The sequence below is a fragment of the Malus sylvestris genome, chromosome 13 (assembly GCF_916048215.2).
Source record: "Malus sylvestris chromosome 13, drMalSylv7.2, whole genome shotgun sequence".
Taxonomy (NCBI): Eukaryota; Viridiplantae; Streptophyta; class Magnoliopsida; order Rosales; family Rosaceae; genus Malus; species Malus sylvestris.
This window is the reverse complement of record NC_062272.1, coordinates 25,346,455-25,418,543: the sequence shown is the minus strand read 5'-3', so window position 1 is coordinate 25,418,543 and position 72,089 is coordinate 25,346,455. Positions and strand designations below refer to the sequence as shown.

Below are 72,089 nucleotides of genomic sequence, written 5' to 3'. Positions count from 1 at the left end.
CTTGGTAGTTTCTAGGGTCAACATTTTGGCACGCCCAGTGGGACCCAATGCTAAACTACGAAGTTCATGCCAATTGAAACCCGATCGGTAAAAAAGAAAACAGCTATGGGAAAATCAACAGCCGATTTACCAACTCAGAACATAGGACACAGTGTGCCACAAGCGCAGAATCCCATCAGGGTCGTAACACCTGAGTCCACGAGCGCAACTTACCGAGAAAGGGAAGTTAATCTCGACGGTCAGTTTCGCAGTCTCGAAATCCCCGACAGGAACACCTGCGTCCTCAATGAAGGGATACTAGAGGATTGTGACAAAGATGGTGGCGAAGGCTTTGATCCACCAACAAGGTCGTTTCTTCGAAAATGGCTCGACGAGCAATCTCGGACGGTCGAGCAGACGTTTAGTCGAGAAATCGATAAACTTCATGACGTGATACGCAATACCAGTGAGGCACAAACCAGATTACTCGAGATACTGGTTAGTAAGGTCAGCGACAGTAGGACTTTCGATCTTGCTCAACATTTGCCATCGAGAAATAATCTCTTACCAAGTGCACCGACCGAGTCAATCCCTGCTCGCCTCAAACCAATTAACTTGGAGAGAGGAGGAGGATCGAACAGTAGGTTAGATGGATCCGACCAGAGAGTGGAAGCAACACCCGTCGATATGACTGAGGTCCAATGGATGATCGATTCGGCCATAAAGAAAAGGTCGAAGTTCCCTAAATTTATACATCTGTATCCGGCTTATGTGGAACAATTCGAATACCCTAGAGGTTTCAAAATCCTGGATTTTAACCTTTTTACCGGAGAATCATCCTTATCCTTATTGGAACATGTGGCTCGTTTCACCGCGCAATGCAGAGATGTCAATAGCGAATTTCACAAGCTGCGACTGTTCAATTTTTCGCTGATGGGTTCAGCATTTGCTTGGTATATTAACCTTCCACCGAATTCTGTCCAGAACTGGGAGGAGTTGGTCGAGAAATTTCATGAGCAATTTTATCGACTAGGAATGGAAGTGTCAGTATCCTCGTTAGCAATGATGGCTCAAGCATCCGACGAATCACCAATGGATTATCTTACCAGATTTAAATTAGCCAGGAATTGGTGCCGAGTACCTCTCCCTGAAGTCGAGTTTGTAAGACTTGCTCTAAATGGTCTTGACGTGGAATATAAAAAGAAATTCTTGGGGGCAAATTTTCAGGATATGTATGAACTAGCCCAGCATGTTGAGCAGTATGATTATTTGCTCCGTGAAGAGACGATCTCGAAAGCTCCGCCCAGAGGGACGATTTACAAAAATCATACTATCAGTTATGCATCGGCCGAAAGTGAATGTGTTAGCGTGGATGCAGCCGAGATAATCATAGATAAGCCATACGTTTGCAAGACACTGACTCAAATTGACTCTAAGGAGGCCAAAACCCGCTCGGCCCACGAAGAAACAATGAAAACGTCAAAGATCAATACTTTTGATATTACAAAGGCCGATGCGATTTTTGATCAATTGTTATCAGCAAAGATCATTAAACTTCAGCCTGGACATAACATTCCCAAGGCCGAAAAGCTTAAAGGAAAGATATATTGCAAATACCATAATTCAAGCAAACATACGACAAATAATTGCGTCATGTTTCGAGACAACGTCCAAAGATGGATTGATAATGGCAAACTGAGATTTCCAGAAAAGAAGATGAGCGTTGATACTGACCCATTCCCCACGGCAACAGTAAATATGGTCAATGCGTTCCTACCTAATGACAAAGGGAAAAGGAAGGCCGAAGCTGTTGCGACGCAACGCTTTCGGAATCAGAACTCTCGGCCATGTTTCATGGTCGATTTTCGTTCAAACGAACCACCTACAGCTTTAACGGGACCCGCTATTGTCAAGCCTATGATGGATTACAGCACTGATGAAGACAGTGGGATGGTGGTTTTATGCAGTAAATGTAAAGCAAAGGTCAACATTGAGCCAGAAGAAAAGTCCTATCCGCCTATAATGGAACAACCTACAGCCGCAACCCAGCAAAAGGCGACCAACGTAGGCCAACATCAAGGGGTTTTTGATAGGCTTAGTCCTAAAGTGAGGATGGAAAAGACACATTCAGTCAGACGGCGCCTCGATTTTGATGTTCCGTTCTATGACGAGGACTATTATATACGTAACTCTAGCAGCTCGAAATCATTGCGAAGCCAAAAAACTTCCAAACCTCCCGAACCTAGAGACCAACATTGGTATACATATCACTCTTCGAAAGGCGTCTACACTACACTGTCCAAATCCCAAAAACGCCAGCACCAAAGAATAGATTGCATGGCCCGCCGACAGGCAGCCCAAGAAACTTCGGTCCCTAAATGGCGGCCGAAGGACACAATTGCCACCGACGACGAACGACCACCTCCAGCGATTATGACAGAGTTGGTTCAAGGGAAACGGCTGGTCAACCAAGATATCGAAACCACGTTCGAAGAGGCTGATAAACGGATCAAACTTCTTCTTCGGCCTGGGGAGATGAAGGCACGCCTCGAGCATTTCAGGCAAGAAGCTGAAAGCAAATTAGCCCCGCCGGCCACACGAGAACCTTTGATCAAAATTCGATGGAATTTGCATCCACCATTCCTCGGGGAGGCCTTGGAATATATGCGAGAGTTTCATAAGAAACATTCGGCCAACGATCTGTATGGTTTCCCGAAAGCATGTCAAGACACAATCGATATGGTCCTAACTTGCCCTGATGCCGAGCGAATCATTTAGAAGACCTCAGACCCAGGATTGAAAGCGAGGTTCCAGCACATACGAGAAGCACGTGTCCTTGGTTTTGAAGTCGACCCATACACTGATATCGATGCAGCTGACCTTCCTTTCTCAATGGAGGACCTTCAGTATTTATGATATCACTTCGAAGTATTTTTGGCTGTTTCTCTCTTCAGTCTTACGACCGATGAAATAGCACGTGTCGCACAGTTGGATGGCTATCTCGACACCAGGGATGCTTCGATACACTACCAGAAGCAAGTTCGAGTCCTGGCCCCAAGCACACTTGCGATCTCAGCCTCACCGGAAGCACTTACGCAGAACCAACAGGCTGCCGAAAAAACACCGCGGGATCAAACCATTGACGAAGGAGCAGAAAAGTCTCTTTGTCCAACTCTGACGACAGCAGAGGCCGCAGTCGCCAACCAGGTAAGAGACGAGGCTAGCGAAGAGGATCATAACCCGATGGGCCCGTTAGTCTTGGATAACATGGAAATCAGTATAGTTCATGTTTTGCCTGCTGATTTTCAGTTAAGCACAGCTTAACCGAATTTCCTCGATGGTGATGTAGTCGCCGAGGAAGCCAGTCATATCGATTTTGTACCTATTGCTGAAGTCGAGTCAACAACAAAAGATGATAGTCTGAAAGTAGCTTTGGCCGAATTGTTTCCTCGTTCATCATCGGCCAAACTTTATCATTTGAAGCCATTGTATGTGACGGCCCATATCAAAGGGTATCCAGTCTCCAAAGTTTTTGTCGACTGTGGAGCCACCGTCAATATCATGCCTGTAAACATCATGAAGGCCTTACGTCACTCTAATGATGAACTTATTCCGTCCGAGATCACGATGGGTAGTTTCGTCGGTGACAAATCCCAAACCAAAGGAGTACTTCCGTTAGCAGTAAATATTACCGGCCGTACTCACATGACTGCTTTCTTCATTGTCGACTCCAAGACCAAGTATAATGCACTGCTCGGTTGAGATTGGATTCATCAAACCAGCTGTATTCCTTCATCATTGTATCAAGTGCTCGTCTTTTGGGACGACAAATCGGTCAATGATGAAGGACGGCCGACTCAGATTTCTGTTCAGAAAGCTATCGAGGTTGGTGTCGAGACTGTCCACTAGGATTCGGCGAGACTCGGGTTAGCTAACTTCCTCCCCGACCTTGATGTTTGACACCGATCAGGAACAACGACAGGCCGCGGTTTCTTATACTATGGAACGACTGCTGGCCCATTGGTATACTATCTCTAAGCAGCCACATTCGGGTGTCAACCTCGTCGAGTTCCTCGCTGAAGGAGATAATGGTCCCGTCTTATCTCTTGATAAAATTCAAGCTACTCCGGCCGAGCTTGAAGACAATCGGCCCCAAGTTAAGGACCCTCTGGAAGAAATTAATGTTGGAACGGCCGATGACCCGCGGCCTTTGTTTATTAGTGCTTTACTTCCACAACCTATGAAAGACGAACTTCGTGCCCTGCTTGAGGAGTTCAAAGATTGTTTTGCCTGGAGCTACCATGAAATGCCTGGCTTAGATCATATTCTCGTCGAACATGAGTTACGTATTAAGCCTGGATGTAAACCTTTCCGTCAACCACCTCGTTGATTCTCGACTAAAGTACAACTCGGTATCAAGGACGAACTGGCTCGGCTCTTGAACGCCGGGTTTATTCGGACAGCTTGGTACGTTGAATGGTTGGCCAATATCGTTCTTGTTTTAAAGAAAAATGGTGCACTACGCATTTGCATCGACTTCAGAAATCTAAATCTGGCAACTCCCAAAGATGAGTATACAATGCCGATTTCGGATTTGTTAATAGATGCTGCGGCAAATCATGTCATCTTATCTTTTATGGATGGCCATGCCGGGTACAACCAAATTTTCATTGCCGAAGCTGATGTGCACAAAACTGCTTTTCGCTACCCGGGGGCACTCGGCACTTACAAATGGGTTGTTATGCCATTCGACCTCAAAAACGCCGGCGCCACATACCAACGGGCAATGAACACCATATTTCATGATTTAATTGGAACCATCGTCGAAGTCCATATCGACGATGTTGTAATTAAATCCAAACAACGGTGGACTCATCTGGATGATCTCCGACAGGCTTTCCTCCGTATGCGTCAACACAATCTCAAAATAAATCCTGCCAAATGTGCATTCGGTGTGTCGGCCGATAATTTTCTCGGTTTCCTAGTGCATCACCGTGGGATTGAAGTGGACAAAAATAAAGCAAGTGCAATCATCAGTGCTCCACCCCCGACGACAAAGAAATAACTGCAGTCCTTACTCGGTAAGATAAATTTTCTCTGCCGATTTATAGCAAACTCGGCAGGTAAAATGAAAGCGTTCTCGACGCTTTTGAAACTTAAGGACTCAGATAAATTTGAGTGGACCGACGAGCATCAGGCAGCGTTTACACAAATCAAAGTCTCCCTCACGACACCACCTGTCCTTGTTCCACCCCAGCGTGGTAAACCTCTCAAACTCTATATCTCAGCGGCTGAAGAGTCCATTGGCTGCCTCGTCACCCAAGATAACGATGCCGGGCGGGAGCAGGCTATTTTTTACCTCAGTCGAAATCTTAATCAACCAGAAATCAATTATTCCGTCGTTAAGAAGCTTTGTCTCGCCGTGTTTTTCGCCACCTCCAAGCTTCAGCATTACATGCTTCCGTCGGTCACACAAGTCATTGCCCAGACCGACGTCATCCGGTACATGCTTAGCCGACCAATCGTAAAAGGCCGAATTGGGAAATGGACAATGGCGTTGTCCGAGTTTAGCTTGCAATATGTGCCCCAGAAAGCTGTCAAAGGCTAGGCATTGGCAGACTTCCTTGCTCAACACCTTTCCCCCTACGGTTTTGGGGACACCGACGTCGAAATCGGCATGGTTGAAACACGCGACAACTACTGGACGATGTATTTTGACGGTTCAAGTACTTCATCCTCGGCTGGCGTTGGCATTGTCATTCAATCTCCTAACCACGATCGTTGGTATTTTCGCTCAAGTTGGATTTCGACTGCACCAATAATCAGGCCGAATACGAAGCCCTTATCACTGGCCTTGGCCTCCTTCATGACTTGCGGGCCACCCGTGCCCTCGTCCTCGGCGACTCTGAACTTGTGATTAACCAACTTAATGGGTCTTTCCGCTGCATGAGTTGTACCCTGGCACCCTACCATATGGTTGCCAGCTATTTGGCCGAATCCTTCGCCAGTATTACTTTCGAGCATATTTCCTAGACCCATAATACCGCCGCGGACGAGTTGGCTTAAATCGCCTCCGGTGCACAACTCCTGGGGGGCAAGCTAGGCCGAGAAATACCGGTGTTACGACAGCTATACCCGGCCTTGGTTAACCAGCAAATCCTCCGATGCGACGACGTGATACGCACCAAAGTCATGTCCTTACCTTTATTGCTAGATCGACAAGATCCTATAGAGGTTTGTGCCATCGAGGCAATGCCAGATGATTGGAGAAAGCCCATTATGTAGTACCTTGACAATCCCAATGGAAAACATAGTCGCAAGACACGAGTTCACGCTACGAACTATGTCACGTACCAAAACGAGTTATACCGAAAGGGTGAATATGGTCTATTACTGCTATGTCTCGGCCCCCAAGAGAGTGCTTAAGCAATCACAGAAGTCCATGAGGAGGTGTGCGGAGCTCATCAGTCCGGACGTAAAATGCGGTGGTTGCTTTGGCGGCACGATTATTTTTTGCCAAGAATATTGAAGGATTGTATCGAATTCGCACGAGGGTGCATACAGTGTCAGATTCATGGTCCTATACAGCGGGTCCCGCCCGAGTCATTACATTCGGTTACTAAACCATGGTCGTTTAGAGGATGGGCTATGGACGTAATCGGTAAAATCACACCATCCTCCGGGGCTGCCAAACACGCATGGATACTCATATCAACCGATTACTTCACTAAGTGGGTTGAAGCTAAATCGTATGCCGAGCTAACGTCTAAAGAAGTTTGCGACTTTGTGGAAGAACATATTGTGACTAGATTCGGTGTACCAGAAACGATTATAACTGATAATGGCACAATCTTTACAGCCGAGAGGCTTAGAAAATATACGGCAAGTTTGAAAATTCGGCTTGAACAGTCTACACCGTATTACCCACAAGCAAATGGGTAGGCCGAGGCAAGTAACAAAGTATTGATCGGCATTCTCGAGAAAATAATAAAAGAAAGGCTTGGCATGTGGCATTTAAAGTTAAACGAGGCTTTATGGGCATATCGAACATCACTCCGATCGGCGACTGGGACAACCCCGTATGCACTAACCTACGGACACGACGCAGTGTTACTAGTCTAGCTAAGCATAAATTCGTTACGAATAATTGAACAAAGTAGTTTGTTCAGCGCCGAATATAATCAGTCCATGAGACAGGAGTTGGAATACTTGGAAGAAGCGCGATTCGATGCTTATAACTTGTTGGTGGCACAAAAACAGATTGCCGAGCGAGCATACAATCAAAAGGTCCGACAAAAAACATTTAGCGAAGGAGAATTAGTTTGGCAAACGATGTTGCCCACAAGAATTAAAGACCCTAGGTTTGGCAAATGGTCACCAACTTGGGAAGGTTCGTTCGTCGTGCACAAGGTTCTCGGCAAATGCACGTATCATCTTAGAGACCGGACTAGTTTAGTTCACAAATTGCCAATCAATGGGAAGTTTTTAAAGAAGTACTATCCAGTCACATGGGAGATGCAAGAATAAAAAAAAAACTTCATTTCATTAAGGCCGATGAACAAATACATATCGAGGTAATCGATCAATGTACATTTAAGGTGAAGAATGAAGAAGGGTGCCGAGAAGAGCCTTTAACTCCAGCCACCGCACCTCGCTCATTATGACCTCGGCCTGCCGGTTCTTCTTGTCCATTTTTAACTACTCGACCCGTTTTGTGCTCGCCGCATACTCGGTTAAACAAGCTTTGTCGCCCGACTCGAAATCCTTAGCAAGCTCGGAAGCAATGGCCGACCTTCGTTTTACTAATTCAGCCATTTGACGGTCGAGGTCAGCCAAGGCCTCTCCTTTTACCTTCAAAGCATCAATCTTTGGGCGGAGAGTATCTTGGACGGCTGTGGCAGCTTGCAAGTCTTGTTCGGCCTTCAAAGCGTTTTTAAAGATACTAAAGGTCTCCCGAACCCGCTCCAAGGCAGACGACGCCTGAACGATAGCCTCGCCGCTCAGTTGACCATCGGCTCCGAGGTCATTTAGACATGCACCGAGCAAATCAAGACCTTTGCATTCGAGTACTTACGATGCCGAAATGGACAAGACCTCTCGCAACCGAGCTAGAGTAATTGAGTCAGCAGCTTCAGTTGTGGTGGCTGAAGGACCAGCCCCTCCAGTGATGCTAGACAAGAGGGCTTTAAATTCTACTTCCCATGAATTTTGCACACAAAATCAGGTTAAGCTCAAGGAAATCATAAAAAGACCACAAGAATGTTTTCTTTTTAAACCTGCCGAGAGGAGATTTCGGCCATGTCTTCAAGATCGTTGCTCAAACCTAAAGAACTTAATGGTCGAGCCCAGTATCTTAGATTGCTTCTCAGCTCACGCGGCCGATGGAGCTTATCTACGTTCGATGGCCACTGAGGCGGCCAAGAGACATAGATAACACCCTTCGGTGCATAGAATTTTCGATGAAAAGAGTGTACAGGCACCTGACAGTTAGTACTTTCCTGGTTTAGAGTTCTATAACAGAAAAATAATCAAGGAAAGGTGGTAGAAGGCACTTACGAAGGTCGAGGTGGCTTCTTGCGAAGGAATATCGAGGTCCTGGTCCTGAGGATGAACGGGCGTTTCCACCGTCTCCTCTGGCTCTCCAACAGGTCGTTTGCCACGGTCGACCGTAGAAGGGCCGACCGGGACAGCCGCTTCGGACGAAGAATGGAGGTCCTGGTCTTGTGGATGAGCGGGCGTTTCTGTCGCCGCTGCTGGCTCTCCGGCCGGTCGTTTGCCACGATCGACCGTGGGAGGGCCGACTTGGGCAACCACCTCGGACACAGGAGGAGATTGATGACGGGAACGAGGGCGACTCACCAGTGGAACCTCGTCGCTCCCCTCACTCTCTTTTAAAACGAAGATCGAGGGTTTTGGATTTGCAGAGGAAGTTCTCTCGGTCGTAGGGACTGCCTTTTCCAGGACAGGTGCAGCTTCGACCGGTGGGATAACAACCGATTTACCAACCTCAGAAACAGGTCGTGCTCGGACTATTTCCTCGGTCGGAATTGACCATTTCCCGACCGGGGCTTGGGCGATGGGGGGAGAAAGGGAAACGCTAGGAGTCGTCGCTCCCGTAGTATGACTAGAAATAACGTGAATCTCCCGTTCTCCTTTCTTCACCAGCTTTTTGATCCGTTTGGCGGGCCGAGGAGGTTCAGTGGTCGGCTCGACTTCTCGACGAGGCCGTTTGCTCAACAAGGCCTGTGTAGCATCCTTTGCTTTCTTGAAGACGACCGATTTTCTCTCGGCCGTAGCAGCAGCAACCACAACCATTTTTTTCAACGATCGGCTACCTGAGAAAGTAAAAGCAAATCAGCAAAGCAGATCAGTAGTTCAAGGTTGAAGGAAAAAGACAGAAGTAAACCGTTACCTTGGGCTTGGGAGGCAGAGGCCTTCTTAGGTCGACCACCGAAGAGGTTATTTAAAATAGTTTCGACCGGAACACCAAAAAACTACTCGGTATACTGCCCCCACCAATCACCGAAGGTGTCAGTGCAAAGAGTCTTTGGAGTGGCCGGTCAAAGGCGGAATTTCTGGCACCACTCCTGGAACTCCCTTTTGGCGTCGGTGCATTCCTTCTTTAAAGTGCCAGGTTCGCGTCCACAGCTTAGGACCGACCTCGAGGAAAGAAGAATGACTGGACAACCTTGGAGATAGCCAAGCTGCCGAGCGAGGAAGTTGGGGTGGTACACTTCCCAACTCGCTCGGCGACCCTCACAACCGAGAGGCAGGTCACGGGCAAGAACGAAGAACCCCCAGGATTGGCGAAGGTTAGCATCTTCGTCCATACCCCAGGCTGTGGTAGGAAGTTTGATCGACGAAGGGTACTCTCGACGACGACAGATCAAGAACTCGTCATTAGAAAGGTCGTCGAGAGCGAAGAAGTATCTGAATAGTTCTTCGGCTTGGTGAGGGGGGATTAGCCAAAGAGCCAATTGAAGGCCGAGGGCTTCCCTGGGCAAGAAATCAGCAACCGTTGGCCGAAGAAGAGTGAAGTAGACCTGCAGCCAGAGTTGGAAGACCCAGAGGGGCCCATTCTATTGAGGATCGACCTTATCTTGAGTGTTTCGGCCAAGCAACGCAGAAGATGAGCGAGAATGGCCGGGCTAAGTGCCAAAGTGTGACCGCTAGCTAGGGCATCGGCCACTGGCATGTTCTCGACCAAACACTTATTAGATTTGGTACAACAAATGAATTTATTGTACCAATAGAAAAGGAAAGCCTCGTGTTCTCTTTCTCGCAGAACCTCTTCTCCTCGGCCGGCAAAATGGAGGTAGAGGGTGTTGTAGTTGAAGAAGTTCTTGTGAAGCTTGTGAACCTCTTCCTTCGAGGGTGTTTTGCCTTCACTGCTTAGCGTCTCAAGGGCCTGTTTGTCGAAAAGCACCTTCAAATTAAGGTTTGACGGGTACCCAGGGAGGGCAGAGTCGACTGGGATCCAGTCGGGGAAGTCCCCAAGATGGCAGTAAGGTCGAGGATGGTGGGGCCAATGGGGCCGAGAGGGAGGACCATGGTGTTAGTGGCCGAACACCAAAAGCATAAAGCTGCTAGGAGGAGCTCCTTGTCCAGAATGACCTCCATAGATGAAAGGTGAATGGCGTCGTAGATGCCTAGGGCTTTCCATTGCTCGCCGAAGATTTTTTCCATTCAAACAACCCAGGCTGCCTAGGTTGTAGTAGTCGAGGGCCAAGAGCCTTGGGGCCTCGCTACATCCCACTTCGACCAGTCGAACCCTTGTAGCAAGGGTGATAAGCAATGCTTCTGGAGAAGTGCAGTAATGGTCGATGGCACCGTCGCCTTAAAGAGAGGACCCAAGATTTGATGAGGGGTGCTCATGTCGTTCCCAAATCGATGATCTTCTAGCATTGGTCACACTCCTTGGAAAGCTTGGAGATAAATGAGGCCATGATGAATGGTTTGAAGGAATAACAAGAAAAGAACTTTCTGGGTTAAAGGTTGAAGACGAAAATTTAGAAGGAAGATATGCACTAGAGAGCAATGGCAAGAAATTCAGAAAATTGGAAAGCGTAGAAGTACAAATGAGAGGATTTCGGTATTTATAGGACGATGGAGGGAAGGGCAATCGTTCGAAATTCAAAAATGAAGGGTAAAATCGACCGAGAAATTCGCTAATCATTATGAACATTCAGAAGATCCAGTTGAGGACACCGAGGGTTTCGTATTTCGGGAGACGCACGATTACGTGTGGCGGCGAGATTTATGGTGAAAGACGGTTTGGCGTCTGCACGATGCTGAATGGTTCGCAGATCGACGTGACATGGTGGTGTTCAACAATAAGGCCATGATGATATGACGGTTCAGGGAGCAGCACGCTTCAAACGTCATTATTAGGGACTAGCCCTATAAAAGAATGCCACGTAGTGTGGTGGTTAGCAGGATCAAGATCGTGCAATCGTGCTCAATAAATACGCCTCAGGAATAAGAGCATTTGAGTTTTAATTTCGCTTCTTCAAGGCTGGAGCTCGACCAGAGGGTTCAGGCCGAGGGCCTCAGAAGCGAGGGGGCAATGTTTGGGCCCAAAATATTAGTTTGGGCCGAGTATAGAATCATTCTCGGCCTGGGAGGCCTTACAACAAGGATACCATGGATCGTGGGCCTCCAACCCTAGGATGGCTAGGTCATAACGCAGGACAAGTCGAGTCCTGGTGCAATAAGGAGTCTCGGCAGGATTAATAACTCGAAAGTGAATCCGGCTTGATTAAGGACTAGGTTCACAATCATAGAGAAAATAGGACTGGTCGAGTTGGCGTTTGATCAGGAGAAGAAGACCTACTCCGAGTAGGGTTTTGACTTGACTTTAAAGGTATCCAGTGCTATAAATAGAGGAGGCTGTGCAACAAATAAACCTCCTCTAATTCAACACACAACTGCCCTGCGCAAACTCTCTCAACAACTTTGAGATTTTTATTTTCTCTTTTCACTGACACATCTTCCGTTGGCATCAACAGCATTGTGAAAGCAACCGGTGATATCTTAAGTCAGCATAGATAGCTCTGTCATCATAGAATCAGCCGGTCTCGCAGTATCTTCCGTTGGCATCAACAGCACTGCGGCGATGACGGTTGGTTACTTATCCAAGTCTCAGTCGAGAAGGATTTCCGAATCTTTATTGATTGAGGTAATCTCATTAGCCTTCTCGACAAAGTGAGGTGTTACAGTTTATTGAGCTCGGCGCATTGCACGCCGAGTTATTTTATGATTGGATACTCCCAAGTGGGATTTAGAGTTCGGCATTCAGACGGCCGAACCACGTTCACTATTAAGACTTATATTCGCTTTGAGTATTTGTGCCCTTACACTTTGGTATCGATTCGGCGAGAGTTTACTCTGACGAATAACATCACTGTGACCGAATCCGACGACGGCGATTTGTTAACTTCGTAAGAATAATAACCTTGTCTTCAGGTTCGAGAGCCCAAGAGGCCGAGACGTGTTCCTTTCTCGGCGCCAATCGCAAGACGCAGAAGTCAGCCGCGCACCCAACGCAACATCAACAAATTTACTCCTCGGCCGAGCTCGGCCGACGAGTTGGCACGCCCCGCATTCACAGAAGGACGTAGTTAGCTTATAGATTACTCGGCCTGCATGCCACATAAGCTTGGTAGTTTCTAGGGTCAACACATATTAAAATACTAATTTGTACACAAATTTGAATTACATAACGTACCAATAATGTGAGTTCCAGAACCTGTGCATATAAAATTAGGTTTTACTAATAAACATTTTAGTCCAATCTTTGGAGGCTCAAACATCAAAACACCAAATCCTCATTTCACTGCGTATTTGAACGATCCATATTTCTGGTTGGTTATATATGTAAATAGCTTCATAAAGCTATCTCCAATCTCCAATCCAATGGTGGAAAATTCCAAATTTTAGCCCCGTATTTTCAACTATTCAATTATACGTGTGGAGCAAAAAATAATCAAGAAACATATGGAGGAGACACATAGATTCTTGGGTTAAAAAGACAAGATTACACTCCCTCAAGACACATTGGGATTTCTACACACAAGTAACGGACAATCATCCCCCAATCAAGGTCAAAAGTGATCAAAATAGGTATTAATTCAAAACCTATTTCATCAACCCTCATCAAATCTTCCCCACAAGGTAACTTCCAAATTATTTCTTTCAAATTACAATAATTAGCTAATTAATTGATTTATTACTCAATTAATTTATTAATTAGCTAATTAATTGATGGTGATTAACACCAAAAAATACCAACGGTGGCCAGTTCCCACTTCTCCAAAGGGGGCCAACCACACCCTTATAAATACCACCTCATTTTCTCCAAAACCCAATTCCAACTCTCTTGCAGAATTCTCTAAATTCTCTAAACACTTTAACTTTGGCATCAAAGGTTCTTCAGCCAAAGCACCCAAAAAAAAAATCATCGTGGGCACATAAGGCTCTTGGCCTTGACCTAAGGTGTTAATTGTTTTTGTAGTTGCATTTTCGTCCAAGAACAAGAAGGAAGAAATTTGCATCCACAAATTGGTGCTTTCATTGAGAGTTGAATCACACACTCGCAGAAGACTCTTGCATCCAAGGTTTACACAAGGGATTCACCCAAGTAGAGGGCCTTCAAGTCACCTCTTTTCCTCCTTGGATGGTTGATTCTTTGCTTCTCCTTTGCTCCTTGAGGATTTGAGGAGAGGAACTCCAAGAACACCAAAAGTTTGGTGTCTCTAAGTCTCCACACCAAGGATGAGGTGTGAAGATGAAATGGATGACTTAGAGGAAAGAAGATTGCTAGCTATTTTTCTATAAGTGGGGTTGGCCTCTTTGGAAGACAAAGAGAGAAAGAGTTTTGCTCTTTTGCCTTAAAGAAAACCCTTGAAGTAGTAAAGCTATAAAGTTCCTTTTATAGCACCTCACATTTGAGTGGCAAACTTGCAATTATGCCAAGTTCACTACCACTCACCCTATGGCCGGCCATCCTTTAGTTATTGAGCTAATTGCCCATTTTGTTTTAGCTGCCATACAGCTTGAACATAATGGGCCTTGTGGACCAAAACCTTTTTGGGCCCCAAGACCCGAAACTAACTTGAAAGCACAAAGCGAACCTTTCATATAATTAATTAATCCTGACCATTCTCAATTAAACCATTTAACTGCTTATCCATCTCATTTATATTTCTTCACTTTCATCCTTACTCAGTGTACGATCCATTAGATTCCAATTAGCGAGGCAGTGGGCGATTGTTACTCTTAACGATCGATTGTGAATTGAAACTACATTTCAATTCTCCCTTTGATGAAGATTAGTGTTTGCTAATCTTCAGGGCTTCCACAAACCATGAGTGACACCTAACAGTATGTCATGGCTACCCAAGCTAAGTAGAAGTGGTTGGAGAACCTATCCAGCTACAATTACAATGTAATACGGTCCTCCTATAATATAATACTCTTAATCACATTGTTTAAGTGATAGTTTGTTTCATGTCTACTATCTAATGTGATACTTCTCTATATAATTCAATTCAATATGATTTGGAATAAACTTCCTAAGTCATATTTTTATGCTTTGGCCAAAGACTCCCGAATCATATCTCAGAGTATTCTCCCCTCACCATGGAAGGTTAGAGATCCCTTGTTGTGCATTCATATGCCTACATGACTAGATAGCTTGACCCCAACAATGTCGTGGACACTCTCGATGGAATGCCTTTGACATGATCAAAGATCAATGACCTAACCGTTAGACATCTATGATGCCTCAGGTCAAATGACTACTTTGCATATTGCAACTTACGAGTTTTTACATGACATGTATGTTTGAACTTTCTTTTGATCGTAGTTCAATGTACTCAATTACCATTTTGAGCACCTATGCGTTTGTCTCAGTGTCCAACACTAAATGACTTGAGACTAGTCATACTCACGCTTGAGTTAACATAACACATACTAACCTTAGCGGATTGTCAATGCCCAATTGCCAATCCTCTGGCTAGGAACGTTTTAGGAATGAACATAAGAGAAAGGTCTCGTTAATCTAACTTACTTAGATCACTTCTCTCTTAGATTAAATACATTCCTTGGATTCCCTTATTGCTTAAACACATAATACAATAAATAGTGATTAACAATAAGCATTGTCCTTCATTAAACATATAATAGTTTAACACAATAAGTATTCCAAAAGCTACTACATCAAATGAGTGGCTTTGTGGGCATACTTCCAACAATCTCCCACTTGCACTCTAAGCCACCTTCCCATGTATCTAATACCAATATTTTCCATATGGCGGTCAAGTTGGATTTGAGACATTGGTTTCGTCAGTGGATCTGCTATGTTATCGGCTGAGGCGACCTTGAGGATGTTGACTTTCCCCTCAACAACATATCTTCTAATGATGTTACAACGTCTGTCAAAATGCTTGTTCTTTTAATAAGCCCTGGGTTTTTTGGCTTGAGTTATCGCCCCACTATTATCATAGTACAAAGTTACTAGTGATGTAATGGTTGGAACCACTCCAAGTTCAGTAATGAACTTCTTCATCCAGAACGATTATTTGTCAACTTCAGATGCAGCGACATATTCAGCCTCCGTCGTGGAATCAGCAATTACATCTTGTTTCTTGCTTTTCCAGCTGATAGCCCACCATTCAGAGTGAACACATATCCAGAGTTAAAACTTCTATCATCGACGTCAGATTGGAAATCTGCGTCTGTATAGGCTTCCACTAGCAACTCTATCGCTCCTTCATAAACGAGGAACATGTCCTTAGTTCTTCTTAAGTACTTAAGGATAGTCTTGACAACTGCCCAGTGTTCTGATCCTAGGTTAGATTGATATCGACTAGTAATGATCATAACATATGCGATATCAGGCCTTGTGCATATCATGGCATACATGAGACTTCCTATGGTAGAAACATAAGGAACAACACTCATCTGCAGTATTTCTTCAGGAGTCTTAGGTCATATGGATTTAGAAAGGTGAATTCCATGTCTCACAGGAAGAAAACCTTTCTTAGATTGTTCCATCTGGAACCTACTTAGCACCTTATCTATGTACATAGATTGGGATAATCCAATTAATTTTCTAGATCTATCACATTATAGCTTTATCCTAAGCACATAAGATGCATCTCCCAAATCTTTCATGTGGAAGGTTTTGGATAACCACACTTTTATAGAAGAAAGTATTGCAATGTCATTCTCGAATAGTAATATGTCATCTACATATACCACTAGGAATACAATTGCATCCCCAATGACCTTTTGATAAACACAATTGTCATCTTCGTTTTGAGTAAAACCAAACGATTTGATTTCAGTGTCAAAACGAACGTTCCAGCTCTTGGAGGCTTGCTTAAGTCCATAAATGGACCTCTGAAGCTTGCATACCTTAGTTTTTTCATACTTGGAAAAGAAACCTTCGGGTTGAGTCATATAGAGCTCTTCCTCTAGGTAGCCGTTCAGAAAGGCCGTCTTCACGTCCATTTGCCATATCTCATGCTCATGGTAAGCAGCTATAGTAAGCAAAATCCGAATGGACTTAATCATGGCTACAGGAGAGAAGGTTTCTTCATAGTCAATCATTTCTCGTTACCTATAACCCTTTGCTTCTAGTCTAGCCTTATAAGTCTCTATGTTCCCATTAGCGCCTATCTTCCTCGTGAAGACCCATTTATTTCCAACAGGTACTATACCTTCTGGAGGGTCTACAAGAGTCCAAACCTATTTTTGATACATGGAATCCATCTGGGATTTCATGGCCTATTGTCATCTATTTGAATCAATGTTGGATATTACTTCAATGTAGTCTCTAGGGTCTTTCTTTCTGTCATTGTCACCCAAAATGTGCAATTCCCCAAAGTCATTATCCAAGCCATACCTTTTAGGTGGCTTGCTGACCCGTTCAAATCTATGTGGAGCTAGGTCTTCAGGTACAGGGTTGTCAACTTGTTGAGTGCTTGTTTGTGGTTCATCATTAATCTCATTAATTTCCATCGTTTTACTTGTAGTTCCTTTGAGAACAAATTTGTCCTCTAGAAACTTAGCAGTTCTGGTGACAAAGACTTTTTGGTTGTCAGGATGGTAGAACTCATATCCCATAGTTTCTCTAAGATATCCCACAAAATAGCACCTATGATCTTGCTTCAAGCGTAGTAGCTTCATGTTTCTTGACATATGCTTCACAACCCCAAATCTTAATATGATTAAGATTTGGCTTTCTCCCATGCCATATCTCATAGGGCATTTGTGAAATTGACTTGGAAGGTACTTTATTAAGCATGTAAGATGATGTATATAGAGCGTATCCCTAGAATGTTACTAGTAGATCGGCGGAACTCATCATAGAATGAACCATGTTCATCAAGGTTCGATTTCTCCTTTCAAAAACTCCATTAAGTTGTGGAGTTCCCGGTGGAGTCCACTTTGATATTATTCCACACTCTTGGAGATATCTAAGAACTCGTTACTTAGATACTCTCCCTTTCGATTTGATCTTAGGATCTTTATTTGCTTCCCATTTTGCTTCTCGACTTCATTCTTAAATTCTTTAAACTTTTTAAAGGATTCTGACTTGTACTTCATAAGATACACATAGCCAAACCGAGCAGCCTTCCAGGCAAAGCGTTCATTCACAGCTAGGCCTACAAGGACCATCATCTATATCACATCGGAGTAGGCAGCAAGACAGATGGAGAGAAGCAATCACTCAGTCTGGCTTCAACCGGCAGCCTGCAAAGAATTCCTTCTCCTACCAAGAACATACCACATGCACCGCTGTCGCGACATAGACCAACCAAGCACGTAAAAGAGTAGCCTAGACCAGCAGGTCACGACTGAGGGCAGCCAAAGGCTCCACTACCCCAACAAAGGTAGATTCAGAAAGAGGTAGAGAGGCTCTTAAATAAGCCATTATCGCCGATGAAGCATTACGACGGGACATGTCCAACATGAGCAGGTCACCCTTCACGAACAAGATCGAACAGGCAGAGCCTCCGCTCAAGTTTAGCATGCCACATTTCACATCTTTCAAAGGAGATGGAGTTCCGAAGAGGCATTTGAAGCACTACCGAAGCACAATGATCCTTTACCGAAACAATGATGCTCTTATGTGCAAGATATTTGCCACCACTTTGCAAGACGAGGTGCAAGATTGGTTCCACACCCTGCCACCGTGATCCATCCAGAGTTTTGATGATTTTTCTTCGGTTTTCACCAAAGAATACTCATCATACTGCTCGATTAAGAAAATGTCTAACCACTTGTTCAACATGAAGAAGAACCCAAAAAGTCACTCCGCGACTACGTAAAGAGGTTCAAAGCAAAGAAAGCAAAGACAGTCGGATGTGACGACTCGATAGCAAGTGCAGTTGTCCAAAAAGGACTCCCAGCAGACCACCCATTGTTCAGAAAGTTGATCATAAAAGAAGATCTAACTCTGGTAGACCCTTTCGCTCTGGAAAAGAGCATGCACTTTGGGACAAGGCTCGATGACCAAACAAGGCGCCTGAGCAGCTTCGACAAAAGTCGATAATGGCTCAAAAGAAGGAAGACGAGAAGTAGTCCAACAAAAGCAAGCAGGAGGCCAAGTGTAGGGACCAACCCACGACCAAGGAAGGCCCGACAACCAAGAAATACTCTAAGTTCTCAATCTTGATCCACCAAATCCTTCGTGACATCAACAACGAGCCATGGTTCAAGCTGCCGAAACAATCAAAGGAGATACTTCCAAGTTGGATCACACCAAGTATTGCACATTCCACCGAGGACCCAGTTACACTACTGACGACTACTACACTTGGAAGAACTACTTAGAGAAACTCATGAAAGAAGGCAAGGTCGACAGATACTTGGACAAGCCAGCTGCACAGCCTAGAAAGATCGTAGATGCCCATGAAGAGCTACCAACTAAAATGACCTGGATCAATGGCATCTTTGCCGAATTCGAGCACTTGGGGGCCACCAACAACTCCAAAAAGAGGAAGATCCAGCAGGCTCTACTAGTCTCACAGATCCAAGCAGTCGACACCCAACCTGGATCCATCATTGGCTTCACCGAGCAGGATGTAAAAGGCGTCGACTTCCTACATGACGACACACTAGTAGTATTGATGTGTAAATTAACTCGACACACAAATTAAACCCTATTGATGACAATTGTAGTAAAGATGCAAGTAGGGATCGTTCTAGACCGGGGATTAACTAGGGATGCTAATCTACTAAAAACTAACTTAAAAACACAAAATTAAACTTAAAAATAGAAAACTAGACTCTAAGACTCTTAACTAGACTTATATGGCTAAAAACAAACTAAACTAACTCAAAGTAGCACAAAACAATCAAAAAGACTCAAAACTGACTTTAAAGAGTTATTTGGACGAATTTAAGACTTACTTGACTCTAAACACTAATTTGGACAGATTTAAACAAGTTTCTAACTAAACCAACACACTTAATAAAAGGGGGAATTGTTTTGACGAAATTAAAACTAAAACAAAGAACTTGCATAAACAAAGCAATTTAAAAACGAATTTAGGTGAATTCAAGGGTGAAAAGCTAGTTAGATGGTCCTTCTCCACACATGACATATGCAAACATAAACCAATTTACAGTATTGTTCCTTTAAACCATGAATGACAACACCCTAAGTTAACCGTGACAGCACAAATTAACCATCAGATTTTCCTTATTTCATTGAATTGGACGGGATACGCATCATAACCAAATTATCCTTATCAAATCCCTTAACTATGAAAAGCATGATAGAAAACATATCAAAGGTCATTAAGTTCTTTGAAAATCATAAGTATTGACGAGGCATTCATAACTATGAAAAGCATGATACTCCTGCCAAGGATTTTACTTAACATGATTGTGACTAGCAACCTTTACTACTTGTGAATATAAGTTCATAACGATTAGGTGAAACTCCCTTATACTCTATCATCAAATTTATGCATGCAAACTAAGTATGCATCCTCAATTGACATACATAAACAAGTTTTGATAATGCAGATAAGCAAATCACACTCAAGACTTTAGAAACAATAACTAGATGTAATCAATTCATATAAAGCATATAATCATGGCTTCGAATTCACCTCCAACTAAAAAGAGATTAGTTCCTCATGTCTTTAAAAACATAAAACCAAATTAAAAGCAACATTGAAAACAATCTAAGGATAGAAAGAACAAAGAACGTCCCAACAGCTCCAATGGCAAATTTCAAACTCTCCCTTGGATTGTAAGCCACGGCACAAGCTTCTCCTTCTCCTTCCTCCACGCAATTTCACCTTTTGAACTCTCTGAAATCTCTCAAATATATCTGAATGTATGAGGGCGTGGGTGTTTTGATTTATGCGGCAGGGATGTGTATTTATAGGCTGAAATACATGGCACAATCCCTAAGGATTTGGATTGCACAATCCTTGAGGAATAGAACTAGGTTTCGGCAGAAATCTAAAAGGAAAAGGATTAAGGTTTCCAGCAGATTATAAGGCTTCTAGAACATAAAGGGGCGCCAGATTTGTAGGTCCTTTTAGAGGGAATAATGTGGCACAAATTTAGGGGTTCTAGAAGAGCAAGGGTTCAGCATAAATGTAAGGAAATGATAGGCCTTCTAGAAATCAGGTTTTTAGGTTCTCTTGCAGCTAGATTTAAGGCACAAACTGATTTAGATAAGATAAGATAGGATAAAGCTAGATTAGGCAAGGATAAGATAATATAAGGTTTGTTTGGATAAGATAAGATTGAATAATGTATTGGATAATGTCCCTTCTTTTGAGCTGATTCCTTATCTTCTTTGTCTTGGATTTACTCCTTCACTCTTTTTAGCACATTTCTAGCCTCTTGAACTTCAAATTCGTCCATCCATCTTGCTCCACTCATAATGCTCCAAATTGCACTTTCTTGCCAACTCTGTCATTTGGACCTACAAACACACGAAAATAGCTTAAAACACTAAAATAAGCACAAACTAATTATGAAAATGCAAGAAACAAGCTAACTAAGTCGCATAAATATGCTCCTATCAAGTATCTATTCAACTCACCCATGTTATAGTCGACAGAATGATGGTTGACAATCGAAGTGCAGTCAATCTACTTCAACTCTCAGTAATTCAGAAAATGGGCCTGGAAAGCACAATTATACGCTGAGCGGAGGTACTCACCAGATTCAACGGGCATACCTCGATTGTCATCGGCCAAATCACAATTGACGTGAAAACACCACCAGTTGTCTCAAAGAAGACATTCACGATCGTAAGTGACCCATCTCCCTATAGTGGGATTCTTGGGAGACCTTGGTTGATTAAGCTGGATGCCATGACTTTCGTCATGTATAAAAAAATATGATTCCGTATCCCGGAATGAGGAGTCGGAGAAATCAAGTCTGACTAGGTTGCATCTCGACGATACACTGTGAAAGTATTGAAGGAATCAAAGAAGAAGACCTTTATGCCCGTAGAGGCTACCGATGTCTGAAAAGACAAATAAGCTACCTAATAACAATTACAGCAGACAGATCAAGAAGATGGTGCCCAAGCAAACGAGATAGGATGGAAACCCAAAGAGGACGTTGATGACATCATTTTCGATCCCTAGCGGTTGGAAAAGATGGCTAGAATCGGCTTACGTTTAAGCCCAGTTGAGAAGGAAGAACTCACAACTTTTCTTAGAGAAAATCTTGACGTCTTTGCATGGTCACCTTTGGACATGCCCAGTATCGATCCCGAGATAGCTTGCCACAAGTTGTACGTCGACCCCGCTGCAAAACCGATGATCCAAAAAAGAAGGCATTTTGCATCCGAATGAGTGACGATCATCGAAGCAGAAATTGACAAGTTGTTGAAGGCCAGATTCATAGAAAAGGTAGCGCACTCAGCATGGCTTGCCAATGTTGTGCTAGTAAAGAAGAAAGAGAAGGGAAAATTGAGGGTTTGCGTAGACTATACCGACCTCAACAAAGCATGCCCAAAGGATCATTATCTACTTCCTTGAATTGATCTACTAGTAGATTCAACTTCTAGGAACCAGCTGCTCAATTTCTTAGACGCCTATTCCAACTATAACTAAATAGCCATGTACGAGCCCGATAAAGAAAAAACCGTGTTTGCGATCGAGCGAGGCACCTACTGCTACAAGGTCATGCCCCTTATCCTTAAGAATGCGGGAGCTATTTACCAAAGGTTAGTAAACATGATGTTCAAGAAACAAATTGGAGTAACCATGGAGGTCTACGTCGACGACATCATGATGAAGGGCAAGCAGCAGTCGGACCACATCGGCAACCTAGCGGAAACTTTCAACATCTTTAGAAAGTACAAGATGAAGCTCAATCCCTCTAAATGCATATTTGGAGTATCATGAGGCAGATTCTTATGGTACCTAGTGACCCAACGAGTAATCAAAGCACATCCCAAGTAAATCCGAGCGATCAAAGAGATGAAATCTTGAACTAGCTTGAAAGAGATCCAAAGTTTGACTGAACGAGCAGCTGCCCTCAACTGTTTTCTCTTACAATCCACTGATCGATGCAAACTCTTTTTTCAAGGCCATCAAGAGGGCACAACGAGACAAATGGGATGATGAGTGCGAAAAAGCTTTCCAAGACCTGAAGAAGTATCTTATATCACTGTAACATCCCACATCGCCCAGGGGTATAGATCCTGTAAGCCTTATATGCATATTCTCATCTCTACCTAACATGAGGCCTTTTGGGAGCTCACTGGCTTCAGATTCCGTAAGAACTCTGAAGTTAAGTGAGTTCGCACGAGAGCATTCCCAGGGTTGGTGACCCACTAGGAAGTTCTAGTGTGAGTTCCCAGAAACAAAATCGTGAAGGCGTGTTCGGGGCCCAAAGCAGACAATATCATGCTACGGCAGAGTCTAGCCCGGGATGTGGTGAGGGCTCGGGCCGAGATGTGACAATTTAGTATCAGAGTCAATCCCTAGCCGGATGTGTGCTAACGAGGACGTCAGGCCCCTAAAAATGTGGATGGTAACATCCCACATCGCCCAGGGGTGTGGATCCTGTAAGCCTTATATATATATTCCTATCTCTATCTAGCATGAGACCTTTTGGAAGCTCACTGGCTTCAGATTCCGTAGGAACTTCGAACTTAAGCGAGTTCGCGCGAGAGCATTCCTATGATGGGTGACCCACTGGGAAGTTCTAGTGTGAGTTCCCAAAAACAAAATCGTAAGGGCGTGTTTGGGGCCCAAAGTGCACAATATCGTGCTACAGCGAAGTCGAGCCCGAGATGTGGTGGAAGCTCAGCCCGAGATGTGACAATCACCTCCCTTACTATCCAAGCTGGAAGCAGTGGAAGACTTATACATTTACTTAGCAGTTTCCGAAGTAGCAGTGAGCTATACTCTCATACAAGAAGAGTTGAGGTCCCAACTGCTAGTATTCTACACTTCTAAAGCTCTTCTCGATGCGAAAACAAGATACCCGAAGATCGAAAAGTTAATTATGCCGTTAGTTGTTCGGCTCGGAAGCTCAGACCATACTTTCAAGCTCATACAGTCATTGTTATGATTCAATATCCTCTACGATCAATCCTACATGGTCCGAACACTTCTCAACGAGTGATAAAATAGGCATTGGAACTTGGCTAGTACGGTTTAGTTTTCTGACCCTGCACGGGGATAAAGGCCCAAGCCGTGGTGAACTTCATAGAAGAATTCACGCCTAGCCTAAGCAACCTAACAGAGCAGCCCAACGACACCCCAGAAGCAGCCAAGCAAACCTTAGTTATGCCTGCTGCCCCCAACGAAGACTTCTGGCATTTATACGTCGACAGTGTATCCACCTACAAAGGCTCAGAAGTAGGCATAGTCCTAGTCACCCCAAACGGTTCAATGCTCGAGCAGACAATCCATATAGGCTTCAAAGTGTCTAACTATGAAGCAGAGTACGAGGCCCTACTAGCAGGCCTCCGAAGGGCAAAAGAATTGGCGGTGAAAAAGCTCGCAATTCATTCCAATTCCTAACTAATCACCAACCAGACTACTGTGAAAGACATGGTACAACATTCAAGGATGGCGCAATACCTAGAGTAAGTACACAAGCAACTTCAGCCATTTCATACTTACACTCTCACTCAAGTTCCGCGGGCAAACAACGCCCACGCAAACGAGCTAGCCGACCTAGGCTTCGCTCTCGACTACCAACTCAAACACTTTATCCTAGTGGAGTATCTAGAGAAGCCAAGCATAAAGGCAGAGCCGGTAGCCAAAGTGTCACAGGTTAGTATAACTTCGAACTGGAAAAGTTCTATTATAGACTACCTAGTCAATGACACACTTCCCACTGAAATATTAGAGTCTAGAAAGCTCCAAATAAAGGCAGCACACTACTACATATGGAACAGCATTCTCGTTCAAAGATCTTACACCGAACCACATTTCAGCTGCCTAGCGCCTCCCAATGACCTAATCGTTCTAAGCTCAATCCACAAAGGCGTTTGTGGAAATCACTCTGGACGCAAATCCTTAGCACATAAGGCTCTTAACGTAGACTACTACTAGCCTACCATGCACCAAGATTCTAAAGAATTAGTACAAAAGTGCGACAACCGTAGATGAGTCATTGGTAGTTCATGCAATGGGCAATCGACCAGGTATGACCAATGCCGCCTATTACTGGGGACAGAGGCATGATGATCGTGGCAATCGATTACTTCACCAAATGGGTAAAAGTAGAGCCCATGACAACCATGACTCAGACAGACATAAAGTGATTTATATGGAGGAACATCATTTACCAATTTGGCATCCCTCAATCTATCGTCACCGACAACGGCCTGCAATTCGTAGGCAAAGATTTGGTGAAGTTCTTCTAAAAGTATGGCATCAAGCAGCACATGTCCATGCCATAATATCCTCAAGGCAATGGGCAGGCCGAAGCATCCAACAAGACGATTCTCGACTGTTTCAAGAAATCCCTCATTGACAAGAAGGGAAAATGGCCAGACGAACTCCCCGAATGTCTATGGGTATATCGCACCACCAAAAGACGAGCAACCGATGAGACTCCTTTCTCTTTGGCATTTGGTTCAGAAGCAATCATTCCTCCCAACATTATCGTGCCAAGTATCACCACTTTACTGCCAAGCATTGAGCAGAACAGTAACGAGATGGCCACAAGCTTAGATCTAGCAGAGGAGAAGCGTGAGCAGACCATCACCTGCATCGCAGCCTACCAGTAGCAACTCTTCTCCAACTACAACAAAAGGGCCAAGATTCAGCGGGTCTAACCCGGAGATATAGTCCTAAGAAAAGCCTTCATCATTGCCCGCAGAGAAGGCTCCAAAAAGATTGATCACATCTGGGAAGGTCCGTACAAGATCAGCAGGGTAGGCGATAAGGTTAATTACACCCTCACCACCATGAACGACAAAGAGATCCAAAAGCAGTGGAACGCCTACAATCTCAGAAAGTACCATATGTGACCTCCCGCTACATCAAAGCCCGAAGAACTTGAGCAGCTCAACGAGCACCACCTCACGAATAGAAGATTATCCAGTTGTTATGCAATCTCTAATTTACAGCTAAGTTTTTGTTCGTGCCACTTGTTTTTCAATCAGGAATTCAGAAGTAATTTACAACTTGCCTCGACTACATGTCTACAACAACTGATCACTCATGCACTTTAAAAAAAGACTGCGCCCTTCTTAGGGACTCATCGGAGGAATTGCACCCCTCTAAGGGACTAACCATGCTTTCCAATGCAAGAGGGTAAACCAATTCCTCGACACCCACATGGGTCTGCTCTCAAAAGCGGGAAGATAAACTCTACACTTCGAATATCCAGATGTGGATGAACCGGGCTACCCTAGTATAACTAAATGCACAATGGTTTGCGCCGAGCTTCCTAGAAGTAGCCACAATGGTCCTTTTCAAGGCTTAGCTAACTGAAGGATTTTGGGTCTTTTGGCCTAATCCGTGGTGAACCTGGCCCTAGAGATGGAGGGGGCACATAACACAGTACACCCTATGGACGGCTGCCCTGGAACTCTAAAGCTGCTACTGAGTGCACTACGGTAGCCTACAATTTTTGAAAGACTGCCTACGGCTTTCCCTTCGAGTAGTAAAGTCGCGCTAAACTTATACAAATTGCACATTCTTGTGAAAGGTTAAACAAGCTAGCGTGCATATATGAAGCTTTATCCACTGCTGACATGCTACGTAGTCGATAAGCTTCACCTCTGCCAAGTGCGGAATGACCTACACCAAGTCCTAAATGCACATTTGGAGTATCTTCAGGCAGATTCTTAGCATGCATATACAAACCGCACGTTCTTGTGAAAGTGTTATGATACTTGCTATACAACCTACGAAATTGGAGAAAGCCAAGGTTAACAACCTAGTGGTCACGCAGACTTGTCTGCTTCTATAAGTAAGGCGTCCGGTTGCCAACCCTATGGCTAATAACTTTGCAAAGTTCTACACTGACAATTACAGTTGCATAAGCTATGTGAGCCTATCTGCATATAGAAAATTAGCATACCTTCCACTGGTTTATAAAGTCTAAAGGTTAGGGTATGAATAAAAGAAGCGAAGATGGAGAAAAACGAAAGAGACAAGTTTATTAAATTTTCTAGCAAAATTGATAAACAATTAGCAAAGACCGAAGGAGTTCAAGCAATGCAAAAGCAACAAGGAAAACAAAGAAAATCCTAAAGGCTACCTAGAATACTACTCTTCAACAGCTTGGACATCCCACGACTACTCTGTCACCACACCTTCAACAGCCTCAACGCTCTCAGCAGCAGCACCATCCATCACTTCACCACTAGCTACCCCAGCCTGGGCACCAACTTTCCGACTACTTCACCAATAGAAGACTCAAAAGTAAAGGCGAACAAGTCTTCCAAAGAAATAGAGAAAGTCTTGAAACCTTTACCAGAAAACTCAAAGTCAGACGACCGCCCAAATAGATGGTTCACATAAACCAGCTTGTAGAAATTAGCTTAACTCTAAGTAAGTGAAGCCTCGAACCTAGCCTTCTCACCCTTTAACTGTTAATTCTCCTCGAACAGACAAGCATAGACCTGCTGCAGCTCATTTGCTTCTTTCTTCAAACTGTCGTTGATCTTCAAAACACCTTGGAGTTCCAACACTTAAGGCTTAAGCCTATTAACAACCTTCTTGAAGTGGATCACTTGATTGTAAGCAGCGATCAGTTCTTCATCCTTTGCATAAGTAGCGAAGCGGAGCTTAGAAACGACATGCTCAAGGTCTTGAATCTGAGCTATGTAACACCCGATCTCCTTCTCTGCACTTTCATACTTTACTTGGATCACCTCAAGCCTAGTCTTCAAATCCATGATCTCCTGGTGAGTGGTCTCAAGCTGCAAAGAAATAAGGGCAAAAATATTAGACCCCTTCAAAGCAGCAAGCTCAGATTCCAACTTCTTGACTTTCTTGGTCGAGGAGTAAGCTTCAGCTGCCACAGTTCTTGCCACTTCCTTGGCATCCTTGGTATCCTCTTGATCAAGGAACATAGACTCGGCTACTAGAATCACCATTTTCTGCATCATAGTCAGCAGAGCAGTCCTCATATACTCAGTCGTATGCTTTGCAAATGAACTTGGGCCAACAAAACCCTTGACACCATCAACAAACTTGGCACACACATTCATGTCCTTGAGCATATCTGATCTCAAGAGTGAACATATCTCAGCAGCTTCCTAGAAATAGACTTGGTGGATTTCTCACAGCTACCCGCATGAGCAGTCTCATTCTTCTTAGTAGACGAATCGGTCTCAGCAGTAGAGGGATCAGGTTTTGGCACCATTTTTGTAGACAAATGCACCTTTTCACTCTTTATAGTAGCAAGCCTTTCCAAAAGGTGAACTAGACTTAGCCCTAGACGAACATTTTGGCATAAATTTTGGCACTTGAGGCACAGATGAACTTCTACGCTAAGAAATCCTATCACCAATTTAACTAGCCACCTTTGGAACGATAGGTGTCACTGGCACTGATCTAGCAGCCTCATCCTTCTCACCCTTGGGAGAAGTCAAGTCAATCACAAGCTTGGCAGCAGCCAGTAAACCTTTGAGAAGTCTTTGGCTTTTTCTCAGCTAACATCTCTTGAGCACGCAGGGAAGGTCTTTTTTCCCACCTTCATTTACAGCAGGCTCCATGACGGCAATCGGACGAGCTAATGCCTTCACCTTGATCCACTTTATCTCCTCTCTTAGGGGCATCCCATCTTTCTCCCTACGAATAAGACTAAGCAGCCAATGGCACTCACAGTACTCAAACGGGATACCCAGAGTGACATACACTTTCTTCATGTTCAGATAAGTCTTAGGAGTTGAGCCAAATTTTGAATGTACAAAAGCAGCAGGAGACAAAGAGAAAATTAGAGAGCAGCTTAGCACAAATACAAAGCAACCTACTTATTGGATATGAAGACCGTTGGAACATACAGCTCGGGGGAAGAATTAGACTCCCACTCTCCACTTATCTCCAAAGTCTCATTGGCCCAATCATGATCTCCCTTGCTTGAATGATGGAAGAGCCTATAGCGAGATCGCAGCTGCCCAACTCCCTTGATGTGGCATATGTCAAAGAAGTACCAAAATTCGTTGATGGTTAGATCTAGGTCAAAGAATTGGCTTAGATTGAGGAATCTCACCATCTCTGCAAACACTCTTGTCACCGGCCCTAGCATTCTCCTTGTTTACCTTTTCGCTTCATTCTCATGTTCCCCTTCTCTCTTTTTCATTTTCCCCTAAGTTTTATCTCAATTTCCTTGAGTTTTGTCTCAAATTTTCCCATTTGAGCTTCATGTCCCTTCTCTCCTCCCCCCCCTCTCCTTTGGTTGTTCCTTTCCAAACTCAAAACTTCATCTTCCCCCACTTTTTCCTCTTGTCTCCCTTCCTTATACTCCATTCTCAGCCCATCCTTTGCTCTGATCTTGACTATAGGCTGGCTATGGTTATTATATTTATTTCCCTCCCTCACTTTCCCTACCCCAACTGGCATGTCGGGTTTCCTTCAAAATCCAAGTGTATTGCAGCGTGAAGGGTGCAGCCTCCCCACCTTCGGGGACGGTCCGGCCTGCCCAAGTGGGTTGTTAACGTACGTGGGGTACATCTATCCTTTTAAGTGTATTTGTAGCGGGTATATGTGATCTTGTCACCTTTGCTAGATCATTAAGAGCATCTGACATGCTTTGAGTAATGCTTTGAAGATTTATAATTCGACGCACCTCAATTTCAAACTGGGTAATGTGGGGATCTAAATGAGACATAGTGGGAGCATACCACGACAATTCGCAGCATTCCACGGGAACGTTAGCATGCTTATCTCCCCCTAACGATGGGAAGACTGTCTCATCAAAGTGACAATCCGTAAAACGTGCAGTAAAGAGATCTCCTGTTAAGGGTTCTAAGTAGCGAACAATTGATGGCGAATCATAACCAGAATAGATTCCCATTTTCCTCTGAGGACCCATTTCGGTACGTAACGGCGACACTATTGGCACATAAATGGCGCACCCAAACACCTGTAAATGTGACGCGTCAAGCTCGTATTCAGTGACCAACTGTAACGGTGAATGTGGTTGAGTAACGGTGAGCCTCAAGCAGACCAACATAGCTGCATGCAATATTGCATAGCCCCAGGTAGATACCGACAATTTGGATCTCATAACCAAAGTCCGAGCGATCAATTGAAGGTGTTTTATGAAAGCTTCTACCAGAGCATTTTGGGTGTGAACATGTGGTACATGATGTTCCACTTCAATCCCTACTGACATGCAATAATGATCAAAAGTCTGGGACGTAAACTCTTCAATGTTATCCAGTTAAATCAACTTAATCGGCGGGTGGTAAGCCTTTAGCTTAATGATCTGAGCGAAGAGTTTAGCAAACATGGGGTTGCATGTGGTCAACAAGCAAACATGTGACCATCTTTTAGTTGGATAAGTCCACAAATGTCCCCTTGAATCCTCCGAACAAATTTAGAGGGGTTGTGAATAATCTTTGTATGGGAGGGTTGAGTATTCAATTTCCCTAAAGAACACGCTTTGCATGGCGGGAATCCAACATAGGGATGTAGCTTATGCCCGTGTGAAGTCCCAAAAGAACACCATCATCATGTCACGTCTAGGATGTCCCAAATGGTCATGCCAAAGCAACAAAGTGTCTTGGAACTTAGGCATAAGGCCAGCACATTGTGGGCTTCTATGCCACGAATGGTTATGATGTACAACCCACTCAGCAGACGTTCCAACTTCTCGTTAATATGCTTCTAGCCATATTCGTATGAAGTGATACAAAGAAATTCAGAACCATTATCTTCAATGGTTTCAATATGATATTGATTATTTCGAATATCTCTAAAACTCAGCAACGTTCTTCCGAAACGTGGAGAATAGAGTGTCTCCTTAATGGTCAAAATTATACCATTGGACAACATGATACGTGCTTTTCCATATCCTTCAATCAGGTTGGATGAGCCTGAGAGAGTTGTCAAATGAGCTTTCTTGGGTATTAAGTTAGTAAAATAGTGTCATTCATGCAAGATGGTGTGCGTGGTTGCCCTATCTTCTTGATAACTAACTTCCCCACTAGACATACCTAGAAATAAATTGATTGAATTGGTCACATGCATAAATATAATTCCCTTCAATCAATTAAGCAATTCGAGAAAATAATATCCATTCAAATAACAATCCATAATTCAAAACAAACCAAAACCAAACAAATTATTCCAAATACTTAGATAAATTGTTCAAAATTAAGCCATAAACCTAGAAAATAGGGGGGGTAGGGCCAGCCACTCCTAGTGGCCGAACCCACTAGGGGTAACACACCCTAAAAACATGTCTAATTTATTCATCCATAGGCCCTGACGCCTTCTGAAAATCTGATATATCCATTAATGTAGTTGCATCTTCCGGATGATCCACATATGCAAAGTTAAACTTACAACCAGAATGATACTTGGCAATAGCCTCAGGGGAAGCTCGGCATACATGTGACCAATGATCCCTTAATCCACAGCGATAGTACATGTCCAGTTCAGTAGAAGCGGGCTGAACGAGAGCTTTGCCTTTGTTCTTGAAGTTTGGGGCCTTAGGGGCGAGTGGTGAACGCTGCTGGGTCACATTTCTTCCCTTAGGTGCGGTACTCTGTTGACCTTGGGCCCGTGGTTGGGCTTACTGCCCATTGCCATGGCCACGACGATTCTTTCGTTATTTATGGCTGCTAAAATAGGTCTTATGCGCTTCAGGCACGGCGTTCGAGCCAGTGGGTCACGATTGATGATTCTTCATCAAAAGCTGGTTCTACTTTTCAACGAGAAGTAAAACAAAGATCAAATCTAAAAACTTGGTGAATTTATATGCTCTATATTGTTGATGTAGAACAATATTGGTGGCATTGAAGGTTGAATAGGTATTCTGTAGGAGATCTGATTTGGTTAGTTCCACTTTGTAGAATTTCAACAGTGAACAGCTTCTACAAACTTTAGAGTTGTATTCATTCACAAACTTAAAGTCCTGGAAGCGAAGATATTGCCAGTTGTGTCTTGCTTCAGGCAAGTATATGTCTTTCTAGTGATCGAAACGGTCAGCCAGAGCAAGCCAGAGGGTGTGTGGGTCCTTTTCAGCAAGATACTCAGTCTGCAATGCATCATGGATGTGCCTTCGAAGGAAGATCATTGTAGTAGCCTTGTGAACTTCGTCAACAAGTTTGTCTGTGATAAGTGTCTCAATGGTGGCTCTAATACCCTTTGCAGTCCGATGAAGCTTGACATCTTGAACCCACTTTAGATAGTTTCTTCCAGAGACTTTTAAAGTGGAGAAATCGAGCTTGTCCAAGTTCGACATGTCCCTAAAACAGAGGGGAAAATGTGATTAGTCATATGCTAAGCCATAGACATATATCGTAGAACATGCAGGTTCTATAAACATGTATTGGTTTAATTTATGCATGAAAACTACAGGTTTCATGTGGTATGTTTTGAATGAAAACTTCATGTTTCAAAGGCACTAAATTTGAAACTACAGGTTCAATTTAGTTTTTATGAACAATTAGTTCATAATGAGAGGTTCCTGCAAGAAACACAGAATGCAATATACTAATTTGAATATAGTGGATTTGAGGTTTTTCGGGAACTCAAGTGTGAGAGCTTTGTTACTACGAAAGTATGTGATGGTTCAAAGTATAAAAATAAATTATTGAATCGTTAATGTCCAAAAGTGATCTTCAAGTCAATGATTTTGGATTTATTATCAGATTAATGGACTGTAGGTCACTTTTAATTAATTTAATAAATCGAGCCATACATGGTCGATTGTAGAAGCTAAATAATATTATTGGATTGAAAATATAGCCCCAAAAATATTTGGGCTAGGTGTCGTGAGTAAGCAAGGCCCTAAGGCCTCAGGGGTGGACTGCAGGCCACGAGCCTGGGTGAAGGAAAAAAATAGAGCAGCCCAAGTTGCTGGTTTGGGCTTCAAGGGGGTGCGGGTCAAGGCCTAGCGACAGCTGGGTTGTGAGGTGAGGCACGGGATGACAAAGCCTAGCCCCGTGGGCTGTCGTGTGGGTTCGTATGGGAACCCAGCCACATAGGCTGGCTTTCTGTGTTGCGAGCCATAAGAAAAACTAAGCCCAATCAAGTGGGCTAGCATCGGAAGGAGCAGGTCTGTGGGCCTGGGTGCGTGCGGGACAAAGACCCAGCAAGCAAAGCTTGCCGTGGGTTTGATCTAAATCCAGGAAGGTTGCGAGCCTCCTTAGAGGTAGAACTGGGGCTTCAGGCCCATGCCAGTCAATCAACTCGAATGCCTAGGGGTCCAAATAGGTGCAGCAAAGCCCAGAGGGCTGCTGCCGATGTTGTGCCACAGGGGTGGTGCCACACTATGTCCAATTTCCCTTAGGGTTTAGGAAACCCAAATTTGCTTCTAATTTATTTTATATAATTTGACTCACATATTCCACATAACAATTTAATTGTGCGATGCATGAAACAAATATATGAACATATACAATATATATATATATATATATATATATATATCGAAAGGAAAATATAAATATAGAGGGGTTCATGCATCATGGGGAATGTTTTCATGCTTCGTGGACGTTTCAAATATCTTATTTTATTTTAAGCGTACCAGATTAGCAGAAAATGAATAAGCCTTTGAATTTGGTGGATGATAACCTCCTCCTATGATGCGTCAATTCCTCAGCTTCTGGCAAGAGCGTGCTGATAACGTGTTGTGGGCCTATTTGATTAAACGATCTAGGGTTTAGAGAGAGGGGGGCCGGCTACACTTAGAGAGAAGAGAGATTGATTTAATTGTGAGGTGTGTTTGATTCACCCCATTGTGCCTTTATTTATAGTAGTATGAGAGGTAAAAACCTTTCCCTTTAGGATTACAACATTTAATAGGTAATCTACTCCTAATAGGAATATAAGATACATTCCCAGATTCCCTAGGATTTACACAATCACATTCCTATTCTAAATATGATTGCAACAATCACTACACATTCTAATTATTATAGAATATTTAGTTTTGAAATTTTTTTTCTTTTACATGTAATAAAAAATAGATTAAAAAAGCATATAAAACTATATTTTATATTTTAAAATGTTAAACGATATACGACAAACTCAACATCAGGTGTACAAGGTGTGGATCCCAAAGCATCATTTCATAGTAGATCCAACAAACTCGACCCAACTCACCTTCAGTACTCTTGTAAAGAACCACTAGAGCAACCTTGTAATGAACAAACTAGCGTATAGCAAGATTACTAGGCATGCCTAAAGTAAGAGTACCAAACTCGTCTAAGAGCAAGTCCACCCCTTAAAGTGCGCTGGCACCCAGCCCATTTAATCCACTCAAATGAATAGTAATTGACCATAATGAACAGTAATTGGCCAAATGCATCTCCACCTCTAAAAAATGCGCTGGCACAAAGTTTAGTCAATTCGTATTAAAATATTATTAATTTTCAGGTAAAGTACATTTTACCCCCTCAGGTTTAGGGTCGATTTCAATTCCTTACAACATCTTTAAAACATTTCAATTTCATACATTTACTTATCATTTTATTTCAATTTCATACATCTATTAGAAAATCTGTTAAGTAAACCGTTAAGGGATGACGTGGTCAATATGGGATCCACATTTGTGTTGACGTGGTTGCCACATTTGTGCTAGAAACTCCATCGTCTTCCCCACCTCTCCTACCCACCCGAGCAGCCCACCCCCAAATCAGATACACTATCTCTCTCTCTCTAATCCCTAGCTCCAAAAATCCAATCTCCCCTGCAACCTCCCCACCCCACCCCACCCAAAACCCCAAAAAACCCAGATCGGTGTTGATCATCTCCGGACTCATCTATGCGATGGTCTCGACCGAAGAATTGCAGGGGTCCATGGTCTTAGCCAAAATCCGAGGTACTGGATGGCGATGCACTTGTCGTCCTGGGCACCGCCGGCGAAAATGAGGCCCTCCGGGGTGCGGTGGGCCGAAAATGGAGGGTGGGTCCACTAGCCGTTGGGTTTGAATTTCAATTTTTTTTACTGTTCAAAATCCAATAGTTCAGAAAACTAGCCGTCGGAAATCCAACGGCCGAATAAGTGCCACATGGCTTATCCCTGCTCCCCTTTTTTGTGTCTGAGATGGCGGGCCCCACTGTCTTTTTTCTGTCGAGAATGCGTGCTCACTCGCGTGTGTTTCCCATGTGCCTGATGCAAAAGAAAAATTATTGGGCCTCGCTAACGTCATGTTGATGCTATCATGATGTCACATAGGCCGGTACATTGGTCAGCACATTTTGGGCTGGCCTATATGCTGGCTTAGGCTATGAGCTGGCCTATTTGGATCAACTGGAGGGGGATTTGAGTGAAGCCAGCCTATTTTTTTAGGCTTTGTCCTAGCCTATCCCATTGGGGTGGACTTGCTCTAAAGTGGGTTTATGGAATAATCACAAATCACAACAATAGGTTAATGTTGGAATCAGTTTGGCCAAACGAAAATCAAACAGACGACCGCCAGAGGGACCAAAACAGATTAGATCCCAACACAGACAGGAGCCGACAAAGAGATAGACAGAAAGAGAATAAGGTTATCTGAGAGGGAGAAGAATTAGGGGAGGCTTTTGTGAGAGGGGGAGGAACTAGGGTTTCAATATGATGTGTGACGTGCTAGGTTGGGAGTAGTCAAGTTATTACACCTAGTAAGCTTGAATATTTGTCTTATATATACAACTTAATCACATCGTTCCCAGTTGCTTCGGCGGTGTTGTGCCTAACGGTGTTAATGGTTTGACTCTAATGGTGGATGTCTTTGAAACATTTTCTAAATTAATACGGTCGGTTTGGGTGGTTTTAACTCGAGTAATGTTTCCAATCTTGAATTGTCTGTTTATTAGATTACTTTTAAGTGTGGTTAATTTTTGGTAGAGTTGACCATTACTAGGTGACTTAGAAATAGTTAGTTTGAATCATCTTGCGACATTGAAAAATAAGAAGAGTCGAAAATATAGAACGAGAATGTTCAAATTAGAAGATTATTAGAATTTTTTGTATACTTTTAGGTCTTCAACAATGTTTTCTAATAAACAATATTATCTATACTAACGGGTGAGGGAGGGAGAGTGGGGTGGGATGGGGGATGGGGGATGGGTGATAGGGGAGTGGGCTAAATCTCACACTGGGTTGGCAATAATATGGTTTAAATTCGCCTTTGGCAGAATCGAGCCTAAAAAAATACCATTAGATCATACTACTAAGTAGCAGTTCTTTAACATTTTAGATAGCATATATTTATAGGTTTTAACATTTAGCGCCCATCAGCTTTAGGCATGTAGTTTCTTCAACTTTTACTCTTACCTAGCACACAAAACTCATAATATACGAATCCAAAATCATGTCAATTGCACCTTTCAAGTTTAATAAATTTCAATTAGTTTATTGTTCTAAGGTGGCCATAATTTCGTTTTTAATTAGTTAACAAAAACAAGATCCTCCCATTGGTGCCTTGCTTATCGACTCTCATCGCCAGACCAAACCGGCAGTGTTGTCCATATATGACCCAAAACTTGGTTCTACAATGCACTGGTTAAGCCGATCCAGGATTCCATCACATAATACAACTTAAATAAAGCTACTCAGGATTTTCAAGCCGGAAAAGTCATCAATCTATCGGGAAGACAAGGAATCAAGACAAACAAACACTAAGATAATGAAGGAATTTCACAGAAACAAAGATATGGCAAACGTCTGGCTGTGAAAGCTCGCCAGACAGGGGCCGGCCGTAATTAGGGCCTGCAGTAACTTTGCTCCCCCTGTTTCTTAAAAATTCTTACATACTTCAATTTCATGCTCTATGTACAATTTCATTCTTTGTGGCCTCCTTAGTTTGAATTCTGGTTTCGCTACTGTCGCCAAATGAAGGATATCCGACTGGATCCCCTCGCTACCAGTGTTACTCTGTTTTCTTCTTCCTCTAGAGAGCTAGGGTGGGGAAGTCAAGTTTATGTGAACCTTAATTTAATGTAAAAATTAAGAAGGCATGCATCCTTGGTGATTTGCCTAAAAAATAAGGACGTTTTCTGTTACCTTGGAGAGGTTCTAAAAGATGCTTGGAGATAGAAGGGGCTTATCGGACATAGACAGATTTAAGTAAATTTATTATATATTAAATAAATAAGTTCATATTTATACTGGAAAAAAACACATAGTTCTATTGGGATACATAAATTGCAAAAATAAAATGATATATAAATTATAAATTATTAGAACATATTTAAAACATGGAGAACAAACATATAATGAGTTTCATCCAAATATTCAACAAGCCTCTTATATTTTATTTTAAAAAAATGCAAAATGATAGTTATCGGTTTCATGTCTAAGTGAGAGTCGCAACCTAAACGGATGCCTAGGCAGAAGCCTAGTCGAGTTAGGTGCACGCCTAAGTGAGTCTAGAAGCACTTTCTTAATTTTCAAATACCTAAAAATTAATCAGAACGGCAACTAGCCACCTAGCACCTAGGCTGCACTAGACAGGAATTTTTAAAACAGAAACCTTGTCCACATAAAATGTCCGCTCAACTAGAAATACAACCCAAACTCCCATCCAAAGATCAAAAGAAATTCCAACGGTGGGGATTTGTTAGCCGAAATGGCAGTGGTTCTTTATTTTTTTTTTCTTTTTAATAATCGATATTATTTATACTAAGAAAAATAGGGTAAACTTAACCTTATAATAGATTAATAATAATGTAATTTGAATTTTCTTTAACAAAAATCAAACTTAAAATCTCTTATTTACAAGTAAAAAAAATATTACTAAATGGCAAATAACAGTGTCCACTGTCCAACATGGTCAGAACCATGGCCTCTATTATGGATTTGGATCCTCTCCTGAGCAGGAGATCAGGATCCTCGGGATGAAACAACATGGATCGTTGAATTTTGATCTAACAGCTACAAACAGAGGGTCTCTCTAAAAGTTATAATAATTATAACCGTTGGATTAAAATCCAACGGTCCATGTTGTTTGATCCTAAGGATCTTGATCTCCTGCTCAGGAGAGGATCCTCCTCCGCCTCTATTATTGAGATTGTTGTTTTTTTGTTTAAGATATTGTTATTATAAGGATCTGTGTTTTCGTTTAAGCTGCCAAAGGTGCGACGACTTTGGATTATTGTGGGTCCCAACAAGTTAAAGTCAAATTATCTCATTTTGTGACAATAAAAAAACCAAAATAATACTCTTGTTTTATAATCTTCTAAAACTTAATAAAAATTATATTTTATTTATTTTATGGCACGTAGCATATTTACAAAATTATACCTACCATGTGCGACTAGTTTTATAGTATTTCACTCATCATGTTATGAGGGGACCCGCTTGTAAGTGGATGGAGGAGGAAATACATATGCTTCTGTTTTTCTGTTGTTGCCACTCATGTCATATTGTAATGTATTATGTACCCGCGAAAGTTCAGCAATTTCATTTGTATAAATTGGATCGTTTCACTAATTTATCTACTCTTTTAATGTTAAGTATGGGGGTTAGAGTCATAGATGATTGAAACTGCAATCTGCAGAAACACCTGTAATAATATATAATAATAATAATAATAAAGATAAAGAATGAACGTATAAACTAAAAAATTAAAATTGAAAAATAAAAAATAATTATCAAACAATCTCTTATAAAGAACTACAATTTGTATTATATAAACTAAAAATTGAAACTGAAAAATGAAAAATAATTATCAAACGGTCTTTTATAAGGAACCATAATTTGTATTATGCTTTTTGCTCTACTCGCCGTTAGTCCTCGAAACCTCTATCCTTCATGGTGGTCTCTCTCCTTTTGCGAGCGTTTTCCTCTCTTGTGTGATTCCCTCCCTCGCTCCCCCCCCCCCTTAAAATTTGGTTTGGCTTCACTCCGGCTATCATTTTGAGAGTCGTCGGCATGGTCGCCGTCTATCGCCCTATTTCCTCTTCTGTTGTCTTCTTGTCTTTGTTTAAATTTATGCAAACCCTAGTCCCAAACTTGAAGCCTCTTTCCCTCAACCCCAGCCCTCCATATTCCCATCATAGACTTGCATCTAATTCCATTTCTATCATCTTTATTCCCACCACCTTCCCTCTACCACAACCAAAAATCAAATCTTAAAGCTCTGGATCTGATATAGATTGTTACACCACCACCCACTACCCTACCAACATGCCAAAAAATTTGGGCAAAGGGTTCTACAACTTGCGTTATAGTAAGGGTATTTTACACATCCCCTTAGCCCTCTCCACCTCTCGATTACTATACCATTTTGGTTCTCTTCTAGCATGTGCGGTTGATGGCGGTACAGATTTAGATGTCTCAGTCAAGTGAGACACTCTAAGATGTGATTTTTGCTTTGGTATGCCTGCCATTTTTGGGTTGTTTTGGTTGTGCCTTGCTTTTGCAAATTCACCTTCGTTTAGGTACCTACATGATGGCTACTTCGGTGGTCAGTCGCATGAGAGAAGTGGCAGAGGGCTTCTATTTTGACGGGGATTAGGGTTTCCGGTTGTTTCAACTTTTGACCTATTGCTTTTGCTATTACTATTACAGTTACTTGTTTATTTTTTTATCTGTTCAATTCCTATGTAATGGGTTTGTAGTATTTTGGTGGGCTTAATCTCTCAAACCTTGTTTCTTAAGAGAGATTTTTCAATGTGCCCGAAATATGAGTATAAATCTCAGATGTTATTATACAAGTAGAGGGACACTTGAAAAAAAATAAAAATTCTCTGCACTTATATAATGACACATAGCGTACCACTCCTTGTTCATGCCATGTAGAAATTTTTTTCGTTCCTTAGATCCAACCATCACAAATTATACATTTATTTTCTTTAATGAATTAATGTTTTCCGAAAAAAAAAAGGAACCATAAGATGACTAAGAGCATCTCCAAAGGAGATGTCAAAATGTCCAAATCAACAGTAACAGTAAAAAAAGACAGTTGCAATGCTTTCCAATCAAAAAGCTAAATCTGATATGGCATGACATGGTATGACAGCTTTCCCCTTTGCTATCAAATTTGACAGCAACGTTTAACATTTTTTTATTAATTTTTTTATCAGATCTGCAACTCTCCTCTCTCACCTCCTTCAATGGCATCCATGGCCACCCTTTCCGTCAACACCCCTTACCCCTCTCACTCTTTCCCCAAGTCGTCATCTGCCCATTTCGCCCCTGTCCTCAAGCTCTCAACCCATATCGGGTCCAAGCCCATGACCCGCCAAAGGCTCTGAATTTCAAACAGGTTGATCGAGCCCAACGACGGGAATCTGGTTCAGCTGTTCGTCGAGGAGTCAAAGAAAGGCGAGACGAAGAAAGAGGCAGCGGCGCTTTAATTTTCTTGACAACCAAACTGAACAGAGAAAAATTAAAGGAGGATACTTGAAGGATACCTCAAAATAAAAATTCTTGAAACAGTTCAAAGGCTGTAAGTTTAATTTCCAAAAACCCTGTTGAAAGTCAACAATCCATAATTTAGTTTCTTAAGCTCTTTTTCTTTTTTGGTTTGATGACTTTTCTTATGCTTTTCTCAGCAACCAAGCAAGTATTTATGAAAAAGGGGAATCGATCAGACCAGATATCGTCAGGATGAATGGAAAAGAATTTGATATTTGGTTAACTTAAAATTGGATGAAAATTCAAAGAATACGTAATTGAAAACAGAGGGTAAGAATTGAGTGTGTGCCTGCTTACCTCTTTCGTTTGTCTCGGGAAGGAAATGGGAGCTCTATCTCTCTTTCTCTGCGTGTAGGAGTGGGGTTGGGTTGGGACTCTGGAGTCTTCATTCCAAACCTAGAAAATAATAGTTTAATAAAATAAAAAGAAAAGAAAATAGTGTAATAAAATAATATTTAATTTGATATACCAAGTGGAGAGTAAAATTTTGAAAGATATCAAAATACCACATAGGCTCTCAAATTCAAATTTTATATTTAAAATTTAACATCTCTTTTGAAGATACTGTGAAAACATATATTAGAACCATATTTCCCACACGTCTCAAATCCCAAGCCAACTCTTTGATCAACTACTACCCCAAGTTCACCTTTCACCATATACGTACACGTCCCAGAGTTAGAAGCAGAGAAACTGCCATTGCAGATTTCCAATTGGTGTTAAATCCTTCACATGTCAGCAAGCACTGGGATGGACCATTTTATTGGGTGTGTGAGCCTCGCAGGGGGTGGGTCAGAACCCCAAGGCAATCCGTATCACAAAACAATTAAACAATCATCATCACTCACAGCAGCAGCAGCAACCGACAAGTCACCGGTAATTAGAGAAAACAGTCTAAAATACTAAGATATAAAACGTGTTTATAACGTTATAACTTTCTTTCACATAACATTATATTATTATATTATAATTTTCGTTCGATATAACATTACATTATTAGACTTTGATGTTAAGGTGGAGCGAAAATTTATTATACGAAAGAGTTATTATTTTGTTTCCACGTGTTATTATATAAGTTGTTTATACCATATTTAAGGTTTTGTATTTATATCTCGTACAAATACTCGGGGAATTTAAATATAATTATGTAATAAAAGAAAAGGAAAATATGTAATAAAGGAAAGGGAAAATATGTAATAAGTGAAGAGTCCTTATTCTATAAAAGGACCCCTCACCTTCACAATTGGAAGATGCCAATTCCTAGGCCATCTCACCCCCTCTCAAAGCTCTCACTCTCAGATCTATCTCTCCCTCAGATAAATACATAATCAGTGTGGACGTAGTCCAAACCTTGGGGTGAACCACGATACATCTTGTGTTATTTACATTTCATGCAGATTCACGGTCGAATTTACGTTGTTCCAAGACCTCCGGTTTTGTGCATCAACATAAGTAGATGACAATATTTCAAAATAAAAACATGTCATAATTGATAACACCAAATTGAATGTGGCACGCGAGCGAAAATTATTTTGAAGTATCATCTTGTATTATTTAACTTTAATTTTTTTATCATTATTATATAGATTACATAGAGGTAATATATTTTAAACTACCTAATGGTATGTTTATGTACTTGAAAACAAGGGAGGTCATGTAAACGAGAAAAATAAATAGGATTTGAATCAACTAATCTCTCCTAGTTAATATGATTCATAATTTTCACGTATTGGAATTAAGAATTTTAAGGTTGAATATACATTTCTTTTATATCATAAGTGTTAGCAAACACATGAGAATCTAAAAATTTAAATGATTACAATACTCACGTTTTAGTAAACATATCGAAGTCAATCATCCTAATGCATCGAAATTTTGTTCTCTATAAGTAAACATGTTATTTGTTAAGAGATGATGATTCAAACTCAGTTTGCAAGAGAGCAAGATGTTACCCTAACAAGCAGGACTAATCTTGAAGATGCATTTTCATAGTGATTCAATATTTGAATATTGCATATTTAAAAGACGGTGCACAATGATTATTTTGAAATGTTGATAATAATCTCTTTATTTGATTTTAATTTATTCTCTTTATTTATTAATTTTCTAGAAGTAGAGAAATTGCATAGCATAAACGATGAATTAAAAGTCGTACTATAATACGAGAGCAAGGGTGAGGGTCCACTTGGGGGCGGGGTTAAACGGCGGGGATCAAATGCGACATTACATAACCACCCCCCAAAACATTATTAATTTATTCTGACTCATGAGGGGAGGGGGTGGCCTTCCTCGGAGACGTATAAAAATAGAGGCAGCCACAAGCACTTTTCCCACAAGCACTTGTTCCCAAGTTTCAGTCTCCCCCTTTGTTTTCTTGGGATTCAGAAATGCCCTTTTAGTATCATCCTCCTCCTCCTCCTCCTCCTCCTCCTCCTCCTCCTCCATTGTTGCTAATTAAGCTTATCGCTCAGGTTCTGGTTTAAACTTGTGAAAAGATGGGGAGTACGGGCAAGGCTATCAGCCTGGAGGAGATCAAGAACGAGACTGTTGATCTGGTATATTTTTCTTCCTCATTTTCTCAGGAAAATATGGTTCTTGATTTTGTTTGTGTTAGTTTTTTACTTTTTCATGAGTTGGGTTTTTGCTTAATCTTTAGACCAAAGTGAGTTTACTTGTTGCATGTTCCTAGTTTTCTAGCTGTGTATGCTTTGGATTGACGCTTAGATCTGACTTTATCATGTTCTTACAAAATTGATTCATTCATTTCTGCAACTACTCTCCCTTCATTTGTTTTTGGTTATCTGATACCTTTTGTGAAACGGATTCGCTGCTACGTGCTTAAGAGATTAACTTTTTGTAAAACGGATTCACTGACACGTAACTTCTGTGTCCATTAATATAGCTATGTAAAAATGAAACTATTGATCTAGAACGTCATAGTGATACTAAATTTATTCCATATAAATCATTTCTTTTCTTCTTTTATCACAGAAACGTTCCATGTCAATACGGTTTGTTCTAACTCTCTCTCTCTCTCTCGCACCGGTGTTTGTTTGCTTTTAGGGATTGGAAGTACTTTTCCGTGGTACTTTGGGCTTTTCCTGTTTGAGGAATTCTCTTTTTTTTTTATCTCAAAAATCTTAAACCGTTTCCCCTGTGATAACTCTCACATCCACCCTCTCTCCTGACACCATTGGATTTATAAAACACCCTTTTTTTATTTTATTTTTCTGTACCTCATTTTTATTTTTTTGGTCAAACTACCGATCTGTTAGATTATTCGTTAGATTAGAAAGACGACAAAGTTCGAGATAGCAGAATTCGCATCCCGTTGTGGTGCAAGAACGACATGCATCTATATCATAGTGGTAGAAGACCACTTACAAAACCAACACTTCTAGTTAAACTCTTTTTGTACCTCAGTTGCCTTTCGATACTTTATGTTGTTTACACCAGCGTTTGGGTTTTTCGTATTGGGTGCGTGCAGGTCACGCACCAGTCACGCTCTTGCCTTGAAAAGTTGTGTTGTGCCCCTAACAAGAGATTTTTAGGGGGGTTTGGCACATCCCATGTTGTAATATAATTAGATTTTATTTTATTTTTTGCTCATTTCAGAAGTACTGGAAAATCTCTTTATTAACTAACACAAACACTTTTTTCATTTTTATTAATATAATAAATAAAAATGAAATATATTATAACTGCGTGGGTCAACGCTTTTGTGATTGGCTAGCATCCCTAGGAGGGCCAGAATTTGGATAAATATAAAAAAAATGGTGAGGTTTGATTTTCGAGTCATTGTAACCGTTGAAAATCAAAATTCATGGTCAGCAATCATCAAGTTGTAACCAATAAAAGGGGTTTGGATCCCATTTGGATTCAAATTGTGAGGATCTTAAGGATGCTCACATCGTAACCGTTTATTATATATCGTATGATCAGAAATCATTTTAAATTTTATTATTTAAAATTAAATATAAATAGTACTTAATGAAAACTGATCGCACAATGTACGATGAACAGTCACAATGTGAGAATTTTTAGGATCCAACAAAGAGGATTTGGAGAGGATCTTCATCCCAATAAAATGCTTGACGTTACTTTTGAAAAATAAAGGATTTCCTTTGAGATTTGATTCAAAAATAAAATCCATTCAATTTCGATTTCAAGGTTAAATTTTGAATGCTATGTGATAGATAAGATAATATCTTCTCACCGTTTCTCTCCTTGCGAATTTATATTTGGAATTTGGATGTGATAAAAGAGAATGTCCTACTCTACCGCTTTTACGGTTACGTGAACGAAATACTACTATTGGATTTTTTTTTTTAACAAACGATATTATCTACACTAAGAGGCAGAGTGTGAGTTTAGCCTCACAATGAACTAGCAATAATTTGATTCAAATTCACTTTTGGCGAAGCGAATTTGAACCTAAGACCCCTAAATTACTAGTGATGAAGAATATCACTGGACCGTAGTACTAATTGGCTAATTTTCAATACTACTATTGGATTATATGTAATTGGATAAGTTGGTCACTTAAGTGGTGTGTCATTCACTTTAAACAGTAATTGTGGTAGATTAAAACCTTTCTCTCGGATAAAATAAAGGACAAAATAAATTAAAGGAGAGTAGCAAAAGTGTGAAGAAAGAGAAAATGCGTACAGGAAAATCATATTTCTGTCTAAAATCTATATCTTCAAACTTGTTTGCCTTATATCTCTTATTTCTTTTATTTTCCAATTATTATTATTTTTGGCAGCTGGCTTGATTTGAATTGTAGTATGCATTTATTTTTGTGGGATCTACTAATCTAGTAATGTATAGAAATCTCTCACATGTGGACCTCAAGCCCTATGGTTTAAAGAATGTCAAGCAAATGAACTGGCTTATATACTTTAAATTAAAAAAAAATAAAAAATGAATTGGCTATACTTTATATGCATGTTACATGTTCACTGAGATGTGATTCCCCGACAGTTTGCCAACAGTTCATTTGTCAACTTGCAACAGTTATCATTTGGCTGGAATTGTATGCTACTTTATATAAATATAAGAAAGCGAAAACTGGAATTGCATCACATTTACTGATCAAATATCCGAGTTTGTACAAATAATTTACCGGAACAAAATATTTGTATTTAATTTGACTAAATATTTTAACCAAATCATAGTTTTTATAGGTGGTGTGTGGTATGTATGAATGCTTGAAATTATAGTGAGCATTATAAGTATTTCTTTCCTAACAATGAGTTGGTTTACAGGAGCGGATTCCGGTCGAGGAAGTGTTTGAACAGTTGAAATGTACCAAAGAAGGCTTGAGCTCGGAGGAAGGAGCCCAAAGGCTAGAGATTTTTGGTCCCAACAAGCTAGAAGAGAAAAAGGTCATTTTCCTAATAATATAACTAGCTTCTCCGCGCGAGCGAGTGCAAGAGACATTTTTCCTTTTACTACAACGATTGCATACATTAAATTTTGTTTTTACTAGCTTTTGGTATAGTTTAGTTCATAATATCTAAATATTTGTTACTGCTACAATGAACAGGAAAGCAAATTTCTCAAGTTCCTGGGGTTTATGTGGAATCCTCTATCATGGGTCATGGAAGCTGCAGCCATCATGGCAATTGCTCTGGCCAACGGCGATGGGAAGCCGCCAGATTGGCAAGATTTTGTCGGTATTCTCTGCCTGTTGGTCATCAACTCTACCATCAGTTTTATTGAAGAAAACAATGCCGGAAATGCAGCTGCTGCTCTTATGGCTGGTCTTGCTCCTAAGACTAAGGTAATCCAAATCAAACATTTCAATAGGGTCCTGGATTTCAGTGGCTTTGTACTCAAGTAAGTAACTTTAGTTTTAAGGAGCCTTTTCAACAGTTCAAGAAAACCGCTTGAATAGTCACTGACATTAGTTGCACTAGACAAGATGCGGTGGCTAAAAGCACTATCAAATCCTAATAATTAAATACGAAATTATTGGTGGCTAAAAGCTTGAGCCGCCTCATCTTGTGCCACTCTTATGGCGTCTATTTATGTTGTTTTCTTGTAGCGCAAACATCACCGTTTTTGTTTTGTTAATAGAATCCATTCTCATATGTAGGCTAGTAGGGAATGTGGTAATATAATAAGATTTCTACTATCGGCACTCCTAGCGACATGTGTCACGAATCGATAACAAAATCAATAAATTTCTCACAGTTGTTTATGTTGCACAGATCGATTTAACAGACAGTCGATATGAGTCTCAGACGCTTATCACACAACCATGCACCTCGCTAATTGGAGGCAACAATATAATTCTTATGTGTTTGATGGCGATGTATATGTAGGTGCTTAGAGATGGAAAATGGAGCGAGGAGGATGCTGCGATCTTGGTTCCAGGGGACATCATCAGTATCAAATTGGGAGATATCGTCCCAGCTGATGCTCGTCTTCTCGAGGGTGATCCTTTAAAGATTGATCAATCTGCCCTCACAGGAGAATCACTTCCAGTGACCAAGCATCCAGGTGATGAGGTTTTCTCCGGTTCAACTTGCAAGCAGGGTGAAATTGAAGCTGTTGTTATTGCCACCGGTGTCCATACCTTCTTCGGGAAGGCTGCACATCTTGTGGACAGCACTAACCAAGTCGGACACTTCCAGAAGGTGCTCACTGCCATCGGGAACTTCTGTATCTGTTCCATTGCCATTGGAATGGTGATTGAGATCATAGTCATGTACCCAATTCAGCACCGCAAGTACAGGAATGGAATTGACAATCTCTTGGTGCTCTTGATTGGAGGCATTCCCATTGCCATGCCCACTGTCTTGTCCGTGACAATGGCTATTGGTTCTCACAGGCTATCTCAGCAGGGTGCCATCACCAAGAGGATGACTGCCATTGAGGAAATGGCGGGTATGGATGTACTTTGCAGTGATAAGACAGGAACACTAACTCTTAACAAGCTTAGTGTCGATAAAAACTTGATTGAGGTGTTTGCAAAGGGTGTGGAGAAAGATCATGTCATTCTTCTAGCTGCAAGGTCATCCAGAACTGAAAACCAGGATGCCATTGATGCTGCTATGGTTGGAATGCTTGCCGACCCAAAGGAGGTATAAATCATTTCCAACTTTTCTTGTATGCCCTATAATTGGTTCTTCATTAATTCTGGGACGGAATTTTCAATGGATATGCTCATCTTAATGAATTCATTTATACGCAGGCCCGAGCTGGTATTAGAGAGGTGCACTTCTTACCATTTAATCCCGTCGACAAGAGAACTGCTTTGACTTACATTGATTCCGATGGAAACTGGCATAGAGCAAGCAAAGGTGCCCCTGAGCAGGTACTTCTGTTTTTCCTATAGTTACCTGGTGCATTACATTATTGAAAGGTAAGCGTTCATACTCACAGACTAATGAATTGATTTCTGTAATTAGATTTTGGACCTCTGCCTCTGCAAAGAAGATTTCAAGAAGAAGGCTTTTGCCATCATTGACAAATATGCTGAACGTGGGCTTCGGTCATTGGCTGTTGCCAGACAGGTTTTATACTCAACCTTGACGTTTTTAGTATATCTTGCATTTTTTTCAGTTTTATAAGAAGTAGAACACCCGCTTATCATTGTGATTGGTATATGTTTACAGGAAGTGCCTGCGAAAACAAAAGAAAGTTCTGGTGGTCCATGGCAGTTTGTTGGATTGTTGCCTCTTTTCGACCCTCCAAGACATGATAGTGCAGAAACCATCCGCCAGGCTCTTAACCTTGGTGTAAATGTTAAGATGATTACTGGTAAGTCGGTTAATATTCAACCTACTTTAATGGATTCATTCTTATTTTGTGTGTGGTTGTGCTTACTTGCTGTCACCGTTTCTGTGTCTGCAGGCGATCAACTTGCCATTGCCAAGGAAACTGGTCGGAGACTTGGAATGGGAACAAACATGTACCCATCTGCTTCCTTACTTGGTCAACACAAGGATGCAAGCATCGCTGCCCTTCCTATTGAAGAGTTAATTGAGAAGGCTGACGGGTTCGCTGGAGTGTTTCCAGGTGAATACTTTTGAGCAGGGACTGATTAGAGGGTTTCTCTGTTTTCTAATACGGAAAGTGATTTTTTCTTACACATCTTCTTGCTTCTTGTAGAGCACAAATACGAAATTGTGAAGAAGTTGCAGGAAAGAAAGCACATTTGTGGAATGACTGGAGATGGTGTCAATGATGCCCCTGCACTGAAGAAGGCAGATATCGGAATTGCTGTTGCCGATGCTACCGATGCTGCACGAAGTGCTTCCGACATTGTTCTTACAGAACCCGGATTGAGTGTCATCATTAGTGCAGTGTTGACCAGTAGAGCTATTTTCCAGAGAATGAAGAACTACACTGTTAGTTTTCCTGCCTTTCTCATCAAAAGACCACTCTGATCGAACAGTTTATGATGGAAAGTCTAACGTTTTCCTCCTGTTTTGTTTTCTTTGTCTTTTGCAGATCTATGCAGTTTCTATCACCATTCGTATTGTGGTAAGTAAATAGAGGTGGTTTAACAATTTGTGGTTTCTCTCCCAAATCAAGTCTTTATCTTATTTGTTTTATTTTTATTTGGCAAAACATTGCAGTTCGGTTTCATGTTCATTGCTCTCATATGGAAGTTCGACTTCTCACCCTTCATGGTTTTGATTATTGCCATATTGAACGATGGTAAGTTTTATGAAGCGAACTTTCAAATAGTATATGATATATATTTATGTGACTGCTGACACCATGCACTCGGTAAATTTTGAAGGCACAATTATGACAATCTCAAAGGATAGAGTAAAGCCATCTCCCCTGCCTGATAGCTGGAAATTGAAAGAGATTTTTGCTACTGGGATTGTGCTTGGAGGTTACTTGGCACTGATGACTGTTATCTTCTTCTGGTTAATCAAAGAAACCGACTTCTTCTCTGTAAGATGATCTTTCTTATGCTTTTCTCTTTTCTGTCCATCATTTGTTTTCAGAAACTTTCATGAAGTTCAGTTTCCAATATGCATTTTCTGCTCATTATTTTGCAGGACTCATTTGGTGTAAGATCCATAAGGGAGAAACCTGAGGAACTAATGGCTGCCTTGTACCTGCAAGTGAGTATTGTGAGCCAGGCCCTCATTTTTGTGACTCGATCCCGTGGCTTCTCCTTTATGGAACGACCTGGAATGCTTCTAATGAGTGCCTTCATGATCGCGCAACTGGTAAGAAGAATGCCGCTTATATCCTCTATTAAATAAGCAAGTTTTTATACAAGTTATAGAAGGCTGAAGATTACCCTTCTTCAGGTTGCAACTTTGCTAGCAGTATATGCCAAATGGAGTTTCGCAAAAATACACGGAGTTGGTTGGGGATGGGCTGGTGTCATCTGGATTTACAGCATTGTCTTCTATTTCCCACTAGACTTTATGAAATTCGCCATTCGGTATATCTTGAGTGGAAAGGCGTGGCTCAACTTGCTAGAGAACAAGGTAAATCTTTGTTCTTTCGAATAGAAGGTGAAATCGTTTACTTTGATCGGTGAAGTCAAAGTTTTCTAATTATTTATCCTACTGTAACAGACTGCCTTTACCACCAAGAAAGATTATGGAAAAGAAGAAAGAGAAGCTCAATGGGCTCATGCTCAAAGGACACTTCACGGTCTCCAAGCACCGGAATCTTCTAGTATCTTCCATGACAAGAACAGCTACAGAGAGCTGTCTGAGATTGCTGAGCAGGCCAAGAGACGAGCCGAAGTTGCAAGGTAAGCTACCATTCAGAATTTCAAATGTTACCTACAGGAAACAATTCGTTTCTCAATTCCTGTTACATAACATCACTTTCAAAGTTATATGAATGATGGGTAATGTTCTCTTGTTAGCAATCTGGAAAGTTATGTTCCCATATTGTAAATTTGGACCGTACTACTAGCTCGGTAGTCCAGATTGACAGCCTAGCAACATATTGACATAACTTGTCACATATTCTGGCAAGAAAACATTTTCCTATAATTGACAGTATCTTCCTGCGTGCCATCGGTTTATTGAAACCAAATATCTTGTTAATTTGTGGTTGTAGACTTCGGGAGCTTCACACTCTCAAGGGACATGTGGAATCAGTGGTGAAACTGAAGGGCCTGGACATTGACACAATCCAGCAGCATTATACAGTGTAACAATCCAGAACAAACGCTACCCGGGAAAGAAAGGGCCGGAGTTCAACAAAGTAACAAAGTGATGAGGAGAGATAGAGGAAGAAAGAAAGACAAATCAAAAGCAGGCCTAATTAGTTAAACATTTCTAGATATGGTGGAGAGCATGTCTGTGCTATATATAAAACTCTCCTTCGTTTTATATTTGCATTCTAATGTATTTCAAGTGCAAGATAAAGGGCTGTATTTGGTTTATTTTTGCTCGTCTAAGGGGCCAAACAATGTCCTCCAGTTTTAATCTACTTTCTATCTTTCTTTGATAGTTTGCACCATCTTTGTATCCACTCTTTGAGCGTTTATCTAATGCAGGATGTGAGACAGCATTAGAACGCTGATGGCACAACCCTCGGATGCTGACATTAGAGAACAATTGCTCACACATTCTGTACTATTCCTGCATTAGAGAACAATTGCTCACTCTTCTGCTAATACCGTAGCAGCCCTGTTGTCTATCACTTTTGAATTACATGGAAACAATTATAACCACTACGGCGCTAGGCAGCTAGTCACCATCTCGATTAATGCCTAGGCTTTTGAAAATTAAGAAATAATACTTAAACCTGCTGTGGTTAGAGATGTTAAGTTCAACTAACAAACTAAAATAGTTTTTCAACACTGTTCGCTAGCTAATTTAACAAAAAATTGAAAGGACTCTTGAAGATGCTTACGAGCCAAACATAGAAACACCTAAGCTTTGCTTGCTTCTTAACGAGCCAGCATAACTTTGCTTGTTTCTATTACTCTCCGAGCTTAGACCAGCCAAATGCAAACCAAGCTTAATACAAATTTAGCATTAAGTCAATGTACTGCTTTAAAAGGGTTTGCATTTCAAATGTCATTAAATGTTTCAAAGATACAACACCATCACATGATGAAAATCACACTCACCAGAGAAAATTACCGTCCTCTAACCCCAACATCGTGACCTTACCTCAACGGATTTGTCAGCGGATGAAATGACAATCGTAAATTCGATCTTCCTATTATATTCATTTGCATATACGATGTAACTCAACCGAGCACTAGGTTATTTTAACCCGATCGTATGATTTTTGTTATTTTAGTAAGAGTCATCTATTTTAATTCAATGAGTAGAAATAAATTCTCAATTTAAAGTTCGTGTATAGCCCCATCTCGAAGTCTTAACTTAACAAGCGAGTGGATCTACACCACAGGTGTAATGAACCTCTAACATTATCCCACGTGGCAACCTCAGAATCATAAAAACAACATTTAAAACGAAAACAGAAGAACTGCAACTTCAAACAAGTAAGCATGTCGTCCTCCATATCCTCATCTCAACAGAGCTTTCTAGCCAACGTTCTCACCCCCCCACCCCACAAACCCAAAACCAAGATTCTCATTTCTAACACTTTCATCTCATGCAAAATATTTGATGAAACGCCCAGAAAGGATGAGAACAAATTGGCAAAGTTGGCAATGGTGACACTGGCAGCTGGGGTGTTGACATTGGGCTCAGTTCATGATGCATCAGCTGCCAAGTCTGGTGGGAGAGTTGGAGGCCAGGCGTTTCGGTCTTCGACTCCTCGGTCTTCGTCCCCTAGGATCAACAACAATTCAAGGTAATTAACAATTGTACCAAGTTTTAATTCGATTATTTCCGTGTTTGGATTGGATTGCTGCGTTTGGTTAAAAAAGTTATTAGTAAGTTCCTGCTACGGATTTTATACTTTCTTAGAGTCATGTATCGGAATTTAAAATTCTAGTGGCTTTAAGTTGTGGAGAGATTCAATTAGGAAATAATAAAGTGCTACTACTCAGAGAATCCAGGGTTGGAACTTAGAAGGGCCTCCTATTAAACTTTTCAAGTTAAGTTTTTAATGAAATCGGTTCCCTTGTGAAATTTATGGCAATCTATGACATATGGATAAGAGATGATCACTTTGAGGATTGGGTTGAGACATCATTTTCGGGTTGAAAAAATAAAAAACGGTTTGTGTTTTTTATATAAGCGATAATCCAAGCTAAATTAATCAAAACTACTAGAAGTGGCAATCGAACTTGAATGCAAAGAGCAGAGTACCTGTTCTAGCTAACTTGACTAAGTTCATTAGTGCCCCGGATAATACTGATTTAGCACATATATTTTGTAATCGATAGTTCCCATGCACTTATTTAACAATGTAAATCAACCAGCCTTCCATACTTGAACTATTACCATTTCGTTCTAATTTCCTTTTCATACCAAAAGTCACGAACTATTGGCTGTTAGATATTGGGTGGTACTATCTACACACCCAATTTTACCTTCACGCACCCATGTTAATTTCAATCATTTGGTCTTCTTCAATTCATTTAACCGATGACCAGAAATTGAGATGGGTGTGTGGCAGGTAAAAAGAAGTGTATGGTTGGCACCACCCTAGATATTTTATTGTTATCTGAGTTTTATTATTTTACATTAGATCACTGAGATCAAATCATTCCTTGTGCCATCAAAAAATATATTGTTCATTAGTGGAACTAGTCATTTTTTGACATGATTTTTGGATTGGTAGCTCCCTTTTGTAATGCGTTTAAGTTTATATCTAAAGATATGTTAACTTATATGTGTGTCTATAATTTGTAGGACCAATATCTACATCAATCCTCCAGTAGCACCACCTCTAGTTGGTGGCTATGGATATGGCTATGGAGTACCGTTCTTCGGAGGCTGGGGTTGGTCTCCATTTTCATTTTTTGCCCCAGGCCCTGGTGTTGCCATTGGCATCGGTGGCGGGTTCCAACTTTTCGCTTTCTTTGTGTTTCTTGGTGCTCTTGCTGCTGTTGCAAGGAGATTCACTGGATCAATAGACGAAGAAGAAGATGATTACTAGCAACAAACATGTTATACAAACCGATGCTTATATGCTTCATACTGCACTGTGTTGGAAAATATTAGTATTTTATTATTATTTGAGTTTGCTTGTTAGTTAGTGTGTGGGCCTAGCCCATCTGAATTAGGGTTTTTAGGTTTTGCTCTATAAATATAGCTTATAGTTTAGCATGGATAAATAAGTCATTCACAATGTAGTCTCTTAGGGTTTTGTAGTCGTTTCGTCATTCTCAGTTTGTTTAATAATACTCTTATTATTTTGTTAGTCTTGATCGTTGCGCACTCTGATATTCAACTTGGTATCAGAGCGGGTTCGATCCTTAGGGTTCAATCCGTTCTCGTTGGTATCAATTTGTTTGTATCAGTTTTGTTTCTGTTATCTTCCGCTGTTTGTGTTTTCGTTTTAGATTTGTTAGTTGGTATTGATTGTTTGCAAGAAAAAAAAATAGAAAGGATCTTGCTGCTGTTGTTTGTTTGCACAGAAGAAAAAAAAAGGGAAAACAGAAAGGTTTTGCTGTTTGTTCGCATGAAAGAAAAAAGAAAGAAAAACGGGAAGGAAGGAAAGGATAGAAAGAAAGAAAAAGCAAAAAGAGAAGGAAAAAGAAAAACAATTGGTTGCTGTTAGTTTAAGGTCCACGGGCAACAAGAGAAAAATGGTTAAGTTTGTTTTTAGGTCCACATGAGTTGTTGGCCTGTTTGGAATTGTTTTGTTCTTTTGTTGGTACAATTGAGATATGGAAATCTCGTTCGTTTAGTAACGAGTTTTTTTCATACTCTCAACACTAGCCAGTTTGAACATTAATCAAGAATCAAGTCAAGTCAAGCTAGCCAGTTTAAACAAGAATCAAGAATCAAGTCAAGTTAGGTTAAGTCAAGTTCGCAAGTTCGCCAATCAAGTTAAGTCAAGTTCGCAAGTTCGCCAGTCAAGTCAAGTCAAGTCCAGTCAAGTTTGCATGTCTGCTAGTCCGCATCTGCTTGTTTGCAAACTCATGTCGTATACCGCCATGAGTTTGACGGGGGGGTGTTGGAAAATATTAGTATTTTATGATTATATGAGTTTGCTTGTTAGTTAGTATATGGGCCTAGCCCATCCGAATTAGAGTTTTTAGGTTTTGCTCTATAAATATAACTTATAGTTTAGCATGGATAAATAAGTCATTCACAATGTAGTCTCTTAGGGTTTTGTTGTCGAAACGGCATTCTCAGTTTGTTTAATAATAGTCTTATTATTTTGTTAGTCTTGTTTGTTGCACACTCTGATATTCAACTTACTGTATACAAGATAGTTTCAGTTGCTACCTGGTGTACTATGGAATAGCATTATGTAGTATTGACTCGCCACCACTATTAATGTAACATACGCAATTCTTGTGATTTTTTTTGGGAAATTGACAAAAATGGACCATTTCCTTAATCTTAGGACTAAAATAGAATTGTTGGGATATGCGCAGCCCATGCACACGGCATGCACAACGATATGACAGAAATATGGTGTTTCTAAAACTTAAAATGACCAAATTGTCCTCATATATAAATTGGTTATTGCAAAGACCCAGTTAGCATTTTTTTCTTTCCTTGTCCGTAGACCTCTCTTGCGACCCCTACTTGACGATTGGCAAAGAGAACCCCTAAATCACCCTAGCATCGCTCTTTCGGGTTCGTCTCTCTTTCTCTCTCTCTCTCTCTCTCTCTCTCTCTAACTCGATCATCGTCTCCATTTTGGGCTTCTAATTACTTGCTTTTTGAATTGGGTTTTTTGGATTTGTAATGATGGCAAGTCGAAGAAAAGAGGGATAAGGAAGAGATCATGTTGAGGACTGAAATGTTAGAATAGAGGAATATGACATTGTTTTCCAGAACGTGAATCAAGAAGAAAATGAAAGATTTCTCCAACCACAGATGAATACAGAAAGAATGTTCAAACAGAACTAACAAAGCTTTTCTTCATTCATACTCAGCACATAAGGCATGTGCAAGGATATATCCGTAGAGAAGAGATAGATAACCTCTCATTTTACACAATTCAATCTCTACCATTCATGTAATCTACCCTATAAGATAGATACAAGTGGCAATATACACTACTAAAACTAAGATTACATCTCAGCTGTCCAATTGGTCTATAATCCAATGGCTCACATTTAAACTTAGAAACATTAGAAAAACAGTACACACACTTATATTCCAACACTCCCTTCTAAGTTTTGTGCTGAAATTACTCCAAGCTTCTGTCTCAGAAGTTCAAATCGATCTCTGGCCAAAGCCTTAGTGAAAATGTCTGCAACCTGTTCCTCTGTCTTGCAGTACAGTAAGTCGATTTCTCCATCTTGTAGTGCATCACGAATGAAATGAAGTCTCCTGTTTATATGTCGTGTCTTATAATGGTGCACATGATTTTTGGTTATGGCAATAACAGATGTATTGTCACATAAGATTGTAGTTGGCTCAACCTATTCTTCACCAAAATCCGAGAGAACAAATCTCAACCAAATTGCTTGTGCTGTGGCCTCTGCTGCACTAACATATTCAGCTTCTGCAGTAGATAATGCAACACTACTCTGCTTGACTGATGCCCACGAAAACACTCCTGAACCAAGATTAAATGCATACCCAGATGTGCTCTTCATGTCATCCTCACTACCTGACCAATCACTGTCACAGTAGCCAATAAGCATTGCTTCATTTCCCTTCTCATATGCTATACCATAATCAAGTGTGCCTTGAATGTATCTAAGCACTCTCTTAGCTGTTCCCATATGTTTTTAGTAGGACCATGCATGAATCTTGCTAACAAACTTGCTGCAAACATGATATCTAGCCTTGTTGCAGTCAAGTATAATAGGCTTCCAACCATCTGCCTATATAGACCCTCATCAGCTTGTTCACTACCATCCATTTTAGACAGTTTATCATTCACAGCAAGAGGGGTAGCAATAGATTTACAATCTTTGAAACCAAACTTGTCTAACAGTGTCTTTGCATATTTCTTCTGATGCAAGAAAATGAAATTATCAGTTTGTATCACACCAAGACCCAAGAAATGATGCAACAATCCAAGATCAGTCATTTCATATTGTCTCATCATTGCAGTTTTGAACTCCATCAACAATTCTTTTGAATTCCCAGTGTAGATTATATCATCCACATATAGTGAAACAATAAGTATTCCACCTTTAGTAATCTTCACATATAAAGTTGCTTCACTAGGACTTCTTTGAAAACCTGCCTTAGTGAAATAGGAATTAATTTCTTCATACCAAGCTCTTGGAGCTTGCTTAAGACCATAAAGTGCCTTCTTGAGTCTGTAAACCCCATCTTCCTTGGTTTTAATCACAAACCCAAGGGGTTGATCAACATAAACCTCTTCCTGCAATACTCCATTTAAAAATGCTGACTTCACATCTAATTGATAAAGTTTCCAACCTTTCTGTGCAGCCAAAGCAACCAAAGTCCTTATTGTATCAAGCCTAGCAACCGGTGCAAAGGTCTCATTGAAGTCTATACCAGGCTTTTGAGAGTAACCCTTTGCAACAAGTCTTGCTTTATTTTTCTGAACTGAGCCATCAAGATTCAACTTAATTTTATAAACTCATTTGACACCAATTACTGGTTTATCAGATGGTCTATCAACTAGCTCCCAGGTATTATTCTTTTCTATCATTGTAATTTCACTCTCCATTGCTTTCTGCCATGCTTCATCCTTGACAGCTTCTTCAAATGTTTCAGGTTCAATTATACACAGATTGCATCTTTCATACACTTCTGCAATACTTTTATATTTCAAAGGTGTGTGATCAACATCTTGTGGACCTGAATCAGATTTAACATGTATTTCTTCACTATCTTCTGGTATTTCAACATCATCTTCAGAGATCTCAGCTTGAATCAACCTTGTTCCTTCAATCTCATTTCCTTTCTCAGTGAGAGAATCAGTAAATGGTATTGTAAGACTGCATTCCTTTTGTGCATTCCAGTCCCAACAAGCTTCCTCATTGAACACCACATCTCTAGAAATAATGACTTTTCCAGAGTTAATATTGTAAAGCTTGTAGCCTTTCTCACAACTTCCATATCCCAGAAACACACATTTTGTACTAGTCAAATCAAACTTTTGTCTCTGCTGTTCTGGAATATGTGCATAGCACAGAGAACCAAACACTTTTAGATGTTTGATTCCTGGCTTTCTTCCACTATAAGCTTCAAATGGAGTTTTCTTGTCTAATGCCTTAGTTGGACACCTATTTAGAACATACACTGCAGTGTTGACTGCCTCTGCCCAAAACTCCAGTGGTATATTCTTTTCAAACATCATACATTTAGCCATCTCCACAATAGTTCTGTTCTTCCTTTCAGCTACTCCATTCTGCTGTGGTGAGTATGCCACAGTGAGTTGCCTTTCCATTCCCACTTCTTCACAGAATCTGTTAAACTCAATAGATGTGTACTCACCCCCTCGATCACTTCTCAGCTTTTTCAACTTATATCCACTTTGCAATTCAACAGTGGCCTTGAACTTCTTAAAAACATTGAATACATTTGATTTGTATCTTAAAAAATAGACCCAACACGTCCGAGTACAATCATCTATGAAGGTGAGAAAATACCTATTTCCAGCTTTGGTAATGGTTTGCATTGGTCCACAAACATCTGTGTGTACCAACTCCAATGGAATAGTAGCTCTACTTGTTGTCTCCCTTTGAAAAGAATCTCTGCAATGTTTCCCAAGAGTGCACCCCTCACACACATTATTAATGGTCTTGATTTCTGGCAATCCAAGTACCATTTCTTTCTCCTATAGTAGCTTCAGACTGTTGACATTCAAATGGCCCATTCTTCTATGCCAGATCAATGTTGACTCATTTACACTTGCTTTTAATGCAAGATGCAAATTTGTTTGAAATTTCAAAGGAAAACTTATGTTTCCTCTCATTGGCACCTTAGCAACCAAATTTGAAAGAGAGCAATCATAATAAATTTCTGCTTTGTTATCTCCAAAAATAAGGAAATACCCGTGCTCCATCATTTGCCCTACACTTAGTAGATTCTCTTTGAGACCTGAGACAAGCATCACTTCATTGATATATCTCCTTCCCATCTTTGTATCCACTACCAAACTTCCTTTTCCTATAACATCAACCAACTGTCCAGTTCCCATTTCTACCTTGGCAATTATGCTTCTGTCAATGTCAATCAGTACATCTTCTCTACCAGTCATGTGGTTACTACAACCACTATCCACATACCATACATCTTCAATAGACTTCTTGTCAGCCGCATTACTTACATAGAACATAGTAGTTGCAGAAGGAACCTGAGCTGCAAAGTTTAGTTGCTGAATACCTTGAGCATTTTTCTTATTATTACAATCCCTTGCAATGTGACCTATTTTCCCACAACAATGACACTTAGGCTTGCCTTTAAGAAAACACTCTCCATAATGGTACTTATCCCAGTGCTTGCAAGGATTTCTTCCCCCTTCTGCAGCTACAATTTGCTTTCCAGATTGGTAAATAGGCTTTTGTTTCCAATTTTTGTATTTTGGCTTCCAATTCTTTTGGTATCGATTGCCTTGATTTCCAGAAGAATTGACAGGTTTGGGTTTCACACTTAGACTCGCAAATGCTCTCTCAGTCTTGTTCTCATTATGTCTCTCCAACCTCTGTGCAAAACTTTTCAATGAGGCAACTACCTCTTGAACCTCAATCACATCTATATCCCTTGAGTGTTCAATCACAGAGCATATAGAATCATACGCAGAAGGTAAGCTAATTAATAATTTTTGCACAATCCTCTCTCTAGACAACTATTCTCCATAACTTCTCATTTGATTTATCAGATCGAATAATTTTGTAAGATAAACAGAAATTGATTCATCATCTCTCATTCTGGTATACTCAAATTCTCTACGAAGACCTTGTAATTTAACACTTCTAACCTGTTTGTCTCCATGAAATTCTTGCATCAGAATATCCCAGGCTCCCTTATAAGTTTCTTTGTGTGAGATCCGAGGAAAAATTTCATCGGAGACTGCTCCCTGAATCAGTCCAAGAGCCTTGGCATCTTTCATGAGCTTCTCCGTGGAAGATGCAACTTCGCTCGATCCCTCTTTCTCCTTCGTCTTCAGATCTGAGTCAGCTCCCTTCGAATCTGAGTACTCGATTCCTTTTTCAGCAAATTCCCATAGTCCATGAGACTTAAAAATGGTCTTCATCCTTATGCTCCAGAATTCATAATTCTCGCCGGTGAAGATCGGCCCTCTCAGCTCACCTCCTCCAGATCCTGCCATGTTAGACACAGATCTCGTAACTTCACAGATTCAATCTCCCAGTATTAAACGATTGAACCTGGCTCTGAGGCCATGTTAGAATAGAGGAATATGACCTTGTTTTCCAGAACGTGAATCAAGAAGAAAATGAAAGATTTCTCCAACCACAGATGAATACAGAAAGAATGTTCAAACAGAACTAACAAAGCTTTTCTTCATTCATACTCAGCACATAAGGCATGTGCGAGGATATATCCGTAGAGAAGAGAGAGAGAACCTCTCCTTTTACACAATTCAATCTCTACCATTTATGTAATCTACCCTATAAGATAGATACAAGTGGCAATATACACTACTAAAACTAAGATTACATCTCAGCTGTCCAATTGGTCTATAATCCAATGGCTCACATTTAAACTTAGAAACATTAGAAAAACAGTACACACACTTATATTCCAACATGAAAGCTGTGAAGTTAATCATCTCAAATCACTTCTTGCTCCTGTCCCACAGATGGACTTTGAATAGCATCTTCGACTTGGTGAGTTGGGTCAACATCGGACCCAACATGGCTAGCAACTATGACAGCAATTCTTGGCCCAATTTCTGCGAGTTTCGCTGTGCAGGACGTTTGTGAGCCTTTTCTTTGCTCTGCTTTCTTCTTTCCAGGAACCAATTAGGGTAACCATGGATTTTGAAACATGTTTCTTTCGAGTGACGAGTTCCATTGCAATGGTTGCACAGGATCTTTTCCTTTTCAGCTTCATCCGAATCCCACAGAGAAAGGGAGACTTACTGACCATGGGCATAGAAGGGTTACTGTCAGCATTCTTGCTGCCAAGCATAGTAGTTTATTGCTGTGCTTTACGCCGAACTGTGTTTAAGCACTCTTCTATTACCAGACGCCCATTTTGCTTTGTCCTCATTGCCTTGCATCGCAACTCGTAATACTCAGATTCATCAACCTCATCATAAAACACTCGGTTTGAGCCGAATCCGAAAATGCTAGAAATAAAATAGAAGAGAAAAATCTACTTTCATCAAACTGGTCAACACTGCCCTTTATGTTTATGTTCTTCGCTATATCCAACAAAGAAAGCTACACTCCAATGATTTTCTTTTGATAAAACTTGTTTCTTTATGAAGCACCAATTGAGTAACCAGGTTCCGTCTCATCAACCGCCAAAAAAAAATTTAGGGTCTAGCGGAAGAGAGCCTGAAACTTGCTCTGATGCCAAAATAAATTTTAGGATTTAATTTGTTGTCATACTTGTTTAAATAACAAGAAACTAAAGCAACCCTAATTCTTAATAGGCAAAAAATTATAATCCCTGGTTCACAAGTAAACTAATCCTTGGTTACGGTTTGCTAATTGCCATCATATTGGTTACGGTTTTCACATCTAACACATGGACACCCTTGATCCTCAATTTTTAAGTTATTTCAGTTCTTAATGCAACAAATCAGGATTGAAGATCCTTGTCTGTTTCCTTCCTCAGTTCTGAATGCAAAACCTGCCCAATGTATGTTTCTTCCATGTGATTATGCACCCCACCTACCTTTGGGGAACATTTTATCTAATTTAAATAACTAATGCAAAACTAAAAAAATGCAAGTTAATATAAATGGAATTGTCCAAAAAGAAGGGGAAAAAAGAAAATTAAAAGAATCTGTCCAAATGATGACGATCTTACTTTCAAAACGTTGGTTGTAAGAAAATACATCAATAATTGGGGAGCCAAAGATAAACAAAAAACAGAATAATAACAAATAAAATATGAGCATTACAAGAACGTGGGATGAGAAGATGTGATAGGAAAATGAAAGAAGGTATTGGATCCAGAGAGTAGATAAGTCTTCTGCCCGAAACTAGAGAGATTCCCCTTGGCCCTATCCAATCCTCTGATCTTCTTTTTTTATTTATTTAAATTCTTTGTTTTTTAGGAAAATTAATGAAAAAGACTTCAAATCTTTACATTTTAATAAAAAAAACCATCCACTAACTTTATTTTAATAATAAGGACAAAAGACTAATAAGAAAGAAAGAAAAAGAAAAAAAAAAAAACCTAACAAACCCAACTTGCGCTAGGTGTGTACCCGCCCTCCCCTCCCCAACGGTTGGTTGGGGCGTTGGAACACCAAGGAAGACGAATTGAAGAACACCCACCTTAGGGTTTTAGACAGGTGCGAGCCAATTTGAGGGCCTTCCGGACCAAATTGGACTCGGTCACAAGTATAAAGTTTAATCTACTTGTTGAGATCTTCATTCTTGTAAAATTTGAGAATTTTTGGAAAAAGTCGAATTTCCCTTTGTGTGACATTCGATTTATGAAATGCTGTTGGTTGAGTATATTTTCGATAAGGTCCGCCACTTGAATATTCTAGCAATTGACAATCTTACCATTGAATTGACACCAAATTTTAGTATGCTATTGTAGATATTGTTTAAGGACCGTAGGGACTTACTAGTGAAAATCTAGTGGTTGGATCTTACGGAGCAAGTGATGTAAGATCATGGACTATACCTTTGATCGACGGTCTGATTCTCATTAAATGTCGTTGTGGGAGACTTATGAGAGTTTTGGGTATGTGAATTTATCAAGAGAATGTGGACTTGTGCTTTGTTTTAGGCGGTGATAGAGCTTGACGCCTTGAATTCCATGCTAGAGTGCGTTAGTGTGGACCTCATGTGAGTGATTTTAATCTATGTGATATGGTATTTACTCTGAAATCTTCCGTGCTAATATACTTAGTGGTTACACCATGGATTCTTAAAATAGGTCTTATGCTAAATAATTGTTGTTATAAAGTTTGCCATCGATCTACTTAAGAAACATTATGTGACTTGGATATTTGAATTGTTGATGGATTGTGTTTTGAAATATATATTTGATGGTTTAATAAACATGAGGGATTGTAAAGGACTGTTACCCTAGTGTCATGGGGTTAGGTGACACTAAGTCTACACCACGTAGCAATGGTACATGGATGGTCCGGCTTGGTTAATCTACGTCAGGGTACCATACTATTTGTGGATCGCACTTGGTTAATCCGCGTTGGGCGATCCTTATATCCTAGGTATGGCCATACACATTTAGGGGTGATCATGCTTAGTTAATCCGAATTGGGTGATCACTTCCAATAGTTGTAGGAGTGACTTTGCTTGGTTAATCCGCATTGGGGGGTCACTACCTACTTGGTATTTTCTTAGGGGTGGCTCTGCTTGGTTGATCCGCTTTGGGGGGCCACTTCCTATTTGGTTACTTGCGTAGGCTTCGGCCGAACGACGTCTCTCTAGCTCTAGTTTTAAGTGTATTCGTGAATTTTGGCTTCGAGAACTTTGAGTTTGATTTAGAAAAGCCGTTAGATGTCTATGTGACTCATTCAGAGTTTGCAAAGGTTTGGTATTAATTTCTTATGAATTATTTATATTCAAAGTTTATAAATTGTGATTGATGGTTGGTTTTATCATTATTGTCACATACTATTATTGTCGCTCACACGAGCTTCACAACTTATCCGGGTTGTTGTTTGCCCAATGCACCATTTCCATGATGTAGGCACTTATTTCACATGCAACAGGTCTGGGTAAATTATGAGAAACCGTTTGGTTTGATATTTTGGTTCCGTTGAGTAGTTTGGAACCCAATGTTGTTGGATTCCGTTGAGTGGTGGTCCGGAATCCCTTCTACTACGCGATTCCGTTGAGTGATGGTCCGGAATTGTATCTTGATTTGGATTCCGTTGAGTGGTGGTCCAGAATCCCTTCTACTCCGCGATTCCGTTGAGTGATGGTCCGGAATCGTATCCTGATTTGAATTCCGTTGAGTGATGGTCTGGAATCCCCTTTGGTGCCTTGGTTCCATTGGGTGGTCCAAAATCCCCTTTTCCAGAGATGTAGTCTTTCGGTCAAACTGTGTCGCTCTAGCCCCGCATTTCGACGTGTTGTATGTGTTATTGATGATGTGATGGTTGTCATTATTGATTGATGTGATTATGGAATGATGTTGGTTATGGTTATGGTAATTATGATTAGACTCGTTGAACTTTATGACTAGTGAATATGATTGTGCTCCGTCGTCTGTCCCTTGTAATATTGTATGTTATGCATTGTGATATATTATTGAGACATAGCGATTTAATTGATGAATATTCGAGTGTAGTGAAATGATGAACTACGAATGGCTTGATCCCTATGTAGGGTACGTAGGCAGTCTAACGAGGATGTTAGATGCAACCATAAAATGTACGAAAAATTACTACGTAGTTGGACCTTAAGTTGTGTTTGCCATTTCCCAGAGGCGGGGTATGTTAGATGTACAGGTAATTGGTGATGTCACGTGTCGGTCTTGGACGTATGTCAAGATCGGGGCGTGAAAGATGATCTTGTAAATTTGACTGAATCTTCCCAGCGAGACTAGCATACAGGGGATTTTTGGGTCGGGTTGCATAGAAGAATAAGAAGAAAGTGGATTTTTGGGAGAAGGGGGTGGGTGATGTGGGCTTTAGTGAAGGAAGGTCCTAGGTGGGGGACACGGGTGGATGGGGATGAAGGGGGTTCTGGTTTTAGAGTGAAGGGAGGAAGGGTGGGGGAGACGGGTGGGATAGGAAAAAGGTGGGTGGGTCCCACATTATAAAAATATTTAAATAATAGCATATCTAGTTTTACATTTTTTTTTTGTCATTTCATACAGTCACAGTTGTTTTACATAAAAGTTTACCAAACACTATCATACTGTTTTTTTTTTTTTTTTCCAAAAGCACTTTTACATAAAAGTTTACCAAATACTCTACTACTTTATTTCACAACTGCTTATTCTCATAGCATAGCAGAAATAATTTTTTTTTTTTTTTTCAAAGCACAGCAATACCAAACCAGCCCAAAGAAAGATAGAGAGAAAAGAGGCGCGCCGGGAGGGGGGGCGAGGAAGAGATTCTTCCTTTTCAGAAAATAAGAACAGGAGCTAAAAGACATTAAGATTAAAAAATGAAAGCTTATGAATGAAAAGAAGTACCAACAATCACCAAAACAAAAAAATATGAAAGCTTATCAGCATCTTTCTTTCCAGGGTGACAATGTTATTATTTCTTTCCTTTGCGAATTTCTTATATAAGTTAGATTATGAGTGGCCAAGTATGAAAGTGAAGATGGTCAATTTGCTATTAAAGGATAGTCATAACTTAAAATTTGGTGCGGGACATTAGTTTTTCTTCCTTCAATTTGAAATTTCCGACTAAATTTTTATTGACGTTCAAATAAATATGCTATATTCTTTAGAGTGGTGCTATCCACATGCATTTTTTACTTTCGACACACTATCTGTTAAATTCTATCCGTTGATCCTCTTTAAGTCATTCAATCCGACCATAAAAAAAAAAAAAAAAAAAAATTAACAGTGTTTGTACCATACTTAGGGCCTCCGTATTTAGATCTCGTATAAATACTCGGGGGACTCAAATGTAATTATGTAATAAATGAAGGGGCAAATATGTAAAAAGGGAATGAGCCCTTAGTCTATAAAAGGGACTCCTCACCCTCACAATCCTCAAGCTCTCTCCCTCACAATCCTTTCACAAACAAAGAAATACAATATCAGTGTGGACGTAGCCCAAACATTGGGGTGAACCAAAATACATCTTGTGTTCTTTACTTGTAGATTCATGGTCGGATTTACGTTGTTCCAAGACCCCTCCGGTTTTGTGCATCAACATTTGGCGCCGTCTGTGGGAATCGACACGAAAAACTATGTCGGTTCTCTTTCATTTTTTCACCTCCACCGTGAATCTGCAAACAACTTCCAGTACCATCAAATGGCTGCCTTACAACTCTTCTCATTATTCTTACTTTTCGTGATCTTCTTCTTCCATCCAACAGCTACGAAAACAAAAAGAAACCCAGAAAATTTTGAGCATATATTCTTTGACTTAAATCAAGTATTTTCTGATCTACTAAAACAAACCCAATTAAACCACCAAATCCAGGCACCAACCAAATTGCACAAAAGCTTAAATTTTTTATCACCAAAACCCCAAGAAACCCAAACCCATTTCATATCTTATAATCATCAACCAAAAGCTTCAATCCCACATAGAAACTCCAGAAAATAAGAAAAACCCAGATCACAAAAAAGAGAAGCAAGAAAGCCAACCAACCTTTCTTGGCCAGCAATGTCCCAAATATGGGCCTTGATGACTTTGCCGTCGACATCCAAGCTGCAGGTGGCGAACTCGACGCCGATGGTGGACTTAGACTCAAGGCTGAACTCATTCCTGGTGAACCTCGATAGCAAGTTGGACTTGCCGACGCCGGAGTCGCCGATCAGCACCACCTTGGAAAGGTAGTCGTAGTCGTCCTCAGCTCTGTACCTAGCCATTACCACTGTGACCCCAAAGAAAAAAGTTTGAAGTTTCTTTCGCTTTTAAGAAGAAGTGCCCTGCATCAAACTGACCCCGCGGACCTCCGGTTCAATTCCCTTTCTGGCTTCGATTCAACTCGCTCCAATCCCACTGTGCCAACTCAATGGCCTTACCTCCGCCGAAGTCAGCCATGGCTTTCACCGTCGTCGATAACGAGGTGGGTCTCGCATGCCGTTTCTGGAACAAGTTCAAGCGAGAATCAATTTTCGCTAAGTACACTCCCTTCATGCTCTGTTTGGCTGCTGGGAATCTAAAGATTAAAACTTTCTGTGATTATATTGCCCAAAATGTTCACTTTCTCAAGGCCTTTGCTCAAGAGTATGAATTGGCAGAAGATTGTGCAAACGATGATGATGCAAAACCTATGATTTCTGAGTTGAGGAGGGCAGTTCTATAGGAGCTGAAAACGCATGATTCATTTATGAAGGTATGATGAAGCGTTATTTTGTCTGACATAGGATTTATGTGAAACTTGTCCCCAGTGCCCTCATCGTTAACGTTGGGGATTTTCTTCAATAAAATGTGACCTTTTTATTGGAGATTGGGTTGGTCTTATCCTGTACATGCATGTCCATCGAATTGGTAGAACGTGTCGTGGTGGTGATAAGGATGGCACTGCATACACTCTTATTACACAAAAAGAGGCACGTTTTGCTGGTAAGTTAGTTAATAGCTTGGTTGCTGCTGGTCAGATTGTTTCCATGGAGCTCATGAACCTTGCGATGAAGCTTCTGCTATCATTCAACCACTTGAAGCTACTTTTGCTTTTGTCGACCACCAAAGAAGATGCCTACACTTTCATCATGCATGTTCCCATTTTTTGAGAAAGCCAGAGAAAAGCAAATGGGTGGTGTCGGAAAGGTTGTCCAAGCAGTTGTCACTTTAGAGAAAGGAATATTACCCATTTACAGCCGGAGTATACTGACCTTTACAACCAACAAGCGGAAGTGGAAAGCATGGCACACCCATACCCACTGTCATTGATGAATATTTTATTAAGTTGTTTTCTGCAAATTGGAGCAATTATTGTATAGTTATACTGATGTGTAAAGAAGGCAGCATGCCAAAAAAAAAAAAAAAGGCAAGTCCAAAATAATGGGCTGGAATGTTATGTGAAGGGCGAAGGCCCATATGCCCAAAAAAGCCAAGCCCTATGGCTCCAAAATTATTCGGTAGTCTGCTGCTATTATCACCAACCAGGTGATCAAAAGTACACTTAGTACTCCAAAATTATTCGGTACCACCGCTATTATCACCAACCAGGTGATCAAAAGTACGCCTAGTACTCCAAAATTACTCAGCAGCCTGCCGCTATTATTACCAACCAGGTGATCAAAAGTACGCCTAGTACTCCAAAATTATTCGGCAGCTTGCCGCTATTATCACCCACTAAGTGATCAAAAGTACGTCCAGTACTCCAAAATTATACATGAGCATCACTCATGTCAATCATACATAAACATTCATAAGCATCACTCATGTCAATCATACATAAACATTCATAACCATCATTCATATCAACATTCATGAGCATCACTTATGTCAACATTCATGAGCATCACTCATGTCAACATCCATGAGCATCACTCATGTCAATCAAACATAAACATTCATGAGCATCACTCATGTCAATCAGCTTCGAAAACTTCATTTACAGAGCTCCAGCTTCGAGAGCTCCAGCTTCCAAAGATTCATTTACAAAAGCTCCAGCTTCAAAGCTTCACTTGCAAAGCTTTACCTACAAAGCTTCAGTGCAGAGTATACAAATACCGCATCCGAACAATTGCCACTTCGGCCCATACATGGATTAAATTTAAAGTCTCCAGCCAACAAACTCTATTGACTGAAGACTTGGGGGACTTCACTATGTACCATTTATTGGGCTTCCGCAACTGGGCCTCATGAAAAATACTTGGGGGACTTAGCCCATCACTTATGTATTGAGGAGCGAACCCTTATTCTATAAAAGAGACTCCCTCATTTTCATTAGAGAGCACTCATTATTTATGTATTAAGGAGCCAACCCTTATTTTATAAAAGGGACTCACTCACCTTCATTAGAGAGAAACTTTTAGCCCATCATTTATGTATTGAGAAGCGAACCCTTATTTTATAAAAGGGACTCCCTTACCATCATTAGAGATCATCGCCGCCTACTGAGCAACCGCCTCACTGCGAGCATCACTCATAACCCATCACTTATGTATTGAGGAGCGAGCCCTTATTCTATAAAAGGGACTCCCTCACCATCATTAGAGGGCATCGCCGCCTACTGAGCAACCGCCTCGCCGCGAGCATCAACTCTAGCCCATCATTTATGTATTGAGGAGTGAGCCCTTATTCTATAAAAGGGACTCCCTCACCTTCAACGCCATAAGCCGAGCCAACCAAGGCAACATAAGCCACAAGCCGAGCAGCCTCACAACATGTGCTACTTCTAGTTGAGCATCATTTCACATTGAGCACCGCCTCATATCGAGTATCAGTTCTAGACGACATCTAGTTATTTCGGCCCACACATGGACTGAATTTCAAGTCTCCAGCCAAAAGACTCTCTTAACTGAAGACTTGGGGAACTACTGTTTGTACCATACTTAAGGACTCCGTATTTAGATCTCGTATAAATACTCGGGGGACTCAAATGTAATTATGTAATAAATGAAGGGGCAAATATGTAAAAAGGGGATGAGCCCTTAGTCTATAAAAGGGACTCCTCACCCTCACAATCTTCTGACAAACAGAGAAATACAATATCAGTGTGGACGTAGCCCAAACATTGGGGTGAACCACGATACATCTTGTGTTCTTTACTTTCTTGCAGATTCACGGTCGGATTTACGTTGTTCCAAGACCCCTCCGATTTTGTGCATTAACAAACAGATATGTGTTAAAGGTAGAAAAATGTATGTGGATAACATTGTTTATACCATACTTGACCAATCCCAAAACTACCAAGCATCGGTCAATGTCATACCTTCAAGGACCCACTGAGGCATTCATGCAGAGGCACCCATGCTGGAGCACAAGATTTTCCCCCTGAACCAGAAGGCCAATCATAGCCCACGACATTTGTCAACGTCAGAATAAAGCTCCTAGAGTCCCACATCGATTGCAGAAGAAAGCCAAAGACTCTGCTCAACTATAAAAGAAGACCATTCTCCTACAATTAATCCCTAGTGCCATTATTGTACTTAAACTCATCATTAGAACCCACTAATGATGATTATGCTTGAACCTATGTATTGTGTAAACCCTTCATTATTAATAAGAACTCCTCTATCCCGTGGACGTAGCCAAACTTAGGGTGAACCACGTACATCTTGTGTTTGTTTCCCTATCTCTATCTCTTTACATATCATCATCATCACTAGGTGACCGGAGCAACCATGTGAAGGTCACAAACTTGACACTTTACGTTGTTCCAAAGTCTCACTAATTTTCTGCATCAACAAAGATCATCCTATTTTTTATTGCAATTATTCACTAAACCTTATAATTATTTAATCATGCGATCGATTGGAATGTTTTGATTTCTTACCAAACAATATTGACGATCCTTAAACTCTTCTAATTATTATAGTTATGCAAATGTTTGTTAGCACGTCCCTGACACCACAAGTTTAAATTCTTGTTATCATAGTGTTGATTCTAAAAACTATCAAACCTACATAGCGCACATGTTGAATAGCTAATGAGCTAACTATATCCTTCGGTTAAATGTGGGCGTGCCAACTAATCGACCGAGCTCGATCGATGAGTAAGATGAATGTGGTGGTGGTGGTATATGCGTTACCGACTTCTATATCCAAGAGATCACAATCGAGGAAGGAACTAGTTTTTGTCTCTGGGTTCTAGAGCTTAAAGACAAGGCTGTTAGTCATTGCAAAATGTAGGATCGTCTGCACCGAGCTCGACTGCTTCAATCATATTTATGAAAATATAAGTGTGCTGAATCTATATCAAACTGTAAAGACACAAATACTTAAAAGAGAAAAGTATCTTAATTGTGAATGTGGTTCAATTGTTGGAATGCCAAACTCTAAAATGCACTTGAGAATATCTAATCATAAAGTGGGTTCAGCTAAGGAACCCCTGCCGAAGCACAAGATTTTCCCTTAGCCAGAAGGCCAATCATAGCCCACAACACGTGTCAATGTCAGAATAAAGCTCCTAGAGTCCCACATCAATCGCAAACGAAAGCCAAAGACTTTCCTCAACTATAAAAGAAGGCATTTTCTGCAATTAATCCCTAGTGCCAATACTATACTTAAACTCATCATTAGAACCCATTAATGATGATTATGCTTGAACCTATGCATTATGTAAACCCTTCACTATTAATGAGAACTCACATACCTCGTGGATGTAGCCAAATGTAGGGTGAACCACGTGCATCTTGTGTTTGCTTCCCTATCTCTATCTCTTTACATATCATCATCATCACTAGGTGACCAGAGCAACCGTGCAAAGGTCACAAACTTGATACTTTACGTTGTTCCAAAGTCTCACTAATTTTACGCATCAACAAACATCATCCTATTTTTATTGCACTTATTCAGTCGACCTTATAATTATTTAATCATGCGATTGATTAGAATGTTTTGATTTCTTACCAAATAATATTAGGGATCCTCAAACTCTTCTAATTATTATAGTTATGCAAATGTTTGTTAGCACGTCCCTTGCACCACAAGTTTAAATTCTTGTTATCGTAGTGTTGATCCTAAAAACTACCAAGCCTATGTAGCGTGAATGCTAAATAGTTAATGAGCTAATTATATTATTCAGTTAAATGTGGGCATGCCAACTCATCGACCAAGCTCAATCGATGAGGAAGACGAATGTGGTGGTGGTGGCAAATGCGTTATGGACTTCTACATCAAAGCGATCACGGTCGAGGAATGAACTAGTTTATGTCTATGGGTTCTAAAGCCTAAAGACAAGGCTGCTAGTCACTACGAAGTGCAAGATCGTCTGCACCGGCCTCGGCTGCTTCAATCATATTTATGAAAATATAAGTGTGTTGAGTTTGTATGAAACTATAAAGACACAAATACTTAAAAGAGAAAAGTGTCTTAACTGTGAATGTGGTTCAGTTGTCGAAATACCAAACTCTAAAATGCACTTGAGAATATCTAATCATAAAATGGGTTCAGATTTCAATGTGTCGGACACTGTAACCTGGTAACACCCCAACTCGCCGAGAGGTTAATGAGATGGCCCCTTTCAACAAAGACTCAAAGACTATTTGCTTATAGAGCCTTGGATAGATAGCTAAACAAACTCAAGCAATGTTGTTACTCCAAACTAAAAATGCTCCTTGGTCACTTGACTCTATGGCTTCAGTGCTGTTAATCCAAACTGAAGATATTGCCGATTGCCAACGTAGTGTTGTTAATCCAAACTGAAGGTGTGTTGGCGAAGTGAGGGAAGTTAGTGTTTTCTCAAAGGTTTGAGAGGATTTCGCGTAAAGCGAGAATTTACGCATGGCAGATTTGTGTGTTGAGTTGAAGATCCTTTGAATGTTACAGAACCTCTTCTATTTATATGAGTGATTTTTTTTGTGCCATCATTTCATGCTGAAGTAGAGTCCCACCTAGATTATACCTCTTTGGCATTCCATGATCCAATATCAAACCATCCTCATCTATGCATAAGGCTTGGCCAATTTCCTTATCCCTTATCAGAATTCGAGAGTTTTAGAGGAAACTCTTAGTAGGGTATGAGAGTCTCACTATTATCAATCCCACCGTAGAACAATATCATATTGGCTAGCTTTAATAATAATGAGAGAGTACACATACTCATTTACATCTCAAGTAAGTACCAATCATATTTGGCCTCTAGAGAATGATGCCTCAGAAGAATATCATATTGGCACCGTTGCACTTAGTTAAGTTATTCCCAACATGCCACTTCGTGTAGGGGTTCAAGAATGGCCTTAGAAGAATATCATATTGGGCATACTCATTGCCTACCGTCACAACATCATGCATGTATATACAAACCCTCATCAATGTAAGCAGATACTTTGCATTCCCCATAACTAGGCGAAGACGGTATATGAGTCACATACGATTGGAGTCTACTACAGTGGAAGGCCACAAAAGAGTGCTCAAAGTATTCTAACGCTTTTCAACTTAATAACGTTTTGTTGAGGGTTTTAGGTCTCATCACATAATATACATTTTAATCCAATTAAAACTATTTGGTTTTATCACAACTATTGGTCCATGTGATTGATTTAGTAGCATATAATACTCCCACTATACTTGTAAAACATTTTTAAAGCAAAAGTATATGGTACTACTTACATAAGCTTTGCATTCTTTGATGGACTATATAGTTGCCTTAGGGTCTGAGGATGAGTATGAACCTTCGATTTGATCCAACATGAACTATTGTTGGATCTTGGT

The 72,089-nt window shown here is 40.8% G+C and overlaps 3 protein-coding genes and 1 long non-coding RNA gene across 4 annotated transcripts; 2 read left to right on the top strand and 2 right to left on the bottom strand.

Annotated features, from left to right (window-relative positions):
* Positions 1-39,348: 39,348 nt before the first annotated feature.
* Positions 39,349-40,795, bottom strand: LOC126596768 (uncharacterized). Its single transcript, XR_007614031.1, has 2 exons — positions 40,637-40,795; positions 39,349-40,365 (listed from the first exon to the last, which is right to left on the bottom strand). It is a non-coding gene; the product is annotated as an uncharacterized LOC126596768 (long non-coding RNA).
* A 1,462-nt stretch (positions 40,796-42,257) lies between these two features.
* Positions 42,258-50,427, top strand: LOC126596767 (plasma membrane ATPase 4-like). Its single transcript, XM_050263431.1, has 16 exons — positions 42,258-42,524; positions 45,237-45,356; positions 45,518-45,754; positions 46,299-47,060; positions 47,171-47,293; positions 47,388-47,492; positions 47,595-47,739; positions 47,833-47,997; positions 48,091-48,329; positions 48,433-48,465; positions 48,561-48,642; positions 48,728-48,888; positions 48,996-49,169; positions 49,254-49,436; positions 49,527-49,708; positions 50,023-50,427. Exons 1-16 carry the CDS (start codon positions 42,465-42,467, stop codon positions 50,117-50,119), a joined length of 2,868 nt encoding a protein of 955 aa, XP_050119388.1. The 5' UTR covers positions 42,258-42,464; the 3' UTR covers positions 50,120-50,427.
* Positions 50,428-51,401: 974 nt separating this feature from the next.
* LOC126597732 (uncharacterized) lies at positions 51,402-53,256 on the top strand. Its single transcript, XM_050264541.1, has 2 exons — positions 51,402-51,738; positions 52,746-53,256. The coding sequence occupies exons 1-2, from the start codon at positions 51,431-51,433 to the stop codon at positions 52,990-52,992; spliced, it is 555 nt and encodes a 184-aa protein (XP_050120498.1). The 5' UTR covers positions 51,402-51,430; the 3' UTR covers positions 52,993-53,256.
* Positions 53,257-59,740: 6,484 nt separating this feature from the next.
* On the bottom strand, positions 59,741-65,630 carry LOC126595395 (uncharacterized). The gene is made up of 3 exons (XM_050261702.1): positions 65,410-65,630; positions 60,156-60,261; positions 59,741-59,917 (listed from the first exon to the last, which is right to left on the bottom strand). The coding sequence occupies exons 1-3, from the start codon at positions 65,628-65,630 to the stop codon at positions 59,741-59,743; spliced, it is 504 nt and encodes a 167-aa protein (XP_050117659.1).
* Between the last annotated feature and the right edge of the window lie 6,459 nt (positions 65,631-72,089).

Excerpts from the sequence above, each read along its gene's own strand:
- LOC126595395 (XM_050261702.1), bottom strand. The coding sequence starts at position 65,630 with ATGGCTAGGTACAGAGCTGAGGACGACTACGACTACCTTTCCAAGGTG. Across the intron at positions 60,262-65,409 it reads GACATTGCTGGCCAAGAAAG|CATTTTCGGATTCGGCTCAA; the intron begins GTTGGTTGGCTT and ends TTTTATTTCTAG. Across the intron at positions 59,918-60,155 it reads CAAAGCAAAATGGGCGTCTG|AAGAAAGCAGAGCAAAGAAA; the intron begins GTAATAGAAGAG and ends GTTCCTGGAAAG.
- LOC126597732 (XM_050264541.1), top strand. The coding sequence starts at position 51,431 with ATGTCGTCCTCCATATCCTCATCTCAACAGAGCTTTCTAGCCAACGTT. Across the intron at positions 51,739-52,745 it reads AGGATCAACAACAATTCAAG|GACCAATATCTACATCAATC; the intron begins GTAATTAACAAT and ends TATAATTTGTAG.
- LOC126596767 (XM_050263431.1), top strand. The coding sequence starts at position 42,465 with ATGGGGAGTACGGGCAAGGCTATCAGCCTGGAGGAGATCAAGAACGAG. Across the intron at positions 48,330-48,432 it reads AGAGAATGAAGAACTACACT|ATCTATGCAGTTTCTATCAC; the intron begins GTTAGTTTTCCT and ends TGTCTTTTGCAG. Across the intron at positions 48,466-48,560 it reads CTATCACCATTCGTATTGTG|TTCGGTTTCATGTTCATTGC; the intron begins GTAAGTAAATAG and ends AAAACATTGCAG.